General features: G+C 39.3%; 5 protein-coding genes across 5 annotated transcripts in view; 2 read left to right on the plus strand and 3 right to left on the minus strand.

Moving 5' to 3' along the window:
• Positions 1 to 8,692: 8,692 nt before the first annotated feature.
• On the minus strand, positions 8,693 to 15,063 carry rhoub (ras homolog family member Ub). Its single transcript, XM_079246575.1, has 3 exons — positions 14,674 to 15,063; positions 12,812 to 12,870; positions 8,693 to 10,920 (listed from the first exon to the last, which is right to left on the minus strand). The coding sequence occupies exons 1-3, from the start codon at positions 14,888 to 14,890 to the stop codon at positions 10,468 to 10,470; spliced, it is 729 nt and encodes a 242-aa protein (XP_079102701.1). The 5' UTR covers positions 14,891 to 15,063; the 3' UTR covers positions 8,693 to 10,467.
• Positions 15,064 to 21,125: 6,062 nt separating this feature from the next.
• Positions 21,126 to 35,768, minus strand: rtn2a (reticulon 2a). The gene is made up of 10 exons (XM_079246333.1): positions 35,693 to 35,768; positions 34,819 to 34,872; positions 33,872 to 34,441; positions 32,896 to 33,105; positions 27,233 to 27,440; positions 26,702 to 26,840; positions 23,582 to 23,651; positions 23,443 to 23,489; positions 23,297 to 23,355; positions 21,126 to 21,926 (listed from the first exon to the last, which is right to left on the minus strand). Exons 1-10 carry the CDS (start codon positions 35,721 to 35,723, stop codon positions 21,857 to 21,859), a joined length of 1,458 nt encoding a protein of 485 aa, XP_079102459.1. The 5' UTR covers positions 35,724 to 35,768; the 3' UTR covers positions 21,126 to 21,856.
• Positions 35,769 to 41,329: 5,561 nt separating this feature from the next.
• On the plus strand, positions 41,330 to 45,819 carry ppm1na (protein phosphatase, Mg2+/Mn2+ dependent, 1Na (putative); the record flags this gene model as incomplete). Its single annotated transcript, XM_079246587.1, has 6 exons — positions 41,330 to 41,735; positions 42,544 to 43,115; positions 44,797 to 44,914; positions 45,024 to 45,138; positions 45,226 to 45,289; positions 45,787 to 45,819. The coding sequence occupies 6 exons, from the start codon at positions 41,330 to 41,332 to the stop codon at positions 45,817 to 45,819; spliced, it is 1,308 nt and encodes a 435-aa protein (XP_079102713.1).
• A 3,255-nt stretch (positions 45,820 to 49,074) lies between these two features.
• LOC306760171 (amino acid transporter heavy chain SLC3A2) lies at positions 49,075 to 52,404 on the plus strand (the record flags this gene model as incomplete). The annotated part of the gene is made up of 9 exons (XM_079245964.1): positions 49,075 to 49,444; positions 50,322 to 50,486; positions 50,560 to 50,660; positions 50,742 to 50,819; positions 50,899 to 50,951; positions 51,045 to 51,240; positions 51,613 to 51,720; positions 51,797 to 51,859; positions 52,003 to 52,404. 9 exons carry the CDS (start codon positions 49,075 to 49,077, stop codon positions 52,402 to 52,404), a joined length of 1,536 nt encoding a protein of 511 aa, XP_079102090.1.
• Positions 52,405 to 58,877: 6,473 nt separating this feature from the next.
• ptgir (prostaglandin I2 receptor) overlaps positions 58,878 to 72,089 on the minus strand; it is a gene marked incomplete at both ends in the record, with an annotated part of 32,209 nt that continues 18,997 nt past the window's right edge. Inside the window, one exon of the mRNA XM_079245965.1 lies at positions 58,878 to 59,114. Within this exon, the coding sequence (XP_079102091.1) occupies positions 58,878 to 59,114 (237 nt within the window). The remainder of the gene's footprint in view (positions 59,115 to 72,089) is intronic.

Genomic DNA, 72,089 nt, shown 5'->3' on the forward strand with positions numbered 1-72,089 from the left:
CAGTAATCCCACCCCAGCTTGTGCTTCCAGGCCTGCAAAGACTTTACACTCTGGAGGTGAAGGAATCACTGGGGTCAGATTTTGCAGCAAAGAGCATTTTCTTTGTTCATTGAAACACAGAAGACTGGTTTGTGATTTGGAATGTGCTACAAACCAGAACGAGCTCTCATGTTCTTTAATGGAGGTCTGAGACACATTATTATTAGACTTTATTCTTAAATTCATGTCCAAATAAGTTTATACAAGTAATGGACACCATATTTTGCATACATCAAAGTGATGGTGGCACTTAAACAATTGTTCACTGATGATCAGATTTGGGATTGGATTTGCTGTTAACTATAAACTTTTGCACAAATTCAAATGAGTTTGTATGTAAAGCCTTTGGCAGACTTGTTCAGAAAACAGTAGGATTCGTTATTTGAGAACCTTGAATATTTTAATGAATTTGAATGTCATATTTTAATTTTTAGTTTCTACTTAGCCACTGACTGGAGGCCCATACGATGAAACTGGATAAACATACCTGGGGTGGCTCACAGAAGTTTCTGATCTTGATCATATTGCGCTTACACATAAAGCGTGGAGGTTGCATCTCCTGACCAGTTGCGATCATGTAGAAACCCTGCAGCTCAGCCTACTTCACTATAGAGAATTAGACAATTACTCTTCAAAAAATAGGAGGAATTCAAGCACATTATCTGGGTCAAAAGCAACACTCGTGAAACAGCAAAAGCCAGGGAGGAATGCTGGCGGAAAATTGCAGACTCTGTTAATGGGTAAATTTGTGAGATTATATGATACTAATTAACCGGGTCACATAAGTGGACAGCACTTAGATCACGCAGTTTCACTTTATAACAAACAAGAAATTTCAGGCAGCGTTTTTCCTCAACACTCTTCCTTTCCGTTATGTTATTTTTGTTAATATATATTTATAATAATTAATATTATGTATATAATAATATATCATTATTCCTCCCTGTGATGCAGTTGTGTGTGTTACAAAAATGAATGATTCTGTACTTTTGTCGTGTGCAACCATTACTATTAACCTCAGTATTTCAGATGCAATCCAGATATAAACAGGCTTGGGAACAAGTCATGGACAAGTACAAAATCATACTTCGAAGCAGTCAGTGACAAGGCTTCATTTCCTCATCAAAAAAAGGTAGCATATGTCCCTAAAAAACTCTTTCTCCCTTAAAGTGCTCTTTTCACAGTGGATTCAACAACATCAACGAGATGTTTTAAGAATGGGCCGATAATTTTCCATGAGAACTGACTAGTCAGAAGGTGGTGCTTTTATACTAATTTTTATCCAATCCAGAGCATATCTCGCTGCAGTTAGCAGCGTAAATAACCATTGTAATTTACCCCAGTAAGAAGTAAACCAGTGACGTAGGACAGAAAAGATACCTTCATTAAAAAAAAAAGAAAAGAAAAGAAACATAAACCCCTTGAATATCTTTCCACAGAAGCTCTATAATAATAATCACATTTTCTTTCAAACCAGAGTTTAAAAGCCGTTGTCACTGAAACACATTTCTCTTTTTTTTGGTCCTTTTTCTTTGAAGAGGCAGTTTTATGATGAGTCTTCAAACTTTATGACCACAGATTCAGCCACTGCTGCATGCATGGAAAAACATTATCTCTGTTTGCTCTACAACAAGGAACACTTTGGTCCACCAATCCTGTTGGACAGGTCAAGCCACAAATGAGTCACATGGGCAGGTAAATAATCACCTTCCATCTCAGCATTATCAACAAGCATTGACCCTGGGGATTGACTTTTTGCATTTGTTCACATCGGGGGTAAAATAGCAATTTGTTGATAATGCCAAGTCTATATGAATGTTTGGAAATCCCAAGTCAACACGTTTGATCAATATGATTTGATCCTGTTATCTGTCTTTGTTCTGAGTAGATTAGTAAAACTGAAAGGGGTTTTTGCTAACGTAACAGTGGTAAAAAGGTGAGACAATGCCAAGGACAGAGAAAATGGGTGATAAATGTGTGTATATGCATTTAGATGCACAGAATGGCACACACCCTGTACCCTTATCTGTCTCACAGGAGATGAAAGCCCTGCAGGTTGCCAGCAATCAAACAAAGAAAGGAGGAATGCCAGGAAAATACACTGATAAGCAAGTTAAAGAGCATACAGAATGAAAGAGGAAGTGTGGAATGAAGTGACAAAACTAAGAGCAAAGAAGCAAGAAACACGGAAGATGAAAGAAGAAAATATTCACATATACCCTGAAGTGAATGAGGTCACTTTACCCATGAGCCATTTATACACAGAAAGCAATGTATTTCTCTGGAGGCCAATCAGATAACATCAGCCCAGTGGGCCGCCAATATGAGCCAATCACAACCACTGTCAGTGACATCAGCTGCTCAGATGGATCCAAACAGAGAATTTGATCAACTGAGAAAAGAAAAAAATTTAAACGCTCTTCCTTTTGGAATTGAAAACTTTATTGAATTAGACCCCAAAGTCTGCAAGCCTGTGCTCCGGTTTCACCAACAATATCACTTACTTTGTGAGGGAAGGACTACTTTTCATGCCCTCAGTACCATTTGGCACCAAGCACTGAAACTAAGTACAGTGTAGGCAACTTGAGACTCTCAACAAATAGCAGATGTTCCTCTTATCAAGAAGAAAGCAACATCTGGCTAGCATCTCAACTAAAGGGAGCATAAATCCAAATGTTTACATCTGAGACTTAGTGACAAATGTGAAGTTCTGACATAACTCATGTTATTTATTAACTGCAGTTCTCATTGGGAGGAGTTTTTATTGTGCAGCAGAACTTCAGATGAGAAACAGATATGGAGTCACTTCTGTCATCTCATTCTTTCCGAAAGTGGTTAATTATCTTTTCAGCTGTCTGCTCAACCATAAACAGAGTAAAATTACACCACGTCCCTTTATATTGCCTCTTTAACAACCAGTGTATTGTAAACAATGCACATGACATCTGCACTCATGCAGGTGTTTGTCTGTGAATGCAGCAGCAAGCTGTGAAGCAGCAAATGAGCTTATTACATGACATTCGAGCACAGCAAATCAGCACAAACTTAAATTTATCACAAAAAAAGGTGGCTGAAAAGTTATATTTTAATAGATTCACTGAATAATTTCATATCTAAGGACACATCTGCATGGATTTGTAATGGTAATATCTTTACAAAATTTAATTGGAATCAAGTATCAATAATACTAAAGAAAATACTGTTAATACTCATTTTAAATTTTTAATTAGCCTACATATTATATGCTCTATGTTGTTTGTTGGGATCAGAAGTCACCACACTATAAAACTGTTTAAAAATGCCAGTTTCATAGTGATGTTCTGCAGAATCAGTAGATTTAAACACAAAATGACAATCCAACCTCTGAAATGTGGTATTTCATGCTGCTGGTCTGGCCAAAATTAAGAATGGGAATCAAACAATATACAAGCAAGACATGCAGAGAAGAGAGGAAAACGACAAGAGAACCAAGAAGCTAACTTAAACAGCATTTGCATGAATTTCAAGTTACACTATATGTTTATAATATGTGACTGAACCTAGCGGCTATAGCTGCAGCAGCAATGTATATGTTTATGTATCTACATGTGATTGTGGACATGCAAGATGTTTGCCTGAGAGGAAGACATGTGTTCTAAACAACAGGGCAGATGTTCTGCAGGCAGAGATGGGCCTCTTTATAGCAAAACACAAAGTTGTTCAAAGAGGGCCCACTGACCCCTGGACAGAGTGACTCAATTAGCTTCCCATAATGAGACTGTGCTGTGGGGGGTGTTTGTATAAGCTTATTAAAACATAATCCTGCCTGCAACGACATACTGTAACATGCCAGACAGACCACCACTGCAACCTCAGTGTTAGCTCACAGCAATTTGATGACTTCATTCCGCAGAAATAAGATGAGAGATTTATTATTTATTTATTTACATTTTTCACAACATTCTAACTTTTTAATGAATAGATAAATAGATGAAAATATTTTCAAGGCCTTTTTGCTTGATGCTAATTTTTTTAGGTAAAAAACTAGGTTCTGTAGCTCAGTGAATTTTCTTAAATATGTTCCTAAATTATACTTGAGATTAATACTTTATTAAACAAAATATAAATGAGAGCACTTTTAATGGCTGGTGTCAAGATACAAAACATTAAATAAAGCTGTTTGAAACGTGTTACACATTCTTAAGAAAATTGGAACATGGCTTTCCTGCAGCACAAAGGCCTTTTCATTCAAAAGGCTGCTGTTTGACACACAACCACATTTCATGCATATGGAACCTTTGCAGAACTCTCATTGCTCAGAAGACTTGTCATAATCACATAGAAAGTCCTCATTCAAACTTTAAATTCCTACAAGAAAGGCACTGAAGTAATTTAGTGAAGTTGATGTTTTAAACATAGTTTGTAAGCAGATTTCTGTTTTGAATAATGAGCTGGACCCAATCAATGCATGAGCGCCTTTTAATCAGGGCCCCAGACATATTGCATCGCATTACAAGAGCTTGAGCAACACTTAATCCTTAAGACAATGTACAAAGTGGACCACAGTCTACTGGTTGGATGGGTTTTCCATCCCACAGGACGATTAAAATGGTTAATGTTTCTCAGTAATCCCACTCCAAGGGCTGAGCTCAGGTCATTACGCTGGTAATTATCTGAGGGGTCCTAAAAGAATCCTTCATGAAGTTTGAGACATCAGAACTGATTACAGAGCTGCTCTTTCATGTTGAGTCAGAGTTCACTTGTTACCTAAACGATTCTCAGACGTTATGTAAGAAAGTGTTTATGGGACTGGAAAGTTCAACTATCACTTGAGTTTTTACAGCTGAAGAAGTCAGCTGACCAGCTCATCTCTTTCACACCATAAATGCATCGAAAATTGATTTGACTGGGATCTACCACAGTGTTAAATCGTAGAGCTATAGCTCGCCACCCGCATTTCTAGTTCTAAATCAAACGGTAGCTGTTCATGGACTCAGCTTGATGTTTCACCAGATGCTGATGAACACAAATTCTTTATTTATGATTTTTTTTTCTATGCTGTATTTCAGCCTGAGTTTGGTTCACATGTCCATTAATTTCTGTATTTTAGCCAACACATGGGACCCAGCATTCACTAATCCAGAGAAAGGATAAATATTTTATTGAAATGCCCCTTTTTTTTATATATGTTTCTCATCCTTTACCAAACTATGGTTTTAACACTGAAGTTTTAGCAGTTATATTGCACACCACTAACTAATTTGTAATGTGGAACAATGATGTGAAATAAAGATTCAAGGTGCATCAAGAATTTCAGAATTAAGTTCAAGCACCAAAATGATGTAAGACCTAGAAAACCATCATGGTCTTATTATCTTTAAAGAAATCTTCTTACATTATCAGCGTGTTACAAGAAAAAGGACAATTTGTGTCCCTCTCCACCTAATAAGTAAAATGTTTTCATGACTACTGGCCACATTACCATGAGGCTGGATATTTGTGTTTGGAGAGTATGTCACTCTTCTTTGATAGAAAACTATAGTGAAGAGATAAATGCATTGTGCTTGAGAAATGTAGGCTCCTCCTGACCGTAATATTTTCTGGCCACAAATATGATGCTAATCCCATTAGGAGCTGTATTATCCTCTTCAGAGTGACATGTGCCATAGATGCAGCTCTACAAGGGCAGAAACTGATCATCTCCATTGGACATATGATGATATCTCACACTATGCCATGCTCTCCCACAAATGTCTGAAGAAATGAACTGCAAAATAGTATTGTTTGTCAGATAAATAGTCTGTTATATTTAGTCTTCTACTTCAGTTGAAACCATGTCAGAGGAAGATGGAAGTAGAAATTATGGATGTTAATCTAACAACAACTCACGATTCAATTTAATTCCAATATTTGGGGTGACGATTTGATTCAGAATCAATTCTCGATTCAAACAGATTTTCGATTCATAATCATTACAACTAAATCACAAAAGGTGCTAATTTCCCAAGTAACTTCATTCTTCTATAAGCTAGAAAGAAATTGCGACATGTACAAACCTTGTTTTGCCTGACATTTTCCTGAATTTCAATTAGGAAAAAACAACCCAGTAGCCAGACCATCATTCTGCTGGTATGATGCCCAAGAAGACAAGTAAAAAGATCAATAAAAACAATTAAAACATTTTTTATAATGGACTATTTTTATTTGTTTGGAAAAAAAAGATTTTTTTTAAGAAAAATATTGATTTTAAAATAGTGAAACAAAAAAATCCAGATTTTTTTTCAGTCTGGCAGTCAATCCAGTCAATTTTTTGTCTGTTTGATTCCCCACCTCTAGTATTAATTCCCCATGCTACAGTATGAGGCCTTTTAGATCGAGACCGAGAGGGAGATTTCCATTTGTGGCTTCGCATATCTGTCCATGTGTTTTTCACAAAGACTGTATCTTTCACTGGGCCTGGCACTGTAGTGCTAAAAAAACCCTCTCTCCCTGTCATAGCTCCCGTGGTTTGGGAACCACTGGTTTAATTTTTATTCATGAAACATCTACTCTAAACTCTCTGCTATTGATAGAAATGTGTATATATTTTCATTTCTTAATTCTCATGAAAGTACTTTTGCTCTCCTGGTAATTCAGCAGACCTTATGTTCACCTTTCTGCTTCAGAGACAATTTTGAAATCAAGCAGAGTCTAAAGTAGAAAAACAACACTTTTTACATAAAGGTGAAGTAAAATAAATAATTCTGCAGGGCAATTTGAGAGATCTGCGCACCCTTGCCCCAGGCACGTTTCCTGTTTGTTAGTTTCATGACTGACAGGTGAAGATTTCTTCTAGACAATAATCTGTTCTTCTAGCAGACAGGCAGGTATTACAGTCAATCACACAAGCCACAATGTTAAATCACGGGCCTTTTCTCAAGCTGGCAGCCTTGAAGACACAACAATGGGGTTTTTCCTGCTAAAATATCAGTGTAAAGTGGAGCCATCTTGACTATCATAATTAAACCAAATGGTACTGCCTTAGTTTCATCCACTGGCTGGAACACATACTCATCTGCAGCCTGCCAGACGACACAAATGTTTTTTTCTGTCTAGCATATCATTAGTGCTTCTATACAAGTACAAGAGCTTCTCTGCCCATTGTTGTGAACTGCGGTGTAGACACGTAGCTATGAATAGAAGGAAAGGACTATTTTAGGCAGTTATAATAACACGATCCTGCATAGTTAGAAGTCTTGCTGCCAACAAAACCTCTGAACCTGAGACTATGTCTGTGGAAAGTGCATTTAACTTTTCTGCAGTTTTTGTCAAAATGTAGAGTTTTGAGATCATTTTGGAGAGAAGTGTCGAGTGTGATCACAACTCACTTTGTGGTAAGTTCAAAGGCTGTTGTGTTTCTTCATGTTGTCCACTAACACAACTTATGGTGACCATTTATCAGGAGAACTTCTCAACAAATGTAAAAGGAAGGATAATATGCCTCAAAAGGTTAAATACTTTAATGAAGTCTTGATGAAATGTGAGATTTTTTGGTCAAAGTTCTTCAGCACTTATTACAACCACGCCGATTGATGCAGTGGTGCCATAATTTAAACTGATAAAAAGGTCCATGTTTATGGAATTTTCTCATATGTTGGTTGTTAAGTCTATTCATTCATTCATTTTCTACACCCCTTAGTCAAGTTAAGGGTCACGGGCAAGCTGAAGCCTATGCCAGCGATCATCAGACGAGAGGAAGGGTGCACCCTGGGCGGGTTGCCAGTCCATCACAGATTGTTAAGTCTATCATAGAGCTGATAAACAACCATTTTGCATGGTTACACTTGTTGAAGTGTGGAAGGGAGAGTTCCCACACTAAACCTTTGCAAGCATGAGGAGGACATGGAAACTCTACATAGAGGGGCCTCATCAGAGATATGAACCAGGAGAGATATGGACTTTCTTTGAGGGAGAGTTCTAACCAAGACAACACTGTGCATATCACATTGTGATATGTTGACTATAAAAGTAATTATTATTTTTAAAAAAAGATAATCCTTTGATTAAAACTTCTTTTTATCAAGTTGCTTTTCAGCCTTCCTGTGTAAGAACTATTATATAACATGCCAGCAGTGACGTGAAAGAAATAGATGACAATAGCCTGAAACTAATGCTGGAGTAAGCAAACTGATTTAGATCATTCTTGCAAATCTTATAAGGTCAACAAGTATATTGCATTTCCTTTTAATCAGTTCATCTTTGTTTAAGATTAGCACTTCACTATAATCAGATCTGTCTCAGAGACTGATGTCAGGAAAAAGCCAGGAGAGAAAAAAAAATCTATCGCAGCCTATTTTTCAAGAGAGGTGATTGGTCACAAGCCTGTGCTTTCATTTGTCCCAAACACAGCCTGCCCTTGAACAGGTTATGTTTGCAGTGCAAGTTGCCATGGTAACGTACCCCAGTAAGAGGTGAACTACCTTTGAAACAGTGAAAAGGTCTATTCATCCTCCAAGCGCACCCCTCACCCCCCACTAACCAGTAAGAAATCCCCATTAAAGAATCAACAGGAAAAAAAAAAGTTAAATATTTCACATTTTATTTTCTTCCATCCATTCAGCTCAACAAACTTCTCACATATATGAGTCAGTCAGACACGAACTGGAAAAAGAAACAAACATACTGTTAAGTACCATTTAGAGGTGGACAGAACAGCCAGTGAAAGTCACTTATATATGTAAACTCCGATTTATCCCAATGACATTACAAACATCATAACTGATTACTATGTAACATACATAAGGACATATGATCTTTCATACATCTGCTCTGTATTGCTACTGATTCACAATCACCTGTTGGTTCCGATGGAACAGATGAGTAGACAGAGCGGAACAACAGGCTTCTAAAAAATAAGAAGCAAAAAAACACTGAATCAGTCTCTTTGGTGATTTCGCCTCGTTTACTGTGTAATCTCAAAACAGGAGAGAGCTCCAACACACGGACCGACAAAGATGGATAATTATCTGTTTAAGGCCCTCACGGGAATGACATGGAAAGACCCTGTAATCATTCAAAACAGCGATGCGGTGCAGTAAACAAGCAGGTTGGTTGGTTTTGTATCACTCCCGCTAAATAAACTCACACCTTTTGGCTTACGTCCTTCACCTGCTCCGACAGCCAGTTTTAAAGGATTCCACCATTGTTTCGAAGGACACTGCATGACTGGTGATGTGTTAGGACTGTGAGCAATAAGTGCAATTTACGGTGGTGCCACCTACACCTTGCTGCAGCATTTTAATAGTAATAAGGGAAAAAAACATGGCTGTAACATGCTGGATTAGCCTTTCAGTTAAAATGAACTGAAAACTTGTTAGCCTACAGTGTTACTCAGGACAAGTTGGTTTGATCATCAGAATCAGTAAGAATTTCATCTTTACATCCTCAGTTTCAAGCTACTGTGATAGGTTTGTGTCAGTGAGGGATTCAGGGTCTCTGTCCTTTGTGGTTGAAAAAACATGTAATGCCTGGAAACAAATTTATCCTCAAGATGTCACTGATTTAAAAAAAAAAAAAAAAAAGATTACGCATCTACATCTGATTGTAACCTAGAGAAGAACGAGTTAATATACATTTGTTAAAGATTCTTTTCCTATAAAAAGAAAGCAAGTGAACTTGCTGATGGCCGTGATTTATCTAACAAGGTGCAGGTTTAGCTTCAACAGCAGAATAATTGCATCTCTGATTTGGGTTTTAAGCTAAGCGATTCGTAATAACTTCATGTTTTGTGAAAACAAAAATGGATATATGACTGTCAGGAGTTCTTAACAGTGTAAAAAGACATAATATAACTTTAGAGCAGGGGTGGGGAACCTTGCCCTGAATGTTTTTGATGTCTCCCTGTTCCTAACACACCAGATTCAAATGAATGAATCACTGTGTGGATCTTGATAAACTGATATGTGGAACACCTGCAGGATTGTAGCCCTTAAGGACCAGTGTTCCTCACCCCTGCTTTCAGGGAACCAGACCAGACAAAAAAAAAAAAAAAAAAAGTACACTTTTAGTACGTAACATCACCACTTTAACATGTTTCCTCCACATCAGCTCATATTTCCTCTGGACAAGTCCAGCATGTTATGTGGTCCATATGCCAGAAAACTTTATTTAGTGTCATTATTTTTGGTTGAACGCTTGTCACAGTAATCTTTAGGAGCAAACAGAGGTTACAGCCTTATGCTCTTTGTCCTTTCCATGTCAACACAGGGCCTGTTCTGATCAAGCTGAAACCATCCCCCGGTTCACTCTGCTGACCTGTTGCACCAGTGAGTTCAAGTCATTCCGACCAGCTCATCTGGGGTCCTCTGTGTGACTGGAAAAAGAAGTCCTAACATCCAGCTCAGTCCCTTCAAATCAATCAACAGTTCAATCTTTCAACCAGTCAAAGGAAAATGGGCTCCCTCCATCCTACTAGACGCACACATACTTCTTCCACCAGGACTTGGACAGCATTTTCATCTTATCAGCTGTGCTGCGGACTTTCCTTTCCCGCCGTGCTCTCCTATCAGAGTGCCGTAACCCCACAGAGATGGCGGCATCAAACACCTCCTTCAGATTCTTCTGCGTCAGTGCCGAGCACTCGACGTACGTAACGGCCCCGATCTTCTCCGCCAGTGCTCTGGCGTCTTCTTCCAGCACCGGCCTCTCCCTCCGCCTCGCCAGCTCAATCAGCACTTTGACGTCCTGCCGCAGGTCGCACTGCGTGCCCACCAGAAGGACGGGTGTCAGAGGGCAGCGGCGGCGGATTTCGGGGACCCACTTTTCCCAGACGTTTTGAAAGGAGGCGGGACTGACCACACTGAAGCAAAGCAGCAAGGCATCGGTGCGGCTGTAGCAGAAGTGGCGGAGTTTATCAAACTCATCCTGACGGGAAAACAGAGAAGAAGACGGTCAGCAACACCAAATGTCAGCGGAATCAGTCACTGAAAACATTTCCTAATTATGAATCATTCCCTACCACTTATGATTACGACTGACCACACACACAGAAGGCCGTCAACACGCTCAGGCTCAGCACAGGAAAGGGAATTGCGCCAATAGCTGTTCAATAAGAAAACCCTCTAAGCAGTGTTTATATTAAACTAACATGCAGAACAGGCGGGTCCCGCCCATTCGTTTATATCATCTGCAGTAAATCTCTTAAATTAACACACTGGAGCCACAAAGCTTTGACTGACAAGGCCCTCCCACGTCACTGAGTACACAGATTAAAGTTGGTAGAAACCTGACACAAACCTCTCCTTTGTTGTATTTAACTCTTTTCTTTCCAGCACACATCCTTTTCTGGCCAATTAGCCACTTGTCTAAACTGACTCCCTACGATCTCACAACACAGCTGAAATCTACTGACACAGTTCAGCTGCTCATTTGAAGTCCAAGATAACAAAGCTGAAAACATAACACACACACACACAAGCTTTGCAATCTGATGACGTAGATCCATCTGCAGAATATGAAAACATATCAACATCTATTAGTGAGGAGCGACTTTGTATATCAGCTTCAGCGGCAGCTGTTATCATCCCTTCTGGATCCACTCCCTCATCTCTGCTTTGTTGGCACATCCTGACCTGTTTCTGGCACAAGTTCCCAACTGAGAAAATTGCATCAGTTCAGTAAGTGCTTGGCAACTCTTATCAAACTGTATTTTGCCCGAGCTTGTCTGCGTGTGTGCAGTTTTAACACCGTGTTCTGTGTGAAGCATGGTGAGAGGTTTTACACGTATTAAGGGTTCACTAAAAGGTTTATTCCAAAGAGCCAAGCTCTCTGTGATTCCATGTAGAAGTGGCAGCGCCCTCACGGCTTTTGTGAATTTCAAATATGCTGCTCTCGGGGCAGGGTGCTGCAGCATGGAGCTGGATTATGAAACAAGCACCCATGCCCCAGAGAAATAGAAACAGTGTTTCACAACCTGGTGATTTCAAAAGCGAGTTAGTAAAACTACCCAGCAGACTGTATCTCTGTGCTCTGTGCTGAAAAGAACAAGGGCAGCTAGTTTTTTTTTTTTTTTTTTTAACAAATAAATATTATCATTAGGTTCAAATAATCAAATAATTCAAATGAAATTAAACAAAGTCACGCTCTCTGCAGATTTTTTTTTAAAATCAGATCAACAGCCACATTTAAGCACGTCCAGTTTACAATAATATGGAAAAAAAAAAAAAAAAGATATAAAGCATGGATAAGCAGCAAATCCTCACGTGTGCGAGGCTGGAAAAGGCAAATCTTTATACTTATTTCAGGCTTAATCCTGCAAGACTGGAAGCAACATATGATTTTTAGACCAGGTCCGACATTTTTATGCTTTGCCTTTTAAAGCCTGTTTATTCAGCACGTTTTATGTGATGTCATTGTTTGTATGACACGTGCCTAATGTTTCTTGTTTTTTTCTTTTGTTTATTTAGATCATAAGGGGCAGTAATTCACCATAAGATCACAGGTTTTATCTCTGAAAGATATTTATGTAACAGTCAGCACCTCTATTAATGTAAAGTTAACAAAGACAAAAAAAGCAGCTTTTGATTCGACTATGTTTTCTTTGACTTGAGAGATTAAAAATGTATCATAATAAATTACTTTAACAGTGGTTTCAGTAACATTACTACTGTAACGTGCTGCAGTTTCACTCTGGACCAATGTGGTGAATAGATTAACCAGCAGATGAACTAACCAATAAATGTGATGTTAAGTTGCGATCCATAAAGGGTACAAAATAGTAATAAGTTCTGTCTGTATGTGTACAAACTGCACTCACCTGTCCCGCAGTGTCACACAGCTGTAGTCTTACTGGGCTCCCGTCCACCTGGACCACAGCTGGAGACACAAAAACAGAAAGAGAGAGCAAATAAATCACAGCTGTCAACATGGCGTTAAGACTGCATATAAGCCTCCACCTGACACTTTACACAGCATGCACACCACAATATTCTCCGCAATAAACAGAAATTGGACAGTTGAAAACACAAAGCAAACCCCTCTAAAACCCATCTCTCGCCCACCCACTGTGCCAGTGCTCTGCTAATGCTTTAGTGTTGCTCGGGCCACTCGGTGAGCTTTGTTCTGTGCAGGATTTTGGCAGAGACCTCTCTGAAGTAGTCAAATGGGTGTGGGACGGGGGGGTAAAAACGAAGCAGATTTTGTTTATCCAGTAACTCCCTTTCAATAGGCCTCATTTCCAGATTGGAAAAGTGGATGAGTCATCTTACAGCCAGTTTCATTACAGGGCCATTTATTCTTTTCAAAAGGCTGAACACAACGCAGGGCAGCAGGCACATGGAAACGTTTACAATGCGCCTGAAGAGTGCGGTTGGTCATGTCCCCTGATCAAAGAGTTTGCTGGAACAATTCATGCAGTTAGACTGCTATCACAGCATCCCGCGCTTTGACAGAAGTGAGGAGAAAAAGGGGGAATGAGGTAAAGGAAAGAAAAAGGAAGGAGAGCCATGCTTAGGTTATCATCGCCGAACACCTGACATATGATACTCCTTTGATTTTCTGGAGCAAAACTAACCATTGTCTTCCCCCTCACTGCATCTCTGCCACCTGTGGCATTCCGTAACTTCTCAAAAGTCGGCCTTCAAGTGGAACGGCCTGATTCTGAGTGCTCAGAAATGACATCACTATTAAGGGCCCCAACTGCACAATCACTCTCTGTCAGTTGAGGGCGAAAGACAATCTCTGCCTTAGAGCCATTGCAACAGATGTGCCCATTCCAGTATCGAGGAGAGGGCTTGTGGGTCAAGGCTGACAACAATAGCCAGAGTTGTGCAATTCAAAATCCCTGAACCGGAGAAGCTTTGTGTTCTGTAAGGCTGAGCGAGAACTTGTCTAAAGGCGGTGTGTGTCGTCAGGGTTTTTACAGGATTTGTCTCTGCAAAATTGTTAGTTTTACTGCTCATGTATTTAATGTTGCAAGAGATTTTGTGATGATTAATAATTAAAGATGCTAAGCTCTAGAATTCAATAAGCAGGGAAGTGTGCGTGCACACCAGCAGACAGTCTGCTGTGGATAACGTCTCAATAACCTTCAATATTTCTGAAGGGAAGCTGAGCAGGAGCAGTCTGGAGATGTGATCGTGAATCAGTGAAGTCCCCAGGTTTCTTGATTCCATGACAGTACTGATAAACTTCAAACAAATGCTTACATGTACAAACAGATACTGAATGGGTTAGTCATCCAGTTTGGAAATGGAAACATTGCCAAATGGAAATGTTGCTACATCAGGGAGGATACCTGAAATGTACCTATCTCAAATTTAAAAGAGATAACACAAGCACATCTAAAATTATGTGGAATAATGGGGGGTGGGGGAGTAGAATTTGCGTGGGGTGGGGAAAATGTGTACATTCAAGTAGCTGTGTAAAAGATGAAGAGAAGATCGTGCGAGGATCTGGGAATTAAATTAGATACTGATTCAGTTCTAAGACTGAAATCAATATGAAGAATAATAGAAAAAATGCAGTAGAAGTTTTGTTCATTTTATTGATCTAAGTTGAATCCAACTGAACGCTGGAGAGACTTTCATTGAGTGCTGATTTTTTTTAACCCCTTATCTCCGTATTTGCGACAAATGATGAGAAAATCTATAATAAATCAACATATTGATTTCTGCTCACCCGAAAAGTCATCAAAAGCAGTGGGGACGTATTTGGTTGGATATCCGTTCGTTGTATAGCTGACGACCAGGCTGGTTTTCCCGACCGCTCCGTCGCCGAGCAGGACGCATTTCAGCAGCCGTTCCTGCGCTTGCCCCGGTCGGGCAGGTTTGGGTTTGTGCGGCGGGACCGGAGGGGCCATCGTCCGTCCGTAATCCATTGCGACTGAAGGTGACATTCAATGGACCAGCGCTTTACCGCGAATTCATCGACATGCAAAGGAAGGGCCCACCATGAGAACAGATTTCTGTCTCTAGAAGTTTGCCAAACGCTTCTGATCGCGAGGGGAGCTGGTGCGTAAAACCTCGTCCAGCGCGCTGTCAAATCCAGCTCGGCAGATAACCATCCCCAAAGAAGTCCTACACTTGGCAGATTTAAACGTGAGGGTGGGTCAAAGGCGCTTTATGTTCCAATAGTTTGACTAGTCCCACCCACTACACCTCCCACCGGCGGAGGGTTGCGCCGACACACAGTGTGTGTGACTTTGAATCAAAAAGGCTCCTAAACCATTTGGAACATTTCTTACAGTAAATAACAGAGCAGCTGCTGGCCAATTTAAAAAAAAAATTAATTCTTACTCTGCGTTTTAATTTATCTTGCATACTTTATCATTTAATTTTTGTCTTCTATTTTGACTACATATCCCTATTGACCCTGTCAGTTGAGAGGCCAGTGTGTCTGACCTGGTGCAAACAAGTCCAGGCTTGTTCTTACCAGAATGGACTTGGAAGTCCATTTTCAGCATGACATACTAAATAATGACATTTCATGCAAACACACACCTCCTGACCCACTTAAACTGTTTCAAGCCAACAAAGAACAACTAGCGGCCACAAATTGTAACTAAAATATAATGAAAAAGAAAATGAATAAAATAGGAGAGATTGACCAATAAAAGGTGACTTTCCCTATCTATCTATCTATCTATCTATCTATCTATCTATCTATCTATCTATCTATCTATCTATCTATCTATCTATCTATTGCATAGCCTACTATGTGTTATGGTAAGCATTTTCCCGTTTTTATACAACTTTTTACCAGCACGTAAACGCACCATGAATTTGTAATAATTATTATTATTGAACAGGAAGCTGATGTTAATAAAGAAAAAAAGTGTGTGTAAATGTAATGATTATGCTTTTTGTTTTGTTTTTTCAATTTTGCACGTGTAAATTTATTTTGTGCACGTCACTTTTAGACATAGACGTGTGTGTGTGTGTGCATATCAACATACACTTGCAAGTGCCCACAGTTACGCAGAAAATGGTTAAAATGGTTTACAAACCAATTATTTCACACATAAGTACCAAAGATGCACACACATTAGTTTACACAATTTACAAACCATGCACTACACACACGCGTTCGCACACACAAAGTTGAGGATTTTCTCTCCATAAACTTTTTCTCACCTATTTGACGACACTTATAGTTGGACGTCAGTCGCCACCTTGTGGCAGCAGCACTATAGCTCACATCCCTGAATGAATCTGTACATCTTCTGGATTATTTTCAAATCTTATGTACCACATTTATAAAAATAAAACTGGCAAACCTGATGATTCTGGCCTGTCTGTTCTGCTAAAGTAGTTGAGTAAATTTATTTACGCACTGTACAAGTCCAAATTCCTTGTTTCTTTTCTTTAGTGTCCAAATATTTAACATAAAACATGTAGGAAGCACTGTAAAAAGCATATATAATATTTACTGAGTTATTTTGTTATATTTAAACTATTTAGCTGACAACATAAACACACTTTTACTTGAGTAAAATTTGGAGGAGTTTTTACTTCATTCATTCATTCATTAATTTTTCTAACTGCTTAATCCAACTCAGGATCACGGGGAAGTTGGAGCCTATCCCAGCAGTCTTTGGGCGAAAGGCAAGGTACACCCTGGACAGCTCGCCAGTCCATCACAGGGCAGAGTTTTTACTTGTAACTTATAATTGTAGAATTAATAGTATATAATTAAGTGAGAATATCTCCTAGTACATTATAAAACTCAGTCTAGCTGAGCTCAGCTCACATCTTAACATGTCAATTGATCAGTTCAGGTGTGCTAATCATTAAGATGTTCCCCTTTTCACATTCCCCCCCCCCCCCCCCCCCCCCCCCCCCCCACACACACACACACACACACACACAATGACTAAGTGATTGATTACATAATAGATCAAATGGATAATGTTGAAGCCATTTTGTAAGTGTAAGGCTGGAAAACTTTCAGAATCTTCATCAATAAGAAGGATACAGCGGTTTTTGGTTAATTTGGTTCACTGCTGTGACAAGTTACCTACATGCCCAAAATCAGCCACACTCACTAATATAATGCTAATTTCCATTTTTAGTATGGCATGTATACTAACTTTGTTGTTTATTCATCAATGTGCTGAATATTAAGGTGCTAATTCCACAAACATATCGCTGCATCAATGGTTTGATTTTTTTATTTTTTATTTTTACTATTATCTGGGAACCCCTGAAATTATCACACGACCCCCATGGGGGTTCCGGTTCCAGGTTTGACAACCACTGCCTTAAATAAACAAGTGTCTGAATTTGTGCCAGCTACGTAGTTTCATGATAAAAATGTGTTAAAAAAAAGTCATACTTTAATCATGCTTTATTTTTTCACCATGTTTATTTTTTCAAGGATAAAAGTCTAGTCATTTTAAAAAATACAAAATAATCAGTGCATAACTATAATGTAAATAGCCATTTACTTGAAATCTACTAGTCAATTTAATGTTTGTATCTTCAACCCTTTTCCCAAAAGAATAGGAAAACATTTGAGGAGTAAATACAAACAGAATCCAAAGATCTGACATGAATTTTATCCCTATATTTTAAAACAGAAAACAATAACATTGACAAAATACTGAAACTGAGAAACCTGCTGTTTGCTGAAAAGTATATGCCGATTTTGAATTTGATGACAACAGTCAAATTGCAGTAATACTTGTGAGAACCATTGTCAGTGAAAACAGCAAATGCAGACTTGCAGGTCTATTGTAAAATGAAATGAAATGAAAAATACTTTATTTATCCCAGAGGGAAAATGCAATATAGTTCTAAATTGCCCAAGTACAATACTGGCCTGCCTGCAACCCAGACCTGTCACTTACTGAAAATTAAATTGATCTACTTGAAATTGATCTAATTGAAACTCTCTCTTATGGGGCCTACCACTCACGGGAGGGGACATGAGGGTCATGTCCAAACTCTGGCGGTCCGATTCTTGGCTATGAAAGTTATCTCTAAGGACAAGAAATGTCACCTCTCTGGTGGGGAAAGAGCATGAGCTAGTGCTCAAAGTGGAACAGTTCCAGCTAGATAGTTGGAAAAACTTCAACTGGGCTCTGGAACCAGCCTTCTTGAAAAAGATTGGATGCTCTTCCACCCTGAAGTTGCTCCTGATGAGAGTTGCCAGGCAAGTGTAGGCATACTGATTGCCCCCAGATTAGTTCCACGCATTAGAGTTTACCCCCGTGGATGATCGGGTAGCCTCTCTCTGCCTGTGTAATAGGACAGGTCCTGACTGTTGTTTGTGCCTATCCACTGAATAGCAGTTTAGAATACCCACCCTTTTTGGAGTGCTTAGATGGAGCACTAGCACCATCTTCAAGAAGAAGCACTTTGCATCAGAACACTCTAAGCCACTGTTTCATGATTGACTTCGTAGTCATGTCATTGGCCATGCGGACACCCGCAAACACAGAGAAGAGGGGATTCAAGAAAGGGGATCAGAGGGTGTGCTCCAACTATATATGGATCACACTTCTCAGCCTCCCTGGTAGGGTCTATTCAGGTCTGGAAGGTCTGGAAAAGAGGATCCGTTGGATAGTCAAACCCCAGATCGAAGAGGAGCAGTGTTGTTTTTGCCCTGTTTGCAGAGTAGTGGACCAGCTCTACACCCTCTTCTTGGTCCTGGATTCTCTTTTATTCTACAGTCATTTAGAATACACTTTTATCCAAAGTGACTTACATATGAGAGTGAGAACACATACACACTTATAACCAGATAGGCACATCAGGGGGCAACAATCTCCCAACTTTCCAGTTGAAAGAGCTACAGCCAAGCCCCAGCCATGGGAGTCTCCTAAAAGTCTACATGTGTTCTGTAGACTTGTAGAAAAGGCATTCAAATGTGTCCTGCAGGGTATCCTGTTGGGGGGTACTCTTGAAGTATAGAGGGCTGGACCCTCTTGGACTTTGTTGGACTCCACCAAGGCTGCCCCTCTGTCATAAGGGCAGCATTTCTAAGGGCAGCTGAGGTGTTAAGAGAATCCAGTTTGGTGGTTCATGATTGGGTCTCTTCTTTTTGCAGATGATGTGGTTCTCTTGGCTTCATTGGGCCATGATCTCCAATACTTGCTAGGGCAAATTGCAGTTGATTGTGAAGCGACTGGCACGAGAACGAGCACTCCAAATCCAGGGCAATGGTTCTCCTCAGGAAAAGGGTTGATTGTATCTTCTTCAGATTGGGAATGAGGTCCTTCTCCAAGTTAATGAGGTTAAATATCTCAGGGTCCTGTTCACGAGAGAGGTAAGGATGGAGTGGGAGATTGACAGGTGAATCAGTTTGGTGCCACCTGTGATGCAGATGCTGCAGTGACAAAGCTCTCTATTTAGCTGTCGACCCATGTTCCTATCATCACCTACTGTATGGTCACAAGCTGTGGGTAGTGACCGAAAGAATGAGATCAAAAATACAAGTGGATCAAATGAGTTTCCTCTACAGGGTGGTTCGCCCTTAGAGATCAGGTAAGAAGCTGAGTCACCTGAGAGGGCCTCAGTGTGAAGCCACTGCTCCTTTACATTAAGGGGGGGCCAGATAAGGTGACTTAGGCATCTGAATGCCTCCTGAATGTTTCCCTGGTGACATGTTTCAGGCACAATCCCACAATGGAGGAGACCTTGGGGAAGGCTCAGGACTCCCTGGAAGGGACTATATGTCGACTGACCTGGAAATGCCTCGGTATCCCCCAGGTTGATTTAGAAGAACTGGCCAGGGTGAGGGAAGTCTGGTCTTTGCTGCCTAGATAGCTGCCCCTGCTACCTGACCCCAGGAGAAAGACGGATGGATGGATACTTGGAAACTATTTGCACAAGAATGATGGGTCTTAAGCATCAGCACTGCACTTTTGACATGCTGTATGTTGTCTTATTTCAATTGAACATGTGGTTTAGATTAATGGTAAATGACTGCATTTTGTCTGCGATGGACTGGCGAGCTGTCCAGGGTGTACCCTGCCTGTCGCCCAAAGCCAGCTGGGATAGGCTCCAGCTTCCCCGCGATCCGGAATTGGATTAAGCGGTTCAGAAAATGAATGAATGAATGAATGACTGCATTTTGTTTTTATTTATATATTACAAAGCTTTTTAACTTTTTCAAGACAGAATTGAATTTGGTGGCCAAAGCAAATATTACAACCCAAACACATAATAGTTACTCTGAGTGAGACAGTTGTACTGCAAAAGGTTGGCTTTGAGTGATGTTAGGGGAATAGGCCAATCCCCGTTGATAATACATGATTTCACAGATGTTTAAAGCAATTTCTCTCAACTGAAGCTTATTATTAGATGATATTCATCACATCTACTTGGGTTAGTGCTGTACATATTCATTTGGGTTAGTTCTGAAATGTATACAAGGGGACTAAGGGTGTGTGTGTAACTGGCGTGAGGCTAACATGCCATAATGTTTGGGTTTCATGGATCATGTCCTAACATGTCAATACCTTCCTGCAAGACACAGAGGTTGTACAATAATAAGGCCAAGGAACAAAATTTCTGTGCAAACTTTTAGAGCATCAGTCAAAGTTAAATGTGGATCTAAACTGCTGTGTATCCTGAATAATTTCATTATTCCTAAAACTAAACTACTTAGAATTCTGTATAAGATACTTTGTAACCATGTATATCACACAAGTACTGTACACATACAAAACATGATTCTGCAGGAGGCAATGGTCAGGTGAACATGACAAGTGGTTTGTTGAGGGAAAACTTCCTGTAAGTACAGTGAATCAAATCATGCACTATTACCTGCAGTTACAAAGGCACCTGCTGTATCTCACTTCCACATTGCGTCAAATTTCCTCTAACACAAGAGATAAGCACAGTAAGAAGAGCACATGGAGGATCTAATGTATTGGAAATCCTAGAACTTTTCTGTATTGCCCACTTGCCCAACCTGCTAATGACAAACTGTAGCTGACGTCACTTATTCTATTTGGCAATGACTGAACCTACTGCAAATCTTATTTTGCTTTCTGAATTTTTTTCAACTTTCCATTTACTTCTAAAATGAGGGGAAGCGGCACCCATTTGTGCATGATGAGTGGTGAGGTGAAAAACATAAAGAGTGATGAATGGCTTGGAAAAGAAACAGAGCGGTTTGGAAAATAAAGAACAATTGTGACTTTAATTGTTTGTGGGCAACATTTTCATTTCAGCAAGCTGCGTGTCAGGAATAACACACACACACACACACACACACACACACACACACACACACGCACAAACACTCGCTCACACACTTGCATACACACAGATAAACAGTTGTGAGAATGAATATGCATTCAGAAATACACATGTGCTTACACATGCATTATTAATTGCCACTTGTACGCTGCCATGACTAATAATGACCCCTGTTTTGTCTTTCAGGTGTCAAATAAATCACTTTGACACCTGACTCCCTTGTTTTCAGATAAGTAGCGGTCACTGTAAGGACTTCCCACTTGTGGTCTTGGTACCTTATTTGGACTACAGCTCCACCTAAGACACTTCATGAGTCTTTTTTTTTTTTTTTTTTTTTTTTTTCTTTACAATTTAAAAACGTTATTTCCAAAGACTATGTCCCGACATCAGCAGCAAGAACTTCTACCCAAGATTCATATACCTTGATTTCATCTTGAAGAATTATCTCAGCCCACGTCCTCTAATCCCCCTGACTTAAGATGCAGTTAGAGTAAACAGTACCATGCGCAATCCTCATCGTCTTTTCTTTTAAATAAACTCTCCTCCACACTTCGGAGCTCCATCGTTTGGAGCTCTGAGCCCAGACTGCTGAGACATCTGACTGACAGTCTGCAACTCTGGTAGCTATTCCTAAAGTTGGTTTCCACTGGTGTTTACTGCAGTTTGGGACCACCAGGAGTTGGATTAGGAGGAGGGCCACCACCTTGGACCAGTCTTCTCAGACTATAGGAGAGACACGACAGTTGTGGTTAGTGCTTCTGCAAGACAAAAAGCAAGCATAATAAAAGGTCTACACACACCGACAACAACTATGAGCTCACATGTGGACGTATGTGTATCTAGTATTGAAAAAATATGTCCCGTGATGAAAACACACAGAAAAAAACACACTGTATTCACATTGCAGCTATATTTAAATCATCATCATGAATATTCAAATCGTCCTTAAAAAAATCTCTCAAAGTATCTTGAATTTGTAAAAAGCTCACAGCAGAAGTCCATGTGTTTATGTGATGAAGTAAAAAATAAACTAAAAACATCCAAACACTGAGTTTAAAGTTCTTGTGCAGACAATTGACAACAGATGGCAGCACATGCACTAAGAGCTAACAGCATCGCTCCACACTATCCACAATGCAGCATTAGCTGGATAGTTGGCAGGTAATAAGTACACAATCTGGCCACTGGCTGCAGTGTAATGCATCTCAACATTAAAGCCAGTAATTTTGTGCTTTCAGGGCAGCAGAAGATGCCTACATAGTTTCCATGACTTCCTGTTCAAGATTATTTTAAGTATATATTTTTTTAAATTGCTGTTTTAAAATGATAAGATTAGATTTGAAAAGTTTTTTTCTCTGATTTGTACAGTAATTCTAAAAGATTTTTAAAAAACTTAAAAAAAACTGGCTTCATGCTTAAAAAAAACTTGCTTTACTTCACTACCCCTCTCTGGTTCTGGGTGTTATTTATACATTTATTCATTTTCTAGTCCAATTCAGGGTAATGCAGAAGCTGGAGCCTATCCCAGCAATAAGCAGGTTATACCCTGGACATGTTTCCAGTCCATTACAGGCTTCTGGGTGTTATATTTGATGAAAAATCAATAGGTTCTGTGTCAGAGCATTTTTGTGGAAAATTCTATAAAATAAATAAGAAAGCATCTGAGCTCACTGACTTTGCATTACTGAGATATTGTCATTACTGATTAATTTTCCTTATAAAAGGGCATCTGGTTAGTACTGTAACACCTGTAAATTATGTATATCACACATATAGGCACTGAGTCTTTTCAAACTACTTTATGCATGAAGACAGCTCCCAATTTTGTCCGTTGGTGCTACTGACCTAATACGAGAGCCTCAATGATGGGGATAAAATATGAATATACTTTTGAAATAGGATTTTATTTAGAGCCTTCATCTGAACATGATCCATTTGGAAAGCTATATGATCACTCCCCCGGTATTTTCCGGGGTTTAATGGCATCTTTTCCTTCCATGCAGCATGGGCAAAATAAGGGTGGGGCAAAAGGAAGTGGACATGGTCGCTGTAGACTGTGGCAACATTGTGCCAAAAGATGGCACTATACTCACATTTCTTTGACGTTATCAACTTGGGCCTGGATTTTTGCAACGATGCTGTCAACTTCTTCCTGTATTGTGACATTTAAAACAACAACTTATGTTTGTGCTTATGGAAATTAGGGATCAGTTAATGAATATTTGAAAATAAATATTACCTGATGTCGTTTATAGAAAAGTGGTAGAGAGAAGACAGCAATCACACCTGGATGGAAAATGGAGAGGATAAAGAGTAGATGTGTGAACAAAAATGCCTTCTGATGAACTCTAAATGTACAGTGATGACATGTTTCTTACTAATGATAAGCAGAGTAAGGCCATTGCACAGGTCTCCCAGGTACGTCACGAGGTACATCAGAAACAGAAGCTAAGAGGAAGAAAAACAGAAACAGTTGCTGAGTGAGTTTACCTTCCATCAAAGATGTGTGCAGACGTGAAATTCATTTAGAAAGCAGCATTTCTTATTCCCCTCCATTGTATTATGTTGATCCTCTGATGCAGAGCTTGACATATGATCCACACTGACATCATTTCCCCCTGATGAAGAGGAGAAGCTGCAAATACAAAATTCCCAATATGGATCTGTGTGTTTAAGCTTATATCTGCCAGTGTCTCAGTCACTGGGAATGAGATCCAGTTGCCCTGATATGGGACACCCCTGTCTGACATGGAAAGAAACTCTAGCTCATCCTGGTCTCTGTGTATGGACTCCGGTGAGTCATTTCACATACCGGCCAGGTCAGAGTTGATACTCAGAGGTCCTGGGATTAAGCTCCTCAGTCAGCCCACACTGATTTGCATTTACTGCAGATGTCTTCATTCTGTCTGCTGTTATTTACTAAAGGTCTGTAATTACATTATGGATGAATGGAAAATAAAAAGAATGATACTGGCAGATGTTATTATTATTATTATTATTATTATTATTATTATTAATAGAGCTCCGCAAGATTATTTCAATGCCAGCTATGGAATTTCCTTACTATAGCCGTGAAAGTTGACATTGAGGTCTAGTAAATGTGTCTTTAATTGCTTCTATCCTAATATAGTGCCAAACACACGTCAACTATATATAATTGTCTATATAAATATCATCATCCCCTCATCTACAACAATTATACCATGTTCCATACTTTCCCAATGTTTTCATTGATCTTGGCAGATATTTAGTTTTTGATCATTTGGACTCATTGACATTTGAGCCGATATAGAGACGTACTTGTGTCTTATTTAAGAAACCATCAACATGTGGAAATGTGGGCCCAGTTTAGGATTATCTGATCGTCTGACAGTCGATGGTTTCCATCTCCATTTATGTGTGAATCCTATGTGACATCACCCCTCACAGACAGTGAGGGTCCATTGGATCATCAAGAAACATCAAGAAAAAAACATTAATTCAATTCAGCCCCACAAGGGCTGCAGCCCTGCATGCTTTCAATGTATCCCTGCTCCAACCCACCTGGCCCAAAATATTGAATCATTGTGCAGAACTTCTTAGGCTGTTGTCAATGATCAGGTTGAGTTGGAAAGATTTGTTCCATTTGTTGAGATAATTCAGCACTGAATAAGCTGTGCACAAGCACAAGATGATATTGTGAGATAAATCATTTCTTGTATTTTAACAAAGGAACATTTGCATTTGAAGGAAGGGAAAAATAAATGCACTGCTTCTGGGACTACATGGCAACACCTGTGTAAAACTAGATAGTCTGACTAGCACTTTACTGTTGTCTGTTTGTTTTCCTGCTTGTGTTGTTCTCATTCTCAGATGTAAATCACTTTGGAGAAAATAATCTGATCTTTAAATGAACCATTGTCTGCTTCCAAGGACAGTATGGTTAGTTTGGAGAAGTGTGAACATTCACTTGCACCCTGGTATGGAACAAAGAAGTGAACTAGCAACTTACAAGTCACCAAAACATGTTTTAATATGTTGGGGAGGATAAAATTAGAGCACAGCAAGATCCAGCAAGACAAGAGTTAATCATTGTATGGTATCTAGGTGACCAAGTGCACAAATAATCAGTTTGGCACATAAGTTTAACTTCACTGGTGAGAGGAGTTGAGATATATGCATTAAAGTTGTGTCACACCCATGTCTAAAACTAGTTGAGTCCAATATTTCACTGCATGCAGAGTAGAGTTACATTACTCTATAAACTCATCCTTTTTATCCCTCTGTATTCTGCCTGACATTTATTTTAGATGATACTGCATTCAATGTTAATTTAGATATTATAACTCTCTTCTTCTTGTATTGGTTTGCCAGTAACGTCCGGTTTAATAGTTAATTTTCTCAGATGTAATAAAAAATAATAATGCTCTACTGGTACTTTGTTAAATGCTTTATATCCTGACATGGAAATCTGACTTCTGATCAATGTTTTTAATTTTCTTTTTAGCAGCCAGAAATTAGAAATTCAGATTTCCCATCAGTCATTGAATGTACCATCTGTACAGCACTGCTAACTGCTACTTCACAAAATATCAGTGACGTTATCAATGCTTGCCACTAAAAACATGCAAAACTGAGGAATTGGGCTACAGTGAAGTCTGTGTGAGGCGACAGAAGAAGTAAGATGTGAGCTGCTGACTCAACACAAGGACTATAACTAAAATAGGGATCCACAGCCAAACAGCTGTCAAAGGTTGAACTTAGATGTCAAACAAAGCAGACTTTAAAGAAGAGAGGAGTGGAGTAGAGTTGTTGGTCACTTCTTACATCTAACATAGAGTCTTCATAGAGGTGTAAAATAATGCAGAAAAAAAGAGCTGCTGGAGGATCTCTCTTATTTTGATTAAAGCCGGTGACAGATATTTTCATTAACATAGGATATTGTGTCCTAAGCAAAAAAAAAGTGGAATATGTCATTATTAATGTAAAGTTTGTAAAGTTAGAATAGGAATGTGAACAGATTATTAAAAAAATAGCTCATCAGTAATTATATGATGACGGTTCTTGGAAGATTTATTCTATGTTTCGGTTTTGGTACAAACAGAGGCATAAATCGGTGATGGATGAACAGAAAAATCTTTCTTAGACTGTTTGTCTTAATTCAGTTCAAACTGAAACTGGAAGATTGTTTTCAAAATGATTGACAAATATACGTTACTGGAACTGACAGCTGCCATCTTTGCTATTGCTCTTATTTAGAAGGAGAGTTTAGTTGCGAGCTGGCATAACGAGAGCAAGGGTCTGCATTGTAATGCTGCCATCTCGAATCACAGAGGAAGCTGGAACGATTGCAGGGGGAGGAGGGCATGACAGATGATGAAGAAAAAGGAAAGAATGTAGAGATGGACTGATGTCTGGCTTAATGAGCAGGAAAGGTTGTGGAAAAGGCAAAGTAAATCTTTGAGGATGGGTCATCGTTACTAACAAACATGCACACTTAGCTTGCACGCTGAGCTTACCTTAAGGGATTCGAAAAGGTTTGCAATAAAAAACAGCCTTTTCAGAGCATCAACTGCAGACAGAGTCATAACAATGACTTTCTGCATGTAGAGGTCGGCATGCTCTCCACTGAAACTGATGTCCGGGTCCAAATATGACCTGAAAGAAAGAAACATGAAAAAAAAAAACCATCTAAGAAGAGGCAAAATGCTGAAACTGTATCAGAAACAGAAAGATTTACAACTTTTATAATGCTTTTATTTTCGCTACAGTTTTACCGTCTTAAACATTTGTGATACCAAACACTGATTAAGATGAATTTTCGTGTTCTTTCACGTCAGAATATAAAACACTTGTGAGTGTCCTGCTTGCAAAAGTCTGAGCCATTTCAATTGGTATACATAAAACATTTACTGTTTACACAACATTTCAGCCATAGAAAGATATAAATTGTGTCTATAACTGAATAGGTTTTCTATTCATTAAAAATGAGAGAAAAACAAAAATGAAATATGTAAATAAGTAAAAAAAAAAAAAAAAAAGTAACTTACTTAAACGGATGTACTCCATCACCCCAGCTGAGGAGATAGAGGAACTGGTAGTAGATGCGCACTGAGATGGTGAAGCACATGACAGCCAGGGAGACAGTGGAGACCACAGTGATGATGCTGAGCTGGAACAGGGAGAGCAAGCCCACCACCAAACCTGTGAGAACCATGCCGGTTCGCTCTGTGTCCTTCCAGTAGATCAGGTCCATCACTGAGAGAAGAGGCAAAAGAAAAGAGGTTAGAAATAATGAAAGTAGAGTGGGGACAAAACTGCAGCTGCTGACAGTGAAGTTGTCTGATATTTCATTCTTGATGACTGAGATTCAGTGAGGAAAATATTAATAAAAACTCCAGTTATTTGCTTAAATTCCTTACAGCATTGCCAAAAAATAACAAAAAGCACCGGCAAGAAAAATCACACAAAGTCCTCAGTCCTTTTTGTTGGGATGTACAGAGAGGCCGAGAGAGAGGCAAACTCTGACACTCGGACCGGATGGGGAAGAAAAGCCAGAGTGGTGGAAGACATGAGGGAAAAAAATTAAAGAAGGAATTTCCAGTCTAAACCATGACAGAACACGCAGCAGAGACACGTCAGGCTCTGGCTTCTGCTTTGGCTAAATTTAGCCCTCGGATGAGAGAGGGAAGCAAGCAGAGGAGGAGAATTTAAATGCAGCCTTTTGACAGCACCTGCTGTCAGACGTCAGGCCGTCAGCAGCCATTTCTCCACGCCCCAGCGGATTCCCTCCTTGTCACCCAGCAACAGCTGCCATGGAGACTGAGGGTTCTCTTGAATCACATTTTTACTACAGTTGACAACCTAAATAAAAAGCTGGTTTGTTATGTAACAGCAAATCTTCAAATTTCGCTGCAAAATAAAAAAAAAAAACAAAACAAAATAAAACACATAATTCATCATAAAAGTAGTGTTTCAGAGCTGTGTCATCATGGGGTGAGCTGATCAGGACATAGCTGTCAGGCAGATGTAGGTCTTTGTACTTGCGATTCAGTGAAATGCTAAGCCTCAGTATTAGAATACAGGGAAGCCTCTTTAAGGAAGCGCACTGACAGCAGGTGGGTTATTTATAAACATCACCACACACAATTAATACCTATGATATCCCTGCACACACCTGTCCAGTAAAACTCAGCACATAGAAACTCAGGAAGCTAAGATAACGGTGCAAGAGCAGCAGTAATAATCAATATGATTATTTGTAAAGCATCTTGTTCACAAACACTGTTTACACAAACAGCAAAACTGTACTTAAAGGCACAGACACTGTAACAATCTATGACACTATCTACAGACTGCATATACACAACAGCAGAGGAAGTAGAGAAGAGTGAGAGGCATGCAGAATGTGATTCATTATGGAGATAGCAAAACAGTTCTTTTCTTTTTGGTGATCATAGTGCAGCTAGAGACAGAAGACACATTTTAACTTATTATGAAGATGTAAACATGACAGAACAGCCAGCCTGCAAAAAAAAACAAAAACATGGCAACACCATGACCAACACCCGTTCAGACCTGGAGCAGAAGCTGGTTTTGAGCCTTTATGAAATGCATCAGAATAAGAATGTAAATCAAAACAAGGGGGGAAATTTATAATCAAAAGGCACAAATATTCACAAAATGGAAGATTTCCTCTCCAGTTACTGTGATTTCTAAAATCATTTTTGATAAATTCACTAAACTGTTATTTAATTTCTATGACAGCTTTTATTTATCTTTCCTTAATTGTGTGGCATATAGGGTTCCATCCATCCATCCATCTTCTGCCGCTTATCCGGGGTCGGGTCGCGGGGGCAGCAGCCTAAGCAGGGAAGCCCAGACTTCCCTCTCCCCAGCCACATTTGCCAACTCTGCAAATAGGGTTATTGGTTTATTTATATATTTATTGTACAGTACAAAAGGTTTGTAAGCTTAAAAAGCGCAAAGTTTATGGAAAAGTATTGAATTTTGAACTGCCTGAATCACCTCTGTGGTTGTTTCTTTTTTCTTTTTCCTTTCATTATCTTTTTTTCTTTTTTTATCTTTATGTACGTGTTGTGATTTTTAAATGCTTGATGGATGATGTTTTATTAGACCCAAAACAAAGCTGGATTTGCGGCTTTGCACTTTCCAGATTTGACTAATTTAGCTGACAAATCAGAGGAGAATTAGATCTTTTAAAAAAGGGCAATTTAAATAAAAGTATTTCAGATGAAAGGTGTGGCAGAAAGAAGTCCTGCTTTTTTTTTCTGTGGAAGATTAAAATACGTAATTGTTTAATAGACCCTCTGTTGACACATAATTTATGGAACAAAATCTCTTGATTATATATGCCTGTAAAACCTACACACGGTGTGTTGTGATCCTGTTCCCTGGTGGGCGTGTCTGGCATCCTGGCACCTGGATCAGCACCTGATCGGCATCTTGGCAATCAGCAGCAGCACTATTTAAGATCTGCCCAGCCTGCTGTTCATCGCCAGATAGTTGAACGCCTTTGGTACAACTCTCGGCCTGAAGGATTCTTCCCAGTGTGATTTCCTGATCGTTAACCCGTGTGTTTTTTTTCCCCGTCAGAGATCCTGCCTGCATGCCCGATTGCTGCCCTACCGCCTGCCTGCCTGCCTGCTCGCCCGCCTGCCTGCCTGCCCGCCTCTCTGACCGCCAGGTTTACCTCCCCGCGTGTCTGCCTGCCGACTAACCTATCTTCCGCATCCACCTGGGAAAGAAACCGAAATCAGAAGGAAGCAAATAAAGCATTGTTTGAAACTCCAAGCCGAGTCCGCATATGAATCCCCCGCACTTGACGTCAACCTAACACGGTGTGCATGCAACACGTACAAATAGCATAAGAATCAGTTCATGAAATATTGTAAATGAGCTTCATGACTTTAAGGCAATGATGTGATGGTTCCTCTTCATCTTTCTGATGCTGATAAGATCTGTCATGTCACCATATCAGTTGATAACATTGTGCCAAACTCCATAATTGTGTTAAACAGCAGCAGTGGATAGAAGCAAACAAAAAAAACATGTCTATTCTTACAAAACAGTCCGAGTTATGCTGTTTTAATTGCATCCCAGTAACAACATAGTTGTCAACTCAAGTTAATTGTAATGATTATTTCACCAGGTCTCTGCACAGCAGGAAAGCAGACAATTAGCTGCATCTTCATACACATCTCTAAAATTCCTTGTCGAGTCACAGCTCCTATGAGGAGTGTGTTAAATTAAACTCTGACAGACGAAAGTAGTTCAAGTAGTGTTTCATGTGTGGAAAAACATCCTTTAATGCGTTTATGCATGTAATCACATGGAAGAAAATGTTTACAGCAATTGATCAATTTATTATTGCAACTTCCTCGAAACATGTGTTCATAAGTCAAATTAACCCACAACTGCTGTGTGTCTGTTAATGTGACTGCCAGAAGTCACACTTGGGAACATGTTGAAAGTGATATGCATATGTACCAGGTCTACCCTAGTCCGATTCCTCTCAAAATGTTTTGGAAAAGCCCAAAGGGGATTTTCTGCACATGACAGCAACATGTACACTTTGCACTAGGTTAATTTAAAACAAGAGTGAAAATGACTCAGGAGATCCCAAAATTGTCAACATGCATGCCCCACTTGTACCATGAACTGGTATTTTCATTTAACAAACTGCAGTTTCAGCTCATTTCCATAATATGAGCACTCTCTAATGTAATAAACATTATGGGCAATATGGAACTTATTGAAATGAATTCGTTATCTATTAAGGAACTAATTAACAGCCAAGTCATTTAGTAAAGAAAGAACGTGCTTATTTGTGTCTCAACAAATATTGCTCCATTGATTTGTAAGTTGAACATCTATTTCACTTTATTCAGGTCACATTAGCGTCAAAAAAACGTCACACTGCTACAGATTGAAATGTCACTGCATGCTGCAGCTGTTCAGCCTGAAGCAGAAACTAAAATGTAAGAGAACCCAGCTGGCAACATTATTACACACCATAACTATTTACTGCTAACAGCACAGTTTACATTCATTTGAATGGCAGGTGCTCATTTGAATTAAGGTTGTTGATAGAGAGATTATCCAGATATATCTGTGCAACTTATCAGTTTAAAGTCAAACACACCTGCAGCTGATGGATGCTCCTGTCTCCGGAGACTTGGCTTGAAAATTGATCAGAGAGGCAAGAAATTTGCTACGTTCTCACCCTCAGTCACCTGACAGCTAGACCAAAGTAACAAAGCTTAGCCTGGTCCTAAACATGACGAGTTGTCTGTCTATTTGTACATTAATCCCTTTTACTCTCCACAGTTTGAACTTAAACAAAAGACAGCCAGTAGGGATCAACTATTCATCACAGCAAACACGGTTCAACTAGACAGGTGCAAAATCCTCCAGTTTTACTGGAATCCTACAGGTCTCACCTTTACTGGCCATTTTGGTTGTTGCTCCAGTGTCTCTCCTCAAGCCCTCTGTGTTTCCCCACTGAGCTCCCCTCACCCCTCTGAGCTGTTTTTGGCCGCCCACTGCTCGCTCAGCAGTCCGAAGGCCTGACAGCCCAAAATAATCTCAATAGCAGCACCGCCCACCACTCTTCACTTCACGCAAAAAGAGACAGATTTGCAAGTTAACCAACTGTTTTTCACACTTATCAGGTTTTTGTCTTGACTAAACGTTCAATCTGATTCTTAATCAATTTAGGTTTTGTGTCAGAGTTGAATTTGCGGTCACGCTTAGTGTCATTTAGTGCCTAAAATGGGAGAACAAGAATCAATTTTCTGTCAAGTTACCAAAACAAATCCACCTTGACACAACGTCTGACATGAAACAGACATGCAACTGAAAAATGGGCATTTTTCACTCTTATAACTGAACGTTTCCTGATCATTTAAGTGACTAGAAAGTCATATTTACTGGAAAAACTTTTATTCCTAAAATTTTTATTATTCATTTTGATATCTTATAGCTTCTGATGATCAATGCAGCTAAAGATGCAGTCGAGTTAGATATATGCCTCTAAAACAAGTAATAAAATAGAAAGAAAAATAAAATGCTCCAATAAATATGTGAGCTATTTATTCAGGACACTCTAAACTCTGTCATCGCCTGACCACACATTCATTATCAGTCTGGGGGTTTACAACCCCCCTGCATTCACTAAAATAAGCCTGACTTTTGCAGCCGTCCACTGAAAGTGCCACCATGCTGAATATCATTCTCCTTTTCCTTGTATCTCCCTCTCTCTCATACTGCCAACAAACTCAGAGAAATCTGCATCTAAAGAAAAGTTCAGCAGATACACACTCGACTCTTTTCAGTGTGTGTTTCTCATGGTGGCACAAGTTGATATCAACTCTGATGGAGTGCCAGTCGAAAAAGTCAGCCAAAGCCAGGAATGCTTTCTCCACAACTCGCCAATCATTCCAGAAATCTCAAGGGAGAGAGTTACTATGGAGACCCAATGAGCAAACTGGTCTTTCAGTGGTCTATTTTTGTCTGCCTCCTCTAGAAGTGCATGCCAAGAGCGAAATCTGATATGTTCTTTGATCAAAGTATTGATTTATGAGCTGAGTGGACAGATCTTTCGAAGCAATAAGACAAAGACAAAGAGATGGAAGGAGGAAGGACAGCATGTGAAGAACAAGTTTAAAGAAACAAGGTGATAATCTCATACCTGCTATGTGGCTGCATACAGTTCGGCCTTCTAGTGGGTTAAGTGATGATAACAAGTGACCGCTGACCAGCTGTTCCTGAGAGTTAAGGCCAATGGCAGACGGTGGGGAGAAAAGTGGACCTTTGGGTTGCACAGATGTGAGCAGCTTCACTAAAATGGTTTCCCTGGTGACGGGAAACTCAGGCTCAGAGGTTGGTGAGGCTGCTGCTGCTGCTGCTGGGAAATAAGGTGATGTCACTATGGTGGACTAGACAAAAAGGAAAAACAAAAAGTGCTGAACTATCAAAACAGTGCTATCTGACTTCACTTGGGGGTTTAGCTCTGCAGAACGATGTGATATAACTGAATAATGGTTTGTATAGCAAAGTGGGATATCAGCAACATGATCTGAAGAACAATAACACTTGACAATTTACATTTCCAAACAGAAAGATACTAAAATCCTTCTAAATCCTTGTTTAAAATCAGGACTTCAGATTCACTAACTTCATCATTTCTGTCTCTGAATCCCTCGGGAAAAAGGTCATAACGTGTCAGACTTTATAATCAGCTCTTTCATTCATTCATTCATTCATTCTTTCATTTTTCGAATCGCTTTGTCCAATTAAGGGTCATGGGGAAGCTGGAGCCTATCCCAGCTATCATTAGGCGAGAAACACCCTGGACAGGTCACCAGTCCATCACAGCTACAGCTACAATCAGCTCTATGAAACATAAAGATTTGAGACATACAATGACAGACACTGAGGATGCAATTAAAGCTGACAATACTGAAAAAACTAGAAAGCATGAGGTTTTATGTCCATACTGAAATATATGTAATTTATCCACCAGAGTACATATTTGTATTTATACTGAAAGTGCAAATAAGTTTCTTCCTGCTGAGACTCGACCAGCAGATAATCGAAAGAAGTTATTCTTGTATTTCTAAGAAAACAAAGTCTTTTAGTCTTAGTACATATTTCTCATTTCTTACCCTGAATCATCTGTGATGGGCTCTCTTCCTGGGTTAACTGGGTCAAGGGGGAAGGTTGGAAAGTCAGACTCATGTCCTCCTCTCTTTGTCTCTCTTCAGTTTCTGAATCCAGGATGGGAGGAGAGGGCTGAATTGTGACAGTCTCCATTTGCTCTCTCTCCCTTTGTCCCGCAAGGCTCACTGTCCTCGCCTCAGCCCTCATCTGTTCCCTCCTGTCTGATGCTTCCTCTTCTTCCTCTCGATTGAGGAAGGCTTGCGGGTCCCATTCCACATCAGGGGAGTCCAGAAGGGTTTCCAGAGTGTCCGTTCGGATCAAAGGAGTGCGACTTCCCCGAGTAACACCCCTACGGCGCTCGCGATGATGCCGTGAGGCTCCAACTGCCTCCGCCTCAGCGATGGCAATGTAAGAGAAAGTCAGCTCGAAAGAGTTCTGACGTGGGGTGCCCCAGATGGATGGGGATGAAGCAAGGCCCTCATCGTCATCTGGATCTCCATCGCCTGTCTCCTCATCATCATCTGACCACTCTCTGGCTGTTTGCAGCTCATACAGCTCTGACTCCTCGTTTCCACCTGGGTGGAGACAAAAACAAGACTAACCGTCACCACAATGCATGAAAAGATAAAGAAGAAAGCAGAAGTGTAGTTCAGAGCACTGCAGCTGTGTAACAGCTCAGTGTTTGGACAGTAATTCTGATTTGAATAGATAAGTCAGATGAAAGGAACCAGGTGTGCCATTGGACATTAGAAAGAAAAAAAGAAAGAATGCCATCAAAAAAAAGTTGTCTTCTTTGAAAAGAGGAAAATCCGCTCTCCTTTCTAAATATAAAAGCGCCTTTATTCTTATCTGTGTATCTTAATTGGTAGTTTTAGAGCAGCTATAGCTGTGCTTAGCTGAACTCACTAAATATCTCAGTGGATGGATGGAAAGAGTCCTGAGTGCTACTTACCATCAGTACATGGAGGCGTTGAGTCTGGTGTGGATGCCACAGAGCCATATTCCTCTGGAAGAAAGGGGTTTTACATTATTTTACAAGTTAACACTGATAGAATAAATATGTTAATCTTAACAGTTTTCATCATAACAATTTAGCACAGGTGTATGACTTCTATGTAACAAAATACAAGCTCCAACAAACACTATAGGGTCCTCTTAGAAGTCAGAGTTAACAGAGTTCATATTTTAAGAACTCCCACAAAACTTTCCAGCAGTTTTTCCATTTTGTTTCTTGTTACAAAGAAAAAAGAAATCATGTTCTTACAAACTAATACCTCATTACAGAAAACAGAGAACCATAAATGAATCACATTGTGTATGTTTTGGCAGCAATAAAGAGTGTTTCCTACATCAGGTAGCAAGCATAACACCAGGTATAAATCAAACAAGCAGAGAAATGACAACCTTATATTCTGTTCTGCACATGTGTGAACACCAGCAGATACTCAGCCTCTGCAATCTATTTATAGACTGGGTCAGGTAAATCAAAAATATAAAATAAAACACAACACAAACTTAACAAGTAATCCTAACATGTCTGCTTGCAAAGACCCTATGCTCACAGACAGACACACAGGTGCAAATCAATGCAAGGTGATGGCAACCAAATAAGCCTGCTACTGTACTGCAGCCCTCCATCAAGCCATGTGTTCCTTAAAGGCAGGAGCGGAGAGAGGAAGGGAGGGTGAGCTAACACGTACGATGCTCAAAGCGGCAGCAGAAAAGATGCTGAGCAGGAGGATGCATGAAAAGGATCTAATGAGATGGACTGATGCAGACCTGCAGCATACAAAATACAGATGGAAATAAAACAAATACACACTCACGGCAGTGGGAGAATCCTAAAACCTGGCCCATACTCCATCAAGGCATTGCTGGGCCCTACCAGTCTGGAAGACCCCCCTCCCCTCCCTCCTTTGCTGCCAGCTCTCACGTCCTGCGAATTTACTCTTCTTCTCCTCCTCCCTGTGTTTCTTGGTCGTCTGTTGAGCAGCTTCCTCGCTTTCCTGCCTCTGTCACTCAGCAGCCCCGCCCTGCCTCACTCTACCGTCCTCCCCTCTCCTCCCTCCCCTCTTCACGTCCTCTTGCATCGTTGTGACTGCAGCGGCAGGAGCGCACACTACAGCAAACGTAGAGAAGCACAAGTGGCTGTGTGAGGCTGTTTCCATCTTCCATTCATAGCCAGCCTACATCCATCTATCAGTGTTTATCTATCCAGCTACACTCATGATGTAGTTTGAGCTCAGTGATTTATAGAAGCAAACTTCCTCAAATGGACACAGAAATGGTCCATTTGAAGAGACATTGCAGTATAAATAATAAAAAAAAAAGGTAACCAGACATGAGATTTGTGCAGCAGTGACAAGTAGAGGGCAGCAACGCATAGCTGTAAACTGGTACCATAACAAGCTTTTAGGGTTAGAAAGGTAAAGAAAGGAGGTGCAGGAGGTTGGAAATCGTATTAATTCCAGCATACTCAAAACTCAAAATGACTTTCAACCATTTTTATAAATAAGCTGGAATTTCAAATGAACAAAACTTGTAGAAACTTTGCAGAATTGCTAAGAATCTGAGGGTTTTTAATATTCTTGTAAATAAAGAATTGTTTTGCAAGCATGAAGAACAAATCTGAATACAGTAACATTTTGGAAATAGTGCTGTCAGCAATACATTGTTTCCAGGGACCCATAAAGTGACAAACCAGAGCAGGACCTTTGGTTGTGACATGTTTTGCACCACACATTGCATCTGTCTGGCAATGAAGAGAAAGTTGAGCTGTTGGTTCTTAAATGGTATTATAGATTTGTTCAGTAGCTAATCCCTGCACTGAGGAACACATATTAACAGAAAAACCATTTCCTGAACATGCATGTGTCTCTCCATGACAGTAAATTTGGTTATATTGAATAAAAGTTTACAGATTAGCAACTGTCTTTCTGTAGCCACGAGTGGTCATGCATGTTTTTTTTTAACACTGTTATATCTGATTATGGGATAATTTATCTAGTTATGATGATAATAATAATAATATTATTATTATTATTATTACTTTTATTAAATTGAGAAGGGCGTTTTGTGTTTCTCATGGACACTGTACAATAAAGGGAAAACAAACAGAAAAAAAAACAATAAGACATCACGAGAAGACATTCTTTGCTGTTTTCTCAAGATAATGGATCATTCCTCTCCAGGGTCATGAGGGGTTTGGAGTTGCTCCTAGGCCCTCACAGAGAGACCTACATTCAGTGAGACTCAAACTTACTCTTATTAAATTTAGTGACACAAATCAGCCTCACAAGATGTTTTCAGATGTTGGGAGGAAACAATGAATCCATGTTTTCCAGATGATGGAAACACAAACTCCTCCCAGATTCAACCCGGAAACCCATTTGAAATTTAAGAGTTTTAAAAAAATAAGAAAAATTAAGTATTCACATTAATAAATTTTATTGAGTGTCTTTGTGGTTTGTGTCAAGCCGGTTTTATTTTACCCATAGGGACACAGGGAACTAGTCAACACAATGAACCCACACAGGAAAACAGAAAACTCAGGGTTTAAGACGCTGAACAAAACGAGACACAGGTGACGTGAATGAACTCATGAGAACAGGTGAAAATAATGAACAAACATGGCTGACCAGGAAACAAGACACGAGGGAACTAAACAGGAAAAAAAACTACAAAATAAGACCAAAACTAAGATGCAAAAGTCCAAACCAAAACACACATCGTGACAGAACTGTCCTTCACAGAGATGAGATGAAAGTCTAGCCATTATCTTTTTCTCTCCCAACAAATCCTCGAGGAAACAAAGTTTCCTTGAGATAACAAGGTAAATGATCATGACAACGGCTGCTCTCGACTTTCATGGTCTGTATCACATCTGCAGTGATAAAAGATGATGACTGGTATCCTGAACCTTTAACACATATTGAGTCCTGCCTTGTGACCGTTGTATTTTAGGTTTCATTATAAGACAATTGGTTTTTTTTTGTTGAAAGCCCTGAACAGACCAGGTAACATCCACTGTAAAGCTGTGGTTTAGAATTGTTTTGCTGGAATGTGCAAGACCTTCCCTGAAACAGCTGTCACCCAGATGGGATCTATTCCCCTGACCATTGATGGTGTTTTTCTAGATGTGCACGTTATCATCTGTAGCCAAGCCCATTACAACCAGGACGCAGGCTTTTACAACTGAGTGGTGACAGCAAGCCAGATGGAGACTCATCTCTTCTGGATGTTTCTTCAGCAGTTACTTTTTTAGTAACACTTACTTTTCAATGATTTTATTGACTCTGTTCAAACTATCGTGAGTTCTCCTGCTGCCATCAAACTCAAGAGTAATTTTTTAATAATCAAAAAGTTAAATCAACTCTTGAAGTTGGCCATGATCTATGTGACCTGCTTGAAGGACAGATATAATCAACATAATGACTTGTCAGCTGAGACAAAAGGTTTAGTCTTATTTAAAGCTAAACAAGAACAGTGTCACACATACAGTCCTTATTGCTATCAAACCAGGTCAGTGACTGCAAATACACAAAAGTTAAGAAGATTGAGACTCAGAGGGGTCATCCTATGACGACGAGGGATCAGAAAGTTACACGTTACAGGTTAGAGTGACAGTATATAAATAAACCAAGCTTAGAAAGTTTGGCAGTGATGAATGAAGTGTTGTCTCTAACTGTCTCTCCAGCTTATCTCCAGTTTGTATGTGTAACTTGTTGTCTTTTGTGTGTGTCTGTGGTTTTTTTCTTTTGTTTTTGTTTTTTTTTTTTTTTTTACAGATCGCAAAAAGAAGAATTTAAAAAACGGAAAAGTCAACATTATCTTAAAGCAGGTGACAAAATAGTTTCAATTCAAGGTCTATCAAGTAGGCGGCGCCTCACATGTTACATGAGGCATTAGACACAAAGCCTGTTTTATAACATGGTTCTACATCCTTCTTGTATTGTTTCCAGTTGCTTACATCAGATGACTTTCTACCAAATGAAATGGGCCACAGAAAACTTTCAAAAATCCCTATAAATGAAGATAGCAATATTTATTATCCACCAATTTACTTTCTTTTGTAAAAAAAAAAAAAAAACAAAACAAACTATTTTCAGTGTATTAATTGTGTGAACTGAATAAATTGAAAATCTGGATTATTTTGCGCCACAATTCTTTAATCTTTTTTTTTTTTTTCAAATAAAATAAAATTATCCATTATAAAACATTTTTGTCATTGTAATTACTTTTATGGATCTCATCATGTCAACTTTGGCATTAGCACCTTTTGTTACTGAAGTGTGATGATAATGAATCCAAAATCTGTTTTAATCGAGAATCAATTCTGAATCAGTCATCAACCGCAAAAATCAGAATCAAATTGAATCACGAATTGTTGTTAGATTCACATCCCTAATGTTTATATGATATTTCAGGTTTTCTAAAATGCCATAAGTCTTGTGTTTGGAAACCTATTAAACCTTCTCTGCTAAACAAGACCGGCTTCGTGGCAAATGAGGACAGAGCAGTGATGAAGCAACCGGTAAAACAAAATTGACTTTATTTTAGTTTTAAGGAATTTTACTGTTGAGTAAGATTTTGAAGGACTTTGAATTTCTCAGTTCATCCTGAGCCATTTGGACCCCATGATAGAATTGCTGCAGTACATGGAATACATTCATGTGTTCATGTGTCCATTCAGTGTTGCTCTGGAGATTTATATCAAGTTATGTTTTGTTCATCCCCAGATTTATGTGATGTGTACTACCTGATATCTGAAATCCTTTTAGAGTATTTCTTTATGTCAAATGAGGTAAAACTGTGCGACTGCAATTTATGCTGTAAAATGATAAAATTACAAATGAATAAATAGCTGAAAAAATACTAAAGTCTATGCAATGATTTTAATTATTTTTAGCACTGTTTGTTCATCATATTTTGTAGTGAAAATATATTTTTTGTTACATTATGAATGATCTGTTAAATGTATAAATCTGAAGCAACAAATGTACAGATGTATTAAAAGTAAGTTGGATTTGTTTCTGGTGAGGGTTGTACTCCACCAAGGCTGCCATTTGACACCGACTGTTCATGACTTCTAGAGTTCTTGTCTGCAGCTGAGTTGTTTAGGAAGTTTGGATTGGTGACCTTGGGATTGGGTCTCTGTTTTTGGCAGGTGATGTTGGCTTCTGTTGGCTTTTCAGGTAATGGTCTACAACCCTCACTGGAATGGTTCACAGACCAGTGTCAAGTAACTGGCATCAAAATCAAATGTGAGAACATGGTCCTACAATGGAAAAAGATGGAGTGTCCTCTCCAGATCAGGAATGATTTGCTCCCACAAGTGAAGGGGGAGCAAGTACCTTGGGATCTTGTCCACAAGTGAGGGAGGAAAGGAGTAGGAGCTCTGCATCGGTGGTGAAGAAGGAGCTGAACCAAAAGGCAAAGCTTTGATTTACTGGTAGATCTACAGAATGAGTTTCCTCTGCAGGGTGGCTGGGTTCTTAGAGAGAGGGTGAAAAGCTCAGTCTTCCAAGAGAAGCCTGGAATAAAACACGGCTTTCTTCATCATGCAAGTCTTGTGAAGAGATACTGTATGTGAAGTGTTCAGATGTTAATTCTTTCTGGTGGATTTTAAAGTTCAGTCTTGACTTTATAAGCATCTCTCCAAATGGACACATCGCTCCAGCTCAAGTTTTAGAAACATTATCCTACTCTGAGAGGAGCTTTTTTTTGTCAACTAATATTCCAAAATAAAATAAAAGAAAAACCTCTGACTGTGCAAACTAACAGACTAGATCCTTAGTTTAAAAAAAAATGGTCAAAAAGTCTTAAGAAAGTCATAAGAACCGTCTGCGAATGTACCAAACAAATTAGCAAAAATGCTGAATCAATTAATCCATAAAAACAGACTCATACATACAGTCGTCATATAGACATGCGAAACTCATAATGAGATTCCTTTGCATTGCGTAAAATGTCCTGCTCATAATCCATGCACGCTTGAAGACAGGTTATTTATGCTGGCTTGTTTACCAGGTGATTATCCAGGAGCGTTACACACAAGGAGGAGATGCAGTAGGAGGGGGGGGATAAATCAACACTAACAGATTAGCCAATAGAAAAGTAGGACTCACAAAGGAGAGGGAGGAAGACGACGAAACCCAACCAGCAAGACAGAGAAGCAAACAGCTTGAAGCCTTGTTGTAAGGACATAGAAAGGAATGTGGATGATGGATTTACAACGCAGCTGAAAGATGAACAAGAAGCCCTGATATTGTTTAAAACCAGCTCAGTTTTTCATTTAACGGGATCTTACTTGAAGTTGGTTGTTATTTTGTTGTTTGGGCTGGAGCAGCTTAACTGTTGCACTGGACCTGTTGAGGAAAACCCCCGGCCGGAGGAGGGGCACCAGGCGGAGACGGGCCGTTCCCAGGTCGAGTAGGAAACTTGAGAACAGGCTCCGAGGAGTGATGAGGACAGCCAGACGTGCAAGCAATGTGGAGGTGCCCTCCTTCCTTCGCCAGCTGGTCAAGGAGACAGAGAAGATGGTGACTTTTTTTTTTAAAGGAGGATCCAGGGAGACGGGGTACGGAGAGGAGGATAATTTGGATGAGGACGATCCTCTGCCGAGCCCCTACCTGGAGCGTCCCATCTTGGAGAAGCATGTGTCCGAGGGGGGATCTAACCTGGGGGTGAACTACGCTGTGGCAAGCATGCAGGGCTGGAGGGCTCAGATGGAGGATGCCCACACCTGCATGCCCCATCTGAGAGGAGACCTGAAGGACTGGTCATACTTTGCGGTTTTTGATGGGCATGCAGGCATCACAGTGGCCCAGTACTGTGCCAGAAACCTGCTGGATCATATCCTGGCTACAGGTACAGGACTTTTTCTCACTAGTGACGTGCATATAGAGCATTCAGCAGTGGTAAATACTAATATGAACAGTTGTTTGTTGTTGTTGTTGTTGTTGTTGTTGTTGTTGTTGTTGTTGTTGTTGTTGTTGTTGTTGTTGTTTGTTTGTTTGTATGAAATGAACTTGATGGGTTTCTTCATCACAAAAATATGAAATACATTCACTATAATTTCCTTTGCATAAAAGAGTATTCCATATAAATGTTATGTAACGTCCACAAGGTAGAATTAGCTACACTAGCTGTGTTTAATATTTTCTAATAAGTTGCTCTTTCTGCCACTTATAAAATAATGTGCTTAGCTGAATATCTATAATGTGCCCCGATACATACATTAATAGGAGAGAAATGCAACACAGCTGATCAAAAACACTTTAAGAACAAAGTAAAAAGATACAGACTAAAGGGCAAGAATACATGCAACATATGCAAACTGCAAATTTAATTTTTATGCTTGTGACATCCTAAAATCCTTTAAAAATAAAAAGAAAACCTTCTTTGGGACTTTTTTGATTGCATAAAACTTCGTTTAAAACATTGATCAAGTTGTTATATTGCTAATAATGTTGCACTCAACAGTACATTGCAACAGCAAAAGGTCATTCCTCCTAAATGCAGCGCAGGTTTTAGTACTCTGAACTTGCAGTTTGCTATTAAATCACCTCTAATGATTGGTATTTCTCAAGTAAAATTACAATACGGTATACACAGCAGTACTATAAACTAAGAAGGGTGTGAATTTATACTGAAGCTAGAATCTTGTTTCTTTAAGGTGGAATCTCAGAAAATGAGGATGCAGAGCAGGTGAAAGGGGGAATCCGTGAAGGCTTCCTGGACATTGACCGTCACATGCACAAAATGGCTCGTCAGGACAACTGGGACAGAAGCGGCTCCACTGCAGCAGGCGTGTTGATTTCCCCACGCTACATTTACTTTATAAACTGTGGAGACTCACGTACCCTGCTCTGCCATAACGGCCAGGTGGTCTTCTACACGGAGGATCACAAGCCCTTTAACCCCAGAGAAAAAGAGAGGATCCAAAATGCAGGCGGCTCAGTGACCCTGCAAAGAATCAATGGCTCGCTGGCTGTTTCCAGAGCACTGGGAGACTTTGACTTCAAAGAGGTGGACTGGAGGCCACAGACGGAGCAACTGGTGTCACCAGAACCAGAGGTGTACGAAATGGAGAGGACACCAGAAGATGAGTTCCTGATTCTGGCATGTGATGGAGTGTGGGACGCCATAGGGAATGAGGAACTCTGTGCTTTTGTGCGCAGCCGCCTGCAGGTGTGCGATGACCTGAGAGAGATTTGTACCCAAGTCATTGACCTCTGCCTCTATAAGGTGAGAAATCAGACACAGGACAGAATGAGCACAAACCAATAATGGATGTTAATCCAGTTTTTGTAATGGGCCAATTTATTAAGTTGGATTTGCTGTTCAGGCACTCAGAAAGATCATCCTCCAAAGTTACCTGAATCTCTACCAAAATTCAATATTTTATTGCCCTTTTGTCCATGTTTTATGTATTTTCAAAGTCTCACGAAGGTGGGTTTGAAAGTTGGGTATTCTTGCTGCTACATAAAAGGCAATGATCAAAAGGTTTGGTGTAAGAGCAAAAATATCTGACAAGTTTCAGATTTAAATGCAGCAAATAGGAGCTCAGACCCAAAAAATATAACAGATCAAAACTCAAAATTAGCAAAGAAACGATTGTGGTGTAAAAATATTTTCGTTCCAGACTGCCTCATTTCCAGTAAGTGCATCGACTCGCTGTCAACTAAATGCTACATCTTCCCTAAACCACAGGTGTCGAACTCCAGTCCTTGAGGGCCGGTATCCTGAAGGTTTTTGTTGTCTCCATGCTCCAACACACCTGACAAAAACAGGCTGACAAGAAGCTGCTGGATGCATTTGATTTGAATCAGCTGCATTGGTAGAGGGAAACAACAAAAACCTGCCGGACACCGGCCCTGGAGATGACACCCCTGCTCTAAACATTCATTACATTACACCAGTACACAAAACTGTCAATGGAAAATTTATTCTGAGCGACTTAAAACATGAACGCATGAATCTGCAGCAGTAATATCGTCTTGTCTTAGCTCAGCAGTTACCTAACACTCAGCTCAGTGTGGCACACAGTGTTACCACAGGTGGATTTATGAATGGACAGACCTACATTATGGAGGAGGCGGGCTCAACAGGGACTCAGACCAATATTGTTACATAAGTAGCTTTCTACTGCTGGGCTTCTCAACACCTTTAGAAACTGTCCATTCAAACACTGACAAGCCCTTTGGCTTCCCTATAAATAGCTGTATTAAGGTATCCCAGGACGTGGGAGCAAGAAAATCTGCACATGGATGGGATTAACACTGAATGTGAGTGTGCTGACAAGAGCCTGGCATTACGGTTTAGTGCACACCAGCTCAGAGGCTTTATCTTGACTGCCATGAACTGCTATTTATTTCACGTAAAAGGCTTACAGTACTGCTGAAAGACAGCATGTTCCAGTACACTAACCCTCACTCCTTAGCGCTCAGTGCTTATGACACTGCAGAGACTTAACAGGTGTGTTTTCTAAAAGCATCAGGCAGCAGCAACATATTCACAAAGGATTCATAAGTCTTTATATGTTATCAACGTAATCTAAAATCAAATGTGCTATAGAAAAAGCCAATGATCCAACTGATGAACCAAACCCGATCCAGTTACAGTGAAATGTCTTTTGTGTTTTATATTGCAGTCAGAGCACAGAAAGTATTCTGAGAGAGGTAGCAGTACGTTGGAGAAAAGCTGCTTGCACGTTCAAAATTAATCTCAAGCAAGTTTAGAAGTAATCTTCGTGAAAATGCAACTATATTAAATATATAAGTGACAGTAACTTAGAAGAATGAGAGGAGACGTGATTCCCTGTAAAAGGCAGTGAAGCAAAGTTATGTTAAATGACTAAAAACTCAAGTTGTATCCTTTTTTTTTTTCTACCACTGTCTTCTTAAAAGTGTTCTGTCACCCTCTGCAGGGCAGCTTGGATAACATCAGCATCATCATCGTCTGCTTCCCGGGCGCCCCCCAGGTGTCACAGGCTGCGCTGCAGCAGGAAGCAGAGCTGGAGCAGCAGATTGATATGAAAGTGGAAGGTGATTGACAACAAGAGCTGCTTCAAACTCAGTCATCAAACACATCCAACATTAGACCCCTGCTACCTCACAACTGTAAAACTATAATCTGAGTATTGATCTTTGACAGAAATCGTCCAGATGATGAGGTCCAAGGAGGAGGATCCGGACCTTTTGTATGTGATCAAATTCCTGGCAGCAGAAGAGATTCCAGGGCTTCCGCCGGGCGGAGGCATCACCAGCAAGTGAGTGATTTCATCTGATTGCAAATGACATGATATGAAAATTTTGAAGAGATCAAAGCAGAAATGTGGAATTATCTCTGTTTGCAGGAGAGACTGCATCATATCGTCCTATCAGAAACACGTCATGGCCCACAGGCCCCAGGAGCCAATGGTGAGACATAAACTATCTACTGCTGATGTAAATGTTCAGCCTTTAAGTCAAAGTGATTTATATAAGATTCAGTGTGAACAGCATAAGAAAAAGCGTTGTTCTTGATGAAAAGTGATATACAGAGTTTCTCTTTATTATACTTTAAACTGCAGACTTGCTCTTCTATTAGAGCCAGTAGGACTTAAACTGTTCATTCAACATGTATGGGACAATCAGATGTAATTAACATTTTAATTTTACACGAATGAAATGAAATTAATTGAAATTAAATGAAATTAAATTAAATGTTAAGGTTTAAACTTTTAAAGAATCACATATTTTCAGCCTCTTTTGTTCCAATGGTAGCTAAATGATAAAATAAGGGCAAATGTAAGAAAACTGATGGAGCCAAAAGTAAGCTTTTGCCTTTATGTATAACCATCTCTGTTACAAAGGTTTCAAATAAACTCGAAGCAGTTCTGCTGACAATGTTTTCGTCTTTTTTCATGGTATTTTAGGACATTGGAGGATCAGAGGAAGACTCAAACTAAAACTGTGACCATGGAAACAGAATCAACACCCGCTTCACCATCTCCATAGAGACCAAGATGATCGAACATGGGGTTTTACCTTTTAGATGAGCACTAAACTTTACCTTCTGTGTTACATTGTCTTTGAGTATGGCCCAAATATTTGCTTTCTCGTCAATTAAAATGACATTTTAATTTAAAAAAAACCTTGTCTTTCTTATTGCTAAAACTGAAAATATGTCTTCATGCGGAAAATTAACAGAGCAAAAGATAAACATGAAATTTTCTTTACAACATCTGCGGCAAGATTAGTGGAACTTTTGCATTTGTACAATTATCCAGCAGAAATAAGGATCCGGTGCACCATGCAGTTGTTTAAGGTAACATTTTTAGTTCTCAGAAAGGAAACCTGATTCTGACTCAGACAGCATCATACATTCTATTGGAGTTTAATAAAGTTACAAATCTGTGCAGAACTTCTCAACTAAACAGGCAGTCAGTCATTTTCTGAACTACTTAGTCCAATTAAGAGTCACGGAAAGCTGAATCCTATTTCAGAAATCATTGAGATTGAGGCAGGCAGGGTACACTCTGGACAGGTCACCAGTACATCCCAGAGCCTAAACTGGGAGACGTACCTAAATTGTGTATTGCCACATCATTACGCTTCAGCAACTGACTTTTAAACTGGTTTACTCGTGTTGTGTCATCACTTTTGCACAAATAGGACTTCCATAAAAGAGCCATCAGAACAAATTCTTTCCTGCATTTTCACTGCAAAATCTGGAATTATACATTTATAAATCAACATCTAAATCCTAATTCATTCATCCAATTATTATTTAAACACAATCTGTCGGGACACTGGCATAGATCTACTATTTACACCAACCAAGCTTATGTCTCTGCCTGCCCATATAGTTTGATGATAGTGCTTACAAACTGACTGTTTGGAAAGCAACTTATACAGTACCCCTTTATCTAAAGCAACATAATGTATAGAAATGGTTCTTAAAGTAACATAAAGTAAAGATAAAGGAGTCTGAGGATGACACACAAAGAGAGAAAAGGAAAGCAGGTAGGTGTTTCTAGGAATTAGCGCTTATACAACATTAAAAACGCACCCTGTGCCAAGGCATTTTCACAGATACGTGCAATGTGGTTTGTCAGGATGTGTACTGTGACCTCCTGTATTCGCTGCAGATACGTTTGTACAGTTTGTAGCAGCTGACTGAGCAAAATGACTCAGTGAGTTTAACTCTTGTTCTATAGAAGTTTGTGACTCATCTCCAGCGAAATCTTTTGTCCACTGTGGTCTCTTCAAACTGCACAGAAAGAGACATTTTCCAATGAATTATCAATAAGGTGACCACTTCAACTCATGCACAGACAAAGAGTTGAAGTAAACAAATAAAAGACCTGTCCACACAGTTTGGCCTGATGTGATGTACTTTTTTTTTATCTTGAATATTTCATTATACAACATACTGAAATAAGAGTAAAAACTTAGAACTACAGAACATAATTTGGCTTTTTTGATGACCTGAATAAGTCAGTTAACTATAAGCCACAGGAAAATCTAAGTAAGATGCTTCAATTCACCAATGAGGGACCCCTGGCAGCTCGCTGTAGCAGTCATGGGTTCTTTAGAATGTATTGCAATGGTGTGATGAGACTCAGCACCTTTGTATTAATTGACTGAGTGCTCCTTGGACTGTACGTCCTTCTCACCTCCTCACTCACGAGGTAGATGTCTCAAGTATTCAACTCACAGCACTGCCCAGCAGGAAACACTTTGGGCAACAATAAACTAAAAGGGACTGATAAAAAGGAGAAAAGAGCATCAAGAAGACAGAAAATGTGAGTAACTTGTGAGTGTGCATGTTGTTTCGACAAGCAGTGCTGCCGCTGGTGGTTCCGGCTGCGGCACAACAGGATGGTTGGATGCTTGAACCGGAACTGGAGCTTTCTATACTGAGAGATTGAAATGTTTCAGATATTTTTTTAGTGAAGCAAACATTTCATGTGTTCTTTATAAAGCTACATTTGTCAAGTAATGATTCTAAAACCCAATTTCACAGAAGCTGACAGAAAGTATGTATCTATTTAATAATCTTAAGCAGTGGTGTAGTCCAGTGTATACGCAGGTATACGTGGGTATGCCCACTTCTTTTTCAGTCAGCATTGAGTATACTGACTTCTAAACCCTGTAATGCTTCTTTTACAATGAAAACATCCCTGCACATGTACTTACATCAAACAGCAGCTCAGCTAAGGCTATATACTGGTGCATTTAGCCATCATCATTACCTTAGCCATCATCTGTGTTACCTTTTCCCTGAACACAGACATAATGAAGATATATGTATTTATGCCTTTGAACCTGCCTCTCACCAGTCTGTGTGCCAGTACTGGTTTAGTCATTTCATAAATCTTCCTCCCTGAAACCAGAGAGCAGAAATTATGTGACATTGTGCAAATATACTGATGGATATTTTTGTGAAACTAAACAGATGAATCTTACAAGTCACTTTTTCTGAAACAGCGTTTTACTGGGCAACTTTTTTTGTTTTTAAAACAAGGGCAAAAAATAGAGCGTGTACCCACTTGTTGAGGGACCACTACATCACTGATCTTCATCAATAATAGTGATTCAGCTAATAGATTTTTATTTTACTTAACCAAAGCAGATGCTCTGTCATTAAATATTAAAGTTGAAGCTGAAACAGAATTGCAAAATAGAAATGTGCAGAAAGAAGTGACAAGATGATTCTGTTTCGTTTTGTTTTTGGACAAATTAAAACCAGTTCTTCTCATTTTCCTAGAACCAGAATGCAAACTTTTCACAAAAAAGGAAATAAGTGTTTGGTCATTGTTTCATCACATCAGTCAGAAGTAATCACAGTGGTCTACAACTGCTTTCCAAACTGGTTAAAGGTTTTTGTTGTTGTTGTTGTTTTTGTTTGTTTGTTTTTTAACGTTAGGCCTCGGAGCTGTAATTGAATCAAATCAATCAGCTGTGAAAAGCAGATGATGATGGCTGACGTCAGAGAGATAGGATTGGTCTGTCAGCTGACATGTGGTCACGTGACCTTTAGCGCAACAAAGCGGTTGATTTGATTGTTAAGAGCAGCTGTGTAAAACCAGTAGGGCCAGTTCATGACAGGTACCAGACCCGTTCCACACTCCAAAGCAAAATCCTGAGTAGTAACCATACGGACTGCATTAGCTGCGCTCCTGTAACCCTCACCGTGTCACCGACCTGCAGCCGTCCAGATGCCTCTGAACGCGGGAGAAAGCGGCTACGGCAGCGCGCCCGGAGCCGGGCTGTCCGGAGGCGTGGGCACGTCAGAAACGACGCCTCTGCTCATCCCGGAGCACGAGCCGGTGTGTGAGTGGCACCCAATGACCAGAGAGGAGCTGGAAGCTTCTGCGGGAGGTCCGGGTTGGAGGAAGCTCCGTCTGTACCTGGTGGTGCTGTTCTGGCTCACCTGGGCGGCCATGCTCGCCGTCTCCATCGCCATAATCCTGATAAGCCCGCGGCCGGTTGGAAAGTGTCTCAAATGGTGGCAGAAGTCTCTGTTTTACGAGCTGCAGCCCGACCTGTCCATGGAGGCTCAGGCCGACGGGTCACACAGCATCAACGGTAAGTGTCCGTGGAAAACTAGGCTCACCAGGCGTGATTTGGTCCACAAAGCAGCTGGTACACAAGCAGCAACACAGCCAACTTTACACACCACTTTTAATCATCTGTGTTCTGGCACTGCGTAGTGAAAAAGCCTTGAGTCATGTCTGTCTTTAAAAGGTGCCAGACCTTCACTTACACTGCAAAAACTAAGGCTTAAAAAAAACAAGAAAAAATTATCTGCCAACAGAACAAGAAAACAAGTAAAAATTTTCTTAAAACAAGAGGAATTCTCTGGCATAAAAACTAAAAATGATCTTGCCTTTAAAAAAAAAAAAAAAAAAAAAAGCATACATGTGTATTCAATTTAAGATTTTTAATCTTAGATTTCAGTTTTTGCAGTGTAATCTTTCAAGAGATTTTGTGCAGTAATTTCCAGAATTTGAGCCCCCCTTAAACAAAACAGTGACTAGCTAGAATACATTCCTTTTCATTAGTAATTATAAGCGGTAAAGATGTTTTGACTGTGACTCAACAATTAGGCATAAAGCCCCTAACCTACAGGATAAACTGGTCTAGTTTAAAACAGGATATTAAATAAGGATTAAAATAGTGTCAGACCTAATAATACCTGCAGTTGATAAACATTAGCCTATCTGATAATAGTAGTCCATTTAAAAGTGTGAGAAAATCTAGAAAAGACCAGAGATGGGAGCTGAAAGTTCTTATCAGAAATGGTCTCTGCATTAAGATGGCACTCTTATGGAAGGTTGAGTTAAAAGAATGAGTTATGGCAAATACAAGAATTTAAATAAATTGTAATGAAAGTGTTTGTGTCAAAGAGAGAAAGTAGAGCACGTTGACTTTATTTAAATGGAGGTCACTGTTTTCTGTCAAGCGGTGTGCGAGAGCCTTCCCTACCTCAGGTCTTTGGGTGTCGGAGTTCTTATCCTGGAGGGCGTGTTTCGTAAGAAGACCTCTCCTTCAAACCTCACTGTCGCAGCTGAAAACATGGAAACACTGGCTCAGATCCAACATCTGCTCATAGAGAGTAACAAAGCAGGTGAGAGCATGTTTGTGGATTTATCCCGCTTTGATTTGTGGATTTTCCCTGCTGTAATGACTCAATCCTGCAGATCTCAGGGTGGTGTTAGACTTTTGCAGAGTGGATCCTTTGGTGCTTCAGGATGTTGCAGGAAGCCTGGAGAAGCTGTCAAACCGTTCAGCTGCTGTTCAGGTAAGCTCTCTGCTAAAGCAGCTTTAGACTTTGGATCCTCCAATCACATGTTCTTTTTATTTATTATTCTCCTATTAACAGCATGCTTTAAGGTTCTGGTTGAAGCAAGGTGTGGCAGGTTTTCTCATATGTGATTCAGATGCAGCATATTCAGAGGAGGTAAATACCTTTTTATCATTTTGCTCGAAGCAGTCTTTCTCTTTAAGCTGAAATTCCCCAAATATGCTTGACATTGCAGACTCTGCTGGAGTGGAGACATGTCCTTGAGGAATTCAGCACTCAGGAGGAGAGGTGCAGATTTAATTTAAAAATGTTGGGAAAGTTTTTGCATAACAAAATCAGTGTGAAAGATTGCTGAGAAAATGTGTCTGCATGACCTCTCAGGATCGTGGTGGTAAAGCAGACAGAGGATGTTCTGCTTCCTCTAAACAACCCCAGTCAAAGCAACGTTACACTGGTGAATGTAGTCATGAGGTCCATCTTGCCACACTCGGATCACCGTCTGTCTACTCAGGAAGTGTCTGACGCTATAGAGACACAGCTCCAAAGACAGGATGAAGACACATGGTCAAGCTGGACTGTAAGACATTGGTGTACAGATGTTCTTTTGAAATGTGTGGTGGGGTGTTTTTTAAGTTCAGACTTAGTCATAGTCTATTTTTTTTCCTTTTAAATCATTACCTCTTTAAAATACCATTAGAGCATTGTTTCCAGGCTGTCCAGATTTGAGACAAAATCAGACACTTATGAAACCAAACACATGCTGATCACTTATAAATGCACAATATTGCAAGGATACATAACATTTGGTTTTAAAAAGATGCAAACATTTGACTTGGGAAACATATTTATCACCTATATATCAGTGTTATGAACGTCTGGCTTGCTGTGAAGTCGCTTATTTAATGTGAGTAGCAACAGTTTTATGCCATATCCGTGGCACTTTCTGTAGGTTGGAGGTCAAGCATCTCATAAGCTGAAGAGGTTACTCCTGGTGTTGTTGATGACTTTGCCTGGATCGCCTGCCATCCAGTACAATGAAGAGATTGGTCAAACACAGGTACATTCTTGTCTGAGACTTTCTGAGTCATCAATGGTTTTAAAAAGCTGATGTCAGATCAAATTGCTCCATGCAGGCTGAGCCTCTGAAAAAAGGAGCACCACATCAGGGAATGGATGAGCCATCAACAACCTACAGGGTGAGTAATGATGCCAGATGTTTCTAGAAGTTTTAGAAGTGGCTGTGTCGTTTATTTAAACAAATAAACCTGCTTGTAATGTAAAAATGTAGCTTCATGTGACTTCAGGTTAACTTTTACGTTTCTGGATTCCCCATCCCCAGGACAAGAAGATGATGAGGAGCTCAGTTCTTGCGCTCTTTAGCACCCTCAGCAACTCCAAGGCCAGTGAAGAAGCTCTTCTGTATGGCAGCTTCACCTTTCTGCCTTTTAACACCTCCTCAAACTTTTCTTCCTCCAACAATGCCACTGTTTCCTTTCCGTCGTCTCCTCCTATCCTGGCCTTTCTTCGCTCTTGGGGATGCGTCCACTTCCTCGTTCTCCTCAACATCGGGGCCAAGCCTCACTCCCTGGATCCTGCTTGGGCCCCGAGTCTGCCTGAAGCAGGAGTGTTTGTGGCCAGCTCGGGGATGAACCACCTGGGCTCGACTTCTTTGTACGCGCTCACACTGCAGCCCCATGAAGCCATGGTCATCAAACTGTTCAAAGCAGGAAGCTACTCTTAGAGCTCCTGAGTACTTGGTTGTATTGAGATTAACGTTTCATTTCTTTTTTTAATTCTGATATGTGCTGAGAATAAAAATGGCTGAGTTGCATAATTTGTGGTGTGTTACTTTTTAAAGCTGTAGGAAATTCATATTAATTACTGATGTAAAGGTAAAATAAATGTGATTACTGTACAAACGGATAAAACCTGCATACTGGTTGCAGACCAGTTGACAAAATGCTTTGTAAATGCTGCAGAGTTTGTGCAGATGGAAATTATGTAAATAAAAAGCTGCTGAAGATGACAGTTTTCATAAATTGTACATTGTGATCTCTTAAACATGACTTCCTCAAATATACACTACTCACAAGTTGGATTGATAGAAAATGTAAAGTTGATGCTACACTGATACAGTGATAGTGTCTTGTAGATATATTTTTACCATTTTGCTGTAATCGAATTGGTTTATTGATATGGATATTATATCAGAGATGGCAGTAATTGGTATTCTCGCTGTGCTGCTAGCATAGGAGTGGGATCATATTTAAGCATATGCTTCTACCCACTCTGAGGTTTTTTGGTTTTTGTTTAGTTTTGAATTGTTCTGCAAATTTAAATGTTTAATTTTTTTCATCTCACTCATGGGCAACGAGAGGAGCCTGTTCAGACTAGGCAGACTGCTGCTTCCAAAATGTCGGACCGTCGGGCTTAAAAACTCCTTTGTCCATCATGCCATTGCACTCTACAACTTGGTGGGAAGAGGACCTAGATGCAATAAAAGCGGGATGGAGCTGAGGACACCCCCAGCCAGTTGTTAGTACATTCTCTTTTTTTCTTTAATTTATTTTTTACTCAATGTTTTAATGTTCATCCTACTTTTCCTTTGTTGCTGGTGGAAATTTTTAATTTCACTGAGGGAGTCATCCCAAATGGATCAATAAAGTCCAGTCTAAGTCTATATCATGATTGACACAAAAAACAGTGGTGTGTGTATACCACAGATGAAAATGTAAAAAATTCAATCATTTGTCCTGTATTAGGTGCAATCTTTGTCTGATATCAAAATGTGAAGACTATGATGAAGAGTGTTTAGATACAAGCTGTCATGGAGCCAGAATATTTAGTGGTTGATTGGCATTTTTTGTGCTTAATCTTATTGAACAGCATCAGGTTGTCTGATAAACACTGGAAGGTTTACAAGTGCTTTCAAAAGTTTAGAAAATGTCAATTCAAGTTCACCTTTTAAAGGTTTTAGTTTATTTTAGATACTTGAATCATCCAAAAAGATGAATATCCTTTTTGTGTGCAGCATATTTTCACATCCCTCTGTGACATCCATGCAGTTAGTCAGCTGCTCGTCAACAAACCGCTATGAACCGCATACTAATTACTCTTGGATGGTTCCTCCTTGGGTGATGATTGGATAAGTGCAGAAGGCAAATGTGTTTCTGATTTATAGCTCATGCATTTCAGCTACATTTTGTTACTAGAAAACGATACTGTTAAAAGTGCATGTTCAATTTGAGATGTTAAGTTATCCACATGGTGGTGCTGCAGCACAGCTCTGCTGTAAATCACTTCTATACAATGCATACTTCATTATAAGTTAAAATTTGGGGAAATTTGGGTTTTGATTGCAGCACCGTTTATTTTATTGTACTTATTTTTCCAATTAACTAAAAATTCATATGTAAGTATTACTATCTGTGTCTTTAGCTCATCCAATCCTATTTTTTATAGAACACTTTGAACACAACACAGCAGACCAAAGTGCTGAACTATAAAACATTCATCATTGGTTGTCTGACACTGTACTGCAATGCATACACAGTTATCTACTATTCATGGACTACATTATATTCACTAAAGTTTAATGATTCAAGACAAAATCTCATGCAAAACATACTTTAGCAAGTCGTTGTGCAGTATAATCCCAGAACTCTACATAGTAAACATGAAAATGAAAAACTCATGAAGCAGAATGCTCTGGTGGTATTACATTGCACTGCAACTTTTCCATTTCCCTAAAATGAAAGGAAATGTAAGGAAGCTTAGACAAAAGTAAGACAATCTCTGATTGGGCCAATATTTCTTTATGTAAATGACACTTATTAGTTATGTATCAAACATTGCTAGAAAGCCTGATTAGTCACCTTCACAACAATTTACTAACAAATAACTAAGGACTGTGCTTCTGTGGAAAGAGGAACACAGCTGAATGTGTCAACACTACCGCCAAAAATGCAATATTTTACGACTGTCATTAACCTTTGTTTTGACTGACTTGGTGGATTGGATGATTGCACTTTTCCACAGTAAAAAGGAAAAATATATTGGTCATTTTTATTGCACTGTCTGGGACCTCAGTGGTGTGTAAGTTTCATGGCCTTGTTGCCTATACAAGCTTAATATATGACAGTCAAATATGCTATGAGGCTAATAATATGCAGCCACAGCAGCTTGGTACTTCCTCCTCATGCTGGTCACTAGCAGTGGGATGGCATCTCATTCTTCACCATAGCGGCTGTGTTCTTCACTCTGGCATGGACAGCATGCCTAGGCTAATTGTAAGTGTTCAACCGGGTAGTGGTCTGGTCTTTCATGCAGGGCATTCATTCTTCACTCCCAAACTGTGGATGTCCTTTGTCATTGTCTTCCCAGAGGATCCAGTTATGTCCCCGATTCTGGGGCTATATAGGTTCACATCTGTCTCCAAAATCTCCAACATGTCTGTCTGGCAGTTAAGTGCCAGTGGAGTCAGTCATAGGTCTGTGACAGGTCCACACCTAGTAGCATTTCAATCTCAAAACAAGGCTGAATATTAACAGGAGTATATAGCAGGGGAGTTTGGTACATTCTTTGAGGCAGACATGTTCAGCTGTGTTGCTTGTCCCACAGAAATAACCTTTACAAGTTATACTTGTAAAGGTTGACTAAAGGTGACTAATCAGGCTTTCCAACTATGTTTAAAGCTGGGGTAAGTAATCTTGCTCAGACATTTTTTTTTTTTTTTACTCTGGATGAAGTGTAGGGAGCTAAATCAGGGCCAATAAGTTTGTTCATTTGATAATAATAATCTAACACTCTCACAATCATTATTTTTAGATTTAGATATTTAGATTACAGGAATGATTGACAACAGTGCAGGAGGCTAAAGGCGTTCCCTTCATCATGTTGCCTTCAGGAACCGTAGAAATTGCCTTTTTTTTTTTTTTTTTTTTAAACACCTGGTGCATAAACTATTATTCTGCAGTAAATAGAAAATACATCCCATGGAACCAATAACGATAAGTTATTAAAGCTGTTTCACTCATTACTGTAAACAATTACGCTGTGAGAGTGTTAATTTATGAGCATTGTTACCCATGACGTGGTTGTGAGAAGTGCTCATAATTTAACACTCTTACAGCATAAGAGTAGAATAATAGTTTTTACAGCAGGTGTCGTCATCATCCCAGTAATCTATAGCCCCGCCCACATGCCACATCGGGGCCAAAAGTTTGAAACTGAAAAACAGGAATCTGAAAGTTAAATATCAAAAGAGCAAAGTGAAATAAAAATCTGAAACTGTAAACGAGGTTTGGAAAATGACAACAAAAAAAATTTTTAAAAAAAATCTAAATTTGAATAGCTGTATTCTAAAACCAAGTGAATAAAATCTCAAACTCGAAAAAAAATATCATATTAAAAATGAGATTTTTAGAAACAAGATGTTTCAAAAATAAAATATATAACCCCTTTGGAATTAAATTTGATATAAACATTTGATTCACTTTGTTTTATTTTGTATACAATTATTTGTTTTTCAGAGTTCATTGTAAAAACTTACTATCACTTTCAAACAAATTTTAATCAGTTTCAAATATTTTTTTCAAATGAACAAACTTATTGGCCCTGATTTAGCTCCATAGAAGTTGTTCCTCATCCTGATCTATACATTTAGTAATCATGAAAAATAAGAAATATAGTTAGACCCCTCAGTTAACTGTAAATCTGTAAAAACTCTGACCAATCCAAATGTCTGGACTGAAATGGAGTTACTCATTTCTTATAAAAAAAAATAAATAAATAAAAAAAAAAGCCTTGGATCATGCAAGGAGCAAAACCAGAGGGGGCAGAGCCAAGACAGGGTTCCACTTTCAAATCTTGTTAGCTCATCAACATTATTTACCCCAGCTCTAATACAACAGCAATTAGAAATATTAGAGAGGAGAAATATTCAACTAACCACAAAATTTCTAACATTTTAGTGGGAGGTTTATGGTTTGCTTATTAGCATTGAATGGGAGTCGCAGTTCCAAATGGATTCACTCTGGAACAGAACAGAGCAGAGAGCCAAATGTTTACCTTCTATCATATGTCAGCAGACAATGTTGACCTGGTTTCATTGGAAATTAAATATCACAATTTGCATCAACACGTTGCAAGCTGGGCTGCATAATGTTGTGTTGGTTAGCAATGTCAGCTCATGTGAAGAGGGCTCCGCGACGGGGGTCTTTCTACGTTGTTTGCGCGTTCTCCTTGTGCTTAGTTTTTCACACAATGCAAAATAATGCTTGTTTGGTTTATAGGTGTTTGTAAATTCTTTCTAGGTTTGAGTTTGATTGTGGTTTGTCATGTTGACCCTGCGATGGACTGCTAGGATACCACCCCCTCCACCCCCCAGTTGGAATAAGCAGGTATAGACAATGCATGGATGTTGCAAACTTTGCTTAGTATAGTGACAAACGATGGCTTAAAAAGAATTGATCAAATACTTCATTCATAAAAAACAGTAAAACAGTGCTGTTTTTTTTTTTTTATAAAAAATGTTTTCTTTTATTAATTTTGTAGAGTTCTTGGTAAAATACAGCAATTCACAATTGGAGAAGAACAAGTGCAGGTGGGAATGCATTTGGCTGGGTCACGCATGACGTAGCATAAAAGTAAACAAGTAACACAACCCGCTTTTTTAAAAAAATAAACAAAAAAAGAACATGCCTGATATTATCAGAGCTTTGTATTCAGGTGCATAAACCAAAACAAACCAGCATATTCAAATCTTTATAGCACAGTGTTGAGGCATAAGGGTTTAGGTCACAACAAAGCCTGCAAAGAGACAAATTCACAGTGAATTTTGCAGCAACAGATATGTTTAAAAGCAAAAGCTCTTAAAAACTTCACAATCACTATGGGAAGATTTCAAATGAGGGAAAAAATGTAGAATCTAAAAATGCCATTTGGTGAAATGAAGGCTTGTATTGTTGCAGGAATCAACTTCATTTCAGAGCATAGCGACTTTTTTAACTCAAATATTAGAGATTCTATTTAAAAAAAAAGCCCAAACTTAGACTAACGGATCCAACTTCTTTCAGCTCATTTTAGTTTTGCTTTTGTGTCAATAAATCACAACAAAGAATCATCTTAATGTTTAAAGGAACCCCAAAATTCCCTTTGAACATGACTATAGCAATTCACATTAACCTTTTTGCTTGAGCCCATATTAAAACAAATGGACTTTTACATTTAATTTGTTCATTTTTACAAGTTAATACTATTACATGAGCACAGGTGCAATAAAAATGTTGCTTTACAATATCAAACTAACTTTGCCACCAGTAGTCTGAGCTTTAGATTAAGTGTGAAAATGGTGAAAACATTTTCCAGAGTGCATGAAAGTTACATTATGCCCTGTTTACACCACCATGTTTACACACAAAACACAAACCTTTTCTTTTTACATGTTATAAAGAAAAAGAAGCATTTATACAACAGTGGAATGAAAACTATCTCTGTGCGGGGCAGAATGCAGAGGACACGAAACAACGTAGTGTGCATGCCAGGCCTCGAGAGGGCAGTGAAACTTTGTAACGACACACCCAGGTGTGTGCTGCTTTCTCATATGTTAACAGAAAACACAACACAACAACGGAAGCATTGTATTTTATTGCAACAACTGCTAGTTATCTGCTGCATGTAGCTTCTGTATCCTTGCTGATGGCACAAATGTTGCTGGCACAGCTGCAGCTTTAGTGTAATAAGAGCAAATGAGCTAAATAAGATGAAGCTTTTTGCTGGTAAAGCAGGGTCTGAGTGTGGAAGTGCAGGACGATGTGGAAAACATCGTCGGCCAAAAATTCCAGTTCAAATTTACAGTAACAGGGCTCGCTTTGCGTGGAAGATAATTTCACTATGGAGGCCGTTGCAGAATCTTTGCAGTTTTATCTGCCAAAAACTTTGTTACCATGTAAACGAGATTTCAGATTGCACCCAAACTTTTGCACTTCACTGTCTCTGCGCTGTGGTGTAAACAGGGCTTCATTTGTGGAGATATAGGTTGATTTTTGGTCCTAAGAGTCATGTGAAAAAAAGAACTGTTTTGTTCTTGCAATAATTTCTATGTACAAACGGTGCCAATCCTTTTCCACAAAGTAAATGTTGCTACTTGTTCCTACAGGAGTCCCAGAATGTAAATAAACCATAACTCATGTTGGTTCCTTGAAGCTGTCACGTCTAGGGGTTGTGCTGTATGGTATTGTCAAGAGGCAAAGACAGAGCACAGTGTGGAGTTGTCTTCACAGCTCCTTTGCTGAAGCGGCAGCTCAGCAGAGAGCACAGGTGTTGAAACACAGACTTGCGGCAGATAATAAAAACCCATGGATCCACTATGGGATTGAAAGCGTAGAAACGAAAAGCTCTCAAGTTCTCCTCGTCACAAAATGGATGAATGGCGTTGATAAAGCCTGCAATCTGAAGAAACAAAAGTTATGGTTAAATACAGACGTAGCTATTTCTCCAGCAAAATAAAAATTAACTGAGAAAGATTTAATCAAGTTATTATTTATTTGTGCCTTTGACTTTATAATGCAAATTCCCAGGAAAAAAGTCTGGGTAATTCTATATTTGGCTGGGAATTGGTATAATACAAATACAAACATGGTTGGGTGGATGTAATGTACACAACGATGTCAATATGCTCAGTGTCTAACAAGGAAGATGGCAGCGTTTGTGCATATGTGGTTATAAAGGCTAACGGTGAAACACTGGAGAGGCAGATGCATAAAGAACTCCAACATTCAAACAGGAGAATACATACTGGTTACATATGTTAACCAGTTGTTGCAAATAATAAAAAACTCCTACTACAGCTAAGTAAAAGAGCTAAGTTTTTTTTTTTTTTTAACAGACTTTATATTTATTAGTAGCTTTTTCAAAAGCCCAAAGAACTCTGCTAGCTGGATATTTCTTGTTTATGACCAAAGAATGAGCCAATTGTATCATGGACAGTCATACTTGTACTTTCTGCATGCAAAGTGTTCTATATGTCGTCCTAGCCAAAGTGTTTCTGCAATGTAAACATGTATGCACAAAAGAGCAACTCTGAAAAATGTTCAGAACCGTCTTAAGATATTGCATGTTTTCTGTTTTCCAAACTCAAACACAAAAATCAGAGGCGCTGTTAGTCACATTTTGAATGGCAGGGTTTTGCCTTCATTTGCACTGTGTTATACATGGCTGTTGTAGTTTTCGGCTAGCGAGTGTTTGTCACCTGGACCTCGGAATAATGCAAACAAGTGCAAGGCAGCAGGTTTGTCTCCATGTCCTCATTCTCTCCTCTTTATTAATCCTGCTGCTCTTAAACTCCTCTCCAGTGATCAATAATGTGTTGCTCAAACATTTCTACAGGAACAACATCGGGAAAATACATTTGTATCCTTTGTTTCCTGATAACAATGACTTTGGTGACTTTTTGCTTTTCTTTAAAGCATTTTAGTGTTACTTTCATTATCTAATACAATTGCTACCTAATCCAAAAACTGCACAAGATCCTGTATTCTGTCATCATGATAGAACCACATCAAATGGAATTCAAGCTTTTTTAACAGAAACTAGAGCTACCAGCACTTTGGTTTTGACTAGATGAAAACAAAACTGCATGTTCTTTACCAGCTCCAGTTGCCACACATTGTTCAATTACACCGCAGCAGTATCTTTGTCAACATCTGGTTGCAAGCGAATATGCATGGCCTGATCACATCTTTACGTTTCCTAATCATGAGGTGTTCTGAATACAGACCCACACAACACAGCACAGCAACACAACATTTTCCTGCAATGACCTTTATGCTATGACAGACTGCAGAGAGGCAGCGCAGAGAGCAGAAGCTGACTGCTTACTCATCCCAGGCAGAGAGGAGCAGCTGGCCCGGGAAGCTTCTTTGTCACCTCACTCTTCTACTCTATCAACAATTCTCCATTTCCTCTGTGAAATATCCAACAAACTGTAGTCTAATTAATGGCGAGTGCTGATTGAGAGCCATTGTACATTGGTGTAAATGTTTCCCTGTTGCTAGGGCCTGGACTGAAAACTAATAAGCTGGAGAAAATGTTCAAAAGGCCAGAGGCAGCGAGTCCAGAGCCAGGACAAATGAAACTACTGGAGGGATCAGACACAGACCTGACTACGACCTCTACACTCTCATTTACTGGAAAAATCTTGCAAAGAGGTGATTGTTCACGTATTGATCTATGGAAAACTTCACTTAAAGGAAAGATTTACTCTAAAGAACGAGCAAAAAGAAACAAAACAAAACAAAACTGGAAAGTGGAAGTGATTTATGTTTAAAAGATCTTGAGCTTAGTCATGATGCATCATCATTTCTACCATCAATGAGGATGTGGTAAAAAAAACCAAAAAAAAACAGTTTGGTTGCAACACTACCAAAGAAAAGGTGGATTTTTGTGTTTGAATAAAACTTTCATTGAGGCAAAGCATTGCCCAACTAAAAAATTATTCATCTGTGAATGCAGGAGCCAACTGGATCTGAAACAGGGGTTATTGAATAATTAGCCATGGTAAAAATGTCAGATGTAGACAAGATGAGTTACAGTGGAAAGGGGAGTGAACATGCAGATGCTGTTGAATTTTCAGCAAGAAATCAAAGAATGCTACATATTGCTTCTTGTTAAATACAGGTGTTTTAAGGTGTAAGCTGTGTGACAGAGCAGATACATATTTTTCCTTCATTTACCATACTCACAATTAAATTAAACCATGCAGTTATGCAATACATGTCTCGCTTCAGCTTCTTGTAAATGCATGACTTGAATTGTGTGTTAGCTTCTTCCTTCCTTCAAACTAAATGCTAACCTAATCAGCTCAGAATCTAAATGTCTGAGTTATCAAGTTAGATTTTACTGATAAACTGTCTAAACTGGTTGCAAGGAAATGTTTTCTGGCACTGTACTCGTGCACAACTGTAGCATTAGAAGACCACCAGCCAGCATCTAGTAATTACAACTATTTCTGCAATTTAAAGTTGTGTACTTTCTTTCATTTTCTTAAGTTGCCTTTTATGAAATGCATCCATTTTCAATGCTCTGAATAGTCAAAAAAATGGGTAACAGTGAGCCAACACTCAATTGTGAGCAGGCTGAATTGGTTCCATAATAATAACACCTCAAAGTCATTCTGCTTGTTGTTTATAAATCCATCCATCCATTCATTCATAATCTTAATCACTTAGTCTGAGTAAGGGTCGCGGGGAAGCTGGAGCCTATCCCAGCAGTCTTTGGGCAAAAAGCAGGCCACACCCTGGACAGCTCGCCAGTCCACCAATGGGGGACACACAGAGACAAATAACCACTCATGCTTGTTTATAAGTCATGATGCCGAATTTTTATATGTGATGCAGCCTGCTTTCATGAAGAGATTTACCTTGTTCTCTCTTAAGAAGCTCTCCATAAAAGACTAATGCAGACAGTTCTGGTGGTAGTGCATTATCAGGGGTTTTCTTACCCCTGATATGCCCCTTTTGCCAGATTGTTTGTTGGCTTCGCTCTTTCTTGAGCGAAGCCAACAAACAATCTGGCAAAAGGATGCTGCAACCAAGGGAGTACAAAGGTACGCTCATACAAGGTAAGGAGTGACTGATAATCAGCAGGTGTGTTTAGTGGAAAAGATGAGAACCATCACAAAATGAATTTGTTCAGTCGGGTTCAAATTTATATCAGCAAACTCCAGAAAAGTGGATCCGGTAGATTTTGTAAAAGCTTCAGAAAATAAGAAAAATTAACTGTCATTTAACCGTCTTGACTTTTAGCCAAGAAACAGGGCTTTCACTGGTCAGGATTTATTTCAATGCAGTTACATTATCCACTTAATTCATCATGCGGCCTTGCCAGAAACATTTCAAATAGACACGCAAACTCATATGCTCTGCATCATCTTTGCCATTGTTGTCTCATTTTGCGTTACCACCCTCACTTGTGCGTCTGCTCCTGCGTGCCACCATGCCTCTTATGGTACTCTCAGCAGGCCTTATACCCTGCAGAGAGACGTACAAATCATAAGCTGTCCCCTCCAAGCACTCCAGGCTGCAGGGCCAAAACTGATGACATGTCAGGCGCTACTAAAACAGGACCATATTAATGCATCAGTGTGTACTCTTAAGCAAACCAGAGGCAGTATACAATTGAGGGGGTTGCGAGGAGGAGAGCAGAAATGCAGGGGAAGAGAGCTTTTATTTCCAATATTTCCTTACAAGTAAGCACATAGAAATATAAATCCAGAAAAAAAAAAAAGACAAGCCTTGCGCATGCAGTACACTGCAGACATACCGAAAGTTGCATCCGTGCAAACACATTCATCTATCACCATCTAAAGCAACTTAGCAGAGCAGAGTCAAAGAAAAATGAAATGCTATTTCAGTCATGAAGATATTTCACATCCCTTTCAGTCTTTGCCAGTAAATGCTGCTCAGCTTTACACAGTTTTATATGCAAAGCAATTTAAGAGATGAGCTGAAACCAAGTGCTGATCACAAAACAAACATTTTTGAAACAACTAAAACTGTAAGTAAAAGGCAGGAGCAGTCATTTTCAGCACCAACTAAACTGTTTTCAACTTTCATCTAATGTATCGATAGTTATTTTCGTTATTTTATGCACCATTTTATCAGTAATGTGACGGAAAATAGTAAAAAAAATACACATCACAACAAAGCTGCAGCAATCAGGTTTTTAACTTTGTAAGAATAGTTGCAGATTATTTTCTTTCAGCATAAATAATTAACTTTCTGTTCCGTTACTTTAGTAAATGATTTTGAATCAGATCTTCAACATCCTGACAACTGAGGAGGCTCATGTACCTGGACCCAGTTTGTCTGTGGTAAGCGAGTGCATCCTGTCAGCAAATACAAGATGCTATTTAAGGCTGATAACGGCTGCATCTTTCAGGAAACAGACCGCATAATGGATGTCTTCACCTCACTACCCATTATTTTCTATCTCACGGTCCTTGTGGACTCTTCTAACGTTCTCTTCCTGATCCTGTTTCAGTGGAAGATCATTACACAGGAATGAGAGGAGACAGGCTGAGATGCTCTTTGCAGAAGACTGCTTACAGCAGCGAGTAAGAATGGAGAGAAATCCTTCAGTAATGATAGTCTAAATTTATTTCATATTTAATGAAAACTTCTGTTATAGGAGACATCAATCTCATTTACCCCCCCCCCCCCCCCCCCCCCGCCCCCCCCTTCACCCCTCTCACCTAAACATGGTTATTTCCATCCATTTCCTATTGATTGGGTAATGAACCACCCCTCTTGATCTGATTAAAAATTCTTTCTTTGAAAGCCAAGTAGATGAGCAGTGGAATGCAATGGATTTTTATTCTGATTGGACATTCAATCAGTTTAAAAGTCATCCCAGTAAAGGCATCAATAGATGGCAAAAATCACAGTTAAATAAAAAAAAAAAAAAAATTATAATGAGTGGCCCTGCGATGGACTGGCGATCTGACCAGGATGTACCCTGCCTTTTCGCCAAAGACCGCTGGGATAGGCTCCAGCTTCCCCGCAACCCTTAATTGGATTAAATGGTTAAGAAAATGAATGAATAAATGAAATTATAATTACTAAATGCAAGATGAGTTAGAAGTTACTGTGCAGATGTCAGTATCTACATTTGGTGAAAGTTTCCTCCCCACAAGCAGTTTTTTTCCCCCATGTTTGCAGCATAACAGCTAAATGCTGCTTCTCCATGTTTAGTCTGGACTCTGGTCTGGACTAGATGATCTGAGTCTTTGGATCTAAGAGCTCTGCTTGGTTTATATCCTCTGAACATATCCCAGATGTATTCTGGGATATGTAAAACCTCCTGGGATTTTTAAACCATCCACCTGGTTTCAAAATCTATACTGTAACTAACTGGAAACCAGTGTAAAGATTTTAAAACTGGTGTGATGGGTTCAGATCTCTTAGTCCTCGTTTAGGCTCCAGCAGCAGCATCTGGATGAGTTGCAGATGTTTAATGCTCTTCTTAGCAAGTCTTGCAAAAAGACCATTCCAGTAATCCAGTCTACTGGAGATGAATGCTTGGATGCATAATTTTCTACTGGTCTTTCTGGGAGACTCAACGTTTATTTCTGTTGTTTCTGAACTGGAAAAAACCTGTGTTACTGGCAGCTTTGATGTGGCTGACAAACTGACACTGGCTTGGAAAAAACATTTCCACACCACACTCTGCATGCAATGGTTATACCTTCATTTCTGTCACACAGTGTTATCAGGAAAACTGATGTTTCCTTTTTTCTTCTAAGTCGAATCTCTTTTTTTCTTATTGATGAAAGCTTTACTTCACCTCTGCCAGACCTTTATGGTCGAACACAGATTAAATATATATAGGTCATTGTGTCGATGAAAAGTCATCACATGCGAACATATTGTGTCTTTCAAAGGTTATTAGTTTGTGTCAAACATAAGGGGATTTCATTGCCGCTTCAACCACCTTCAGCTAGTTCCTCAGAGGGAGGTTTCTAAAATTAGACATGCAGAAAATCATACAGATGAATTAGTATTCACTGGAAAGAGCAGTTGAACATTTTTTGCTTATTTCTTGTAACATAAAATTGTCCACAGGGATTCAATTAAGTCTTTATCTTGTTTATATATGATTTAACTGTTCACTAAAATGAGTCGCATTTTATGTGTGCTGTTACAGGAGAAGTGGCAGTAGATGTTTTAACAGGGGAATACCATTATCTGAAAGTCCATTAGTGAGTTTCCTCTCTTAAGAAGGCTACAGTGAGCTTCCTTATGCTATTAGACCTTTTACCAGCAATCTACAAAATGGGTTTTAGTTCAAGTAAAAACTATTCAACAAAGCCACTGTCATTTGTAACCACACTTCAAACATCCACGTTGCCTCGCTGATCGAGGCGCACCTCAATTTTAAATTGTTTGATAAATATGACATAAAGGTTTTTTTGTGGACTGAATCTTTGTCAACATTTCATCAAGGACCTGCAGGAGTTGCTGTTCCCTCAAACTCTGAAAAAGGAGTTGCTGACGAAAAGAAAAACTAAAACTAAAGCAACCTCAAACAAGAAGTGGAAGCAACTGTCAAAAAAAAAAAAAAGCTCATATTTCCAATTGAAAGACAAATATGAAGTGGATATATTTGTGGTTACACGTGAAGAAATAAGCCATGTTGAAAACGTTGCTGTGTGAATGCAGTTTGTTTCCAGAGATAAAACTGCTACTTGACGATGAACTGTTTACATGTAAGATGCACTCTGACATCAGCGCTTAAAGACAAATGTAAATAATAATAATCAACTAATAATAAAAAACAGGATTGCAACAACAGGATGTTTCACTGGTAGTGAGCTATATCCACCTGAAATAGTTCTGTTGCACATGGCTCTTGTTTTTGTTTTATTCCTCATCTGCTTATCTATCACTCACAGCGTGTGAGCTGCATGGCAGTGATAACATCTGTGTTACTGTGGTTTTCTTGGCAAGAAAACACAACTCAGCGATCCCCTATATTGTCTTAATGTGTATTTAGTCCTACAAATTCTGATCCAGTACGTAACATTCTCTGGTTTTCTACTATATTTCTAGATTATTAGCAATCAGTTACTTATTTTTCTATCACAGACTGTAAATTGAAATACAATAACAAAAAAGAAAAAAAAAGAAAAGACAAGAAAAAAAGCACGCAGGTCTGAAACGGGAAGCCAGACCAGATGTTCCTTAATCTTGCATTCTTTCCAATGACCTGCCGGGTGCAACTGATCAGGCTGCGTACAGATTCCAACCATAATCAATTCAATTCAGCTTTATTTGTATAGCGCCACTTCACATGTTCACATGTGGTCACAGGGCACTTTACATACACTAATCAACATACACATCATTTCAAGCCAATTCATACATATCCTATAATAGAAACCAACTGATAGCATCGAATCATGACTTCAATCCAATCCCCCATCCTGAGCATGCACGCAGTGACTGTGGGAAGGAAAAAACTCCGGTAGAACCCGGGTCAGGGAGGGCAGCCATCTGCCTCGACTGGTTGGGGTGGAGAGGACAGGAAAGACATTTCAACATGTACAACCGCACTTATTCAGGAAGACTTCTCCGTGCATCATCTCAAATGACAAGGCTTATTTGCAAATGCAAATGAAGAAGCTGGTGCTACTTCTCTGTAACACCAGCTTCTGCATTAGTTGCAGATCTAAATTTTACTCTGGGACTCAAAAACCACTTCTTTTCTCACAGTATTGTTTTGCACCATTTTCTTTTGCAGTTTATTCATGTAAATTACTGTTAGTTATAGATGTTTATTTCTTTTTTGTCTATTAAGCTGTTTTAATAAAGATAGAAGGGCTTATTTCTTCTTCTTTCTTTTTTTTTTAAATAAACTGCTTCCTTGCACCTGATGAAAACCCAACTAATAAGTTCTCAATTTCATAACTGCCACATATTTATAAATATAAAATGACTTAAAATAACAGGTCATGGGAAGGTGTGCCCAGGTCTGGTCCTGGAGATCTACTATCCTGCAACTTTTATTTGAATCACATCTTCAACATACCTGAATCAAATGAATGGCTCACTATCAGGCCTCTGCAGGACTAAAAGACATGCCGTTGAGTGAATTCAGCCATTTGGTTCAAGTTTTCTGCAATGGACTGGCAACCAGTTCAAGGTGTACCCTGCCTGTCACCAGCTAATTGCTGGGATGGACTCTTGCTTCTATGCAACCCTGAACTGTTCTGAGCAGTATAGAAAATAAATGAAAAAATTCAGGTATGTTGGAGAAATGATGCATCTAAAAGTTGCAGGATAGATTTTGAGGACCGAACTTGAGCGTCCCTTATCGAGGGAATGGCTTGGAATATATTTTTAGGACAGCACAGAAGCTCTTGGGAGCAGAGGGGAGTGATAGAAAACTTCTTCCCATCACATAATTATAAACATAGCTCAGTTTTGATTGGTACCCAATATGTCAAACCACAAAACCCTCCCTGCTGCCTGTTTGCAATTATCTCGTTACTTTTGTTCAGTCCCTAGTGTCCCCTTGGACCAACTCCCTTTGAAGGAAGGAGTCATTTAATGTTCTTAATATAAAGATTTTGGAAGAATCACAAAGGGCATTCAGGATGTTTCATCCTGAAAATAATAAATGAATGCATTTTTAAAAAATCACTCATGACAGAAAAGTGAACACCCAACCAAGCCATCACATGGACACACAGTCCTCTCATGTTTTTCTAATAACCTGAATCATCATCTAACTGATGCCAGCTGCACTTTAAGCAATACGCAGAATAAATATGATAGTAGTGAAATTAAATTTACTTCCTTTTTTCAAATCTCTGTTACACAATGAGTTTGCTAATGCTGTGTGTGAAACCACATGGGAGAGATCTTGCTGTACACAATGACTCCTTTTTTAATCTTTCAAAGAACAGATGAGCGACAGTTTGAATTAATATGATGCAATCAGAACAATTGCTGCATTTCTTGAGGGAGCGTCTATTTTTCCATATCACAGTTTTATTGAATCAGGGTGTCAACTGCTTCCCTTTTCATGTGTTTTCAGCACCTCAGCCGAGGATCACCACATTTTGCCTTATGATTTGTTTGATGAGAGGGTGTTGTATTTCACTGCAGTGTCTCTGACAAGTTTTATTAGCTCATATTTCTCCTGACATGGAATCTTAGGTGGAGTATGAAACGTGTCATGTTGTTCTTTCTGTACATACATTTCCAGGAAGCGGTGATTATTAAGTTGGCACAGAGGATGGGTTGGGATGGTTCTATCCAGCTGTTTCAAACCAGCTTGGAGCCAACAAAAAGTTGGCTATATAGCTGAATAAATTAAGCCATGCTGGAGTGTATGAAACTCTTTGCATATTATGTAAGAGATGGAGTTTTTATGAGCAAATAATTAGAAGTAAACAGATAGGAGACTGTGACTGCTGGACTTCTGTATTTACTATGTACACAAATATAAGCAGTGACATGGATTGATGACATTGATTGTAACATTGCTGAGTTCAGAACTTGTCTGAGTCGTCACATCAAACACTTTTCATTTGTTATAATTACAAATTGCAAATTAGAAACATATCTTTATTGTCAGTAGTGGAAGAAGTAACAAACTGTAAGGGTGCTTTCACATCAAGATAATCCGCTAGACTTGGTCCGATTGGGGACTGGCTCAGTTGTGGGGGGGTGTATTCGTGCGGACTGAGATTGCGTTCATGCTGAACTTTGGTCAAACGAGCCAAACCATCAGAATAATATATCTCCATTCCCACCAAAGGTGGCACTGTAATCGTATTTAGCAAAAGAGAAGACAAGACTCGTGTGAAGAAGAAAACTCAGAATATTCGTAGCTGTGATATATCTTCTTCTGACCATGTATCTGCTTTTACTTCGTTATCGCTCCACGTTTGACCATGAGCCATTTCTAGAGATTCATGTGCGTTTGTCATGGTAGCGTTTACCCACAATGCAATACTACGCCAAATGCAGGAAGAGACTTTTTTGTGACTTTGTGGTCCACTTCCTGTATGTAGTCTGCTTTAAATGCACCAAAAACTGCTTTTGTAGGCGGACCGAGTCCGCTTCATCCGAATCAGAATTCAATTTGCGCATTTACATTTGCCCAAACGAAGCAGACTTTCCAAGCAAAAGGACCAGAATTGGAATTAAAAAGGCTGATGTGAATGTGTCCTAAGTGACTTTTTTCTCACTTAAGATTCTCATTATGAGTCTCGTAAGCTGCGTATAACTGTTAAAATTAGCTTCTGTTACTCTGAAAAAGGTTAAGGTGGTTGAAACACATACATTTATTTGTTTTGACCTCCGACACATCTGTTCCACATGCATATCTATGTTGTGTAATAGATTGAGTAAAAATATAGGGATTATTCTATTCTATTCTATTCTATTCTATTCTATTCTATTCTACAGTGATTTAGCAGACGCTTTTATCCAAAGCGACTAACATATGAGTGAGAACAACATAAGCACAAAATCAAACCGTAGAGGACATCGTAGGAAGGTGCTAGTAGACTGTCCACTTGGATGAAGGTCCTTACATCAAGTGCTACAGGCTTTCTTTTTTTTTTTTTTTTTTTCTCCCTTCCCACCCCAATAATATCACCTATGTTAAAATACAAAGAATTAATACAATAATGTTTGTTGCAAAGAACTAAGTTCTCCAACTTTCCGACAAATATAGCTAAACTAAATGTGGAAGTGCTCCTTGAGGAGCTGAGTCTTCAGCTTGCTCTTAAAAAGTAGACAGGGACTCTGCAGAGCGGACAGAGTTCGGGAGATCATTCCACCATCGTGGCACAACAGAGGTAAAGAGTCTGGCTAGTGATTTAGTCCCACGTATTGGTTGTATCATGAGGCGTTTTTTTTTTACTGGTGGAACGTAGCTGTCGAGAGAGAGTGTAGGTCTTGATTAGGGAGTGAAGGTAGATGGGAGCCGTTTGAGTTATTGTTTCGTAAGCCAGAAGCAAAGCTTTAAATTTGATGCGTGCTGCGACTGGAAGCCAGTGAAGTGCGATTAGCAGTGGAGTGACATGAGCTTGTTTGGGTTGGTTGAAAACCAGATGCGCTGCGGCGTTCTGGATTATCTGCAGAGGTTTAATAGAGCACGCAGGCAGACCTGCCAGTAGGGAATTGCAGTAATCCATGCATGAGATGACCAGAGCCTGAACCAAAATATATGGATTACACTTAATTGCTCCTAATGACTCATTCATTTGAGCCAGATGTGTGATGATGCCTCATAGTTAGGCTGCTATGTGTCTTTTTGGTGTGGTGATAAATAAAACTTATGCCCCATTTTAACCATAAGCCCATTGTTTTTGTTTTGTTTTTGTCTTTTACAGGCTAAGGTTGAGCTTTTTAAAGCAGAATTTATTGAGGTTAGCCAGTTTTTGTAATGGTGAACTCTGGTGTTGCACCTTTGTCAACAAATCTCTGAAGAGCAGTAAGGTAGATTTTGACATCTCATGCTGGGTGAGTGCATATTCTAGAACATATATCAACCACAGTTACAAGAAATAAAGGGAGACGTCCTCTGGCTGTTGCCAAAAAAAAAAAAAAAAAGAAAAGAAATTTTCTGCGGTCAGAAAGCAACTTCTGTAAAAGATAAGGTGCATTCTGAACAGTGTGCACGTCTATCTTTGAGCCACCACAGAAAATGACAACCATGTACAGGTACGTTTATAACCATCGCATGGGAAGGAAACATGAGGCACATGGGGAAAATTCACATATGTATAGATATAAGAAGCAGATGCAAACGCCAACAGCAACACACCAGCCAAACAGCTATTTTTTTTCTTTTTTTGTCTGTAATGAACTCGCAGTGAAAAAGTCCAACGTTGCATAACCAAACTCGTTTTTAAAATATGTTTGCTTACCCAGAGCATAGCTACAGTTTAGCCTTTAAATCTTAATGTGTTGTACTTTTTGGAGTGCTTTCAAAAGCCAAAAGAGCCAAGAAAAGGTTATAGACAAATAAAAATGATGCCTGAATGAGAAATAATGGGCATTTTTAAATCACAGAATATCCCTTTTATAGGTATCATTCATACCATTGTACTACGTTGAGCTTGTTGAGTGCAGTTTATTTTAGTTGAGTTCAAATTATTTATACAGCAAGTCATTTCAAGGCACTTTAAACAGGTTGCAGGAATCTGGTGCCTATCCCAGTAACCATTGGGTGAAAGGCAGGGTAACTTAACTTGGTCCACATCCTTATGCTGTAAGTTCATTTTTATTAACATAAAACAAAGGAAACCTACAGTATTGATCCAGTCATCTTTTTATTACAAATCAAACGGTCATTTTTTAAAAACTTTTAAACAATGAAAAAAGAAAGCTGATTTCAGCATTTACCCAAATATCATTTACAACACTTTGCTTGTCATGTGACCTTGCTGACAGCTTAAAAGTGGCTCCGAAAAAGGGTCCCAGCCCTGTTGTTGAGAAACTACAGACTTGGGTGTGGTGCACACTTGATGCAAGACTGTGAACTGTGAAGCAGCTGATGGACAGAAAAATAACTGCTGATACTGCTGGGAAATCAAAAAGACAAACACAGAGAGCTCAAAGCAATGTGTTGGTGAGGACAGTAAATAACTATACAAGAAAATTTGCAGATGTCTCTGGACTTTTTAAAAACCAATTCCAGACAAAGTCCATTAAAACTCATGCATACAACTAGTGACACCAATGCATAGACATTTTTCCACATGCCCTGCAGCTCTGAACTTTACCAAGGATATTCCACAAGGAGTGTGTAAGAGCACAAATTTCCACAGCAGTCATTCCCAGTGCTGACAAAAACCCACAAGGAGACCAAAACAAACATTAACACTCAAACTACAAAGAGTCAGAA

The sequence above is a fragment of the Telmatherina bonti genome (assembly GCF_933228915.1).
Source record: "Telmatherina bonti genome assembly, chromosome: 9".
Lineage (NCBI taxonomy): Eukaryota > Metazoa > Chordata > Actinopteri > Atheriniformes > Telmatherinidae > Telmatherina > Telmatherina bonti.

Coding starts and splice junctions, on each gene's coding strand:
- rhoub (XM_079246575.1), bottom strand. CDS start 14,890: ATGTCACCTTCAGTCGCAATGGATTACGGACGGACGATGGCCCCTCCG. Junction 12,871..14,673: donor TGCTTTTGATGACTTTTCGG/GTGAGCAGAAAT, acceptor TTGTGTCTCCAG/CTGTGGTCCAGGTGGACGGG. Junction 10,921..12,811: donor TGTGTGACACTGCGGGACAG/GTGAGTGCAGTT, acceptor TTTTCCCGTCAG/GATGAGTTTGATAAACTCCG.
- rtn2a (XM_079246333.1), bottom strand. CDS start 35,723: ATGGGCCAGGTTTTAGGATTCTCCCACTGCC. Junction 34,873..35,692: donor TTTAGGATTCTCCCACTGCC/GTGAGTGTGTAT, acceptor CCTTTCTTCCAG/AGGAATATGGCTCTGTGGCA. Junction 33,106..33,871: donor CCCATCACAGATGATTCAGG/GTAAGAAATGAG, acceptor TCCCAGCAGCAG/CAGCAGCAGCCTCACCAACC.